The 72,089-nt window shown below is 40.6% G+C and overlaps 1 protein-coding gene across 3 annotated transcripts; it reads left to right on the top strand.

Annotated features, from left to right (window-relative positions):
* Positions 1-21,643: 21,643 nt before the first annotated feature.
* On the top strand, positions 21,644-49,449 carry LOC118571371 (zinc finger protein 431-like). 3 transcript variants are annotated; one of them, XM_036170314.1, is made up of 5 exons: positions 23,957-25,321; positions 44,220-44,346; positions 44,547-44,607; positions 46,247-46,431; positions 49,069-49,449. In XM_036170314.1, the coding sequence occupies exons 1-5, from the start codon at positions 25,289-25,291 to the stop codon at positions 49,104-49,106; spliced, it is 444 nt and encodes a 147-aa protein (XP_036026207.1). In that variant the 5' UTR covers positions 23,957-25,288; the 3' UTR covers positions 49,107-49,449. The 3 variants fall into 3 exon arrangements, with proteins under 3 accessions (XP_036026206.1, XP_036026207.1, XP_036026204.1); XM_036170313.1 differs by lacking the exons at positions 23,957-25,321; positions 49,069-49,449 and adding an exon at positions 21,644-21,761 and having other exon boundaries at positions 46,247-48,212; XM_036170311.1 differs by lacking the exon at positions 49,069-49,449 and having other exon boundaries at positions 46,247-48,212.
* The last annotated feature ends 22,640 nt before the right edge of the window (positions 49,450-72,089 follow it).

Genomic DNA, 72,089 nt, shown 5'->3' with positions numbered 1-72,089 from the left:
GCTTTTTAAAGAGTGGGCTGCCCAAGCAGACAGGACCGCATGTGGCTACTCCACGCATGCGTGTAGATTACATGGCTGTGTGTGCTTTACACAACCATGTAAAGCCATAGAGTCCTAGCCACATGAGATATTCTGACCTGGAAATGGCTATTTTGAACCAGAAATAATTAGGCGGTCTGCCGGGCAAGCCCAACTGTGTGGACATGTTGTGATTTCCTATCACAGGGTTTCTCTGTATTACAGTCCTGGCTGTCCTGGAACTTGCTCTGTAGACCAGGCTGGCCTCAAACTCACAGATCTCTGCCTGCTTCTGCCTCCTGGGTACTGGGATTAAAGGCATGTGCCATAATTGATATACATTTAGCTCTGTTGTTTTTAAAAAGAAGACATACTCAAATTACTAATCTCCCACATGAATTTCAAGCAGAGAGTGGTGGAATCCCATTACATGGGAGGTTGGGGCAGGTGCATCTCAAGATTAAGGCTTAGTATAGCTACAGACGGAGTTGACGAAAATCTTGGGCAACTTAAACAGACCCTACCTCAAAATAACTTTTTGTTTAACCTCAGATGGTTAAACAGATGCTTGTCAGGCATGGGAGAGGCTCTAGACTGACTCTCTAGTATTATCTACTTCAGAAATGAAAATAGAGCAACTACACCAATATACTAAAATAGGTAGACCAGAAGGGACTGCTATGACAGGAACCAGCCAATTGTTTGAGTGAGCAAAGGCACTTGCAACCACATCTGAGGACCTGAGTCAACCCAGGAGAAAACCCACTCCTCCATATTGTCATCTGATCTTCATGCACATGACTCAAATTGCCAAAATTCAGAATTTTTAATAAGAAAAGAAAAAGCAGCAAAACTAAAATATCCAGCAAAACAACTATCTATGTTGTAGTTCAATCTTGGAACAAAATAGAACTCCTTTACAAGACTACCAGGATGGCAGTAGGAAGCAGAACATCCACAAGTCATCAATTTACCACTGCAGAACTCCCTTAGGGTAAAATGGGACCAAATAAAAAGTTTTTCACAGAAATACTTATCTCCTAGTCAAATTCCTTTGAATTAAACAACCAACTCTACAGTGAGTTGACAAAAAAAAGGAAAATAAAGAAAGACAGAAAGCAAAGAAATTCATAATAAGAATCATGAATACAGGGAGGGTCTGTCAAATCAACCCCTTAGTGGGATGCACCAAGGCCTGTCTCTGTGTGTGGACTTTGCCTCAGGCCTGCCCAGACAGTGCTTCCACAGCATCCAGACAGAAGACTGAGTCTGCTCTACTGCCATCCAATCATTGCTGAGCACTTTTGTGACAGGAACAGTTTATTGTGGATACTTCTCACCTCTGACAATATGGCATCTCAAGAGTGGGCTGTTCACCACATCTGGACAGCAACTCCCTGTAGCCAAATTTCTAAACAGTCTTATTAAATAAGGAGCACCAAGTCAAATATAGGGGTGAAAGCCATAGAGATCAGGGAAATAGTGAGAGCCACCAGCTAACCTTAGCTTCCCAAGAGAGCTACTTGCTGTCTATCCAAGCTTTTATTGCCTTGCTGTTCTGCCCTCTCATTGGCTCTTAGTCGAGCTACCTCACTTCCTTGTCACTGCCTGTCTGTACAGACCTCCAGGTCTCTATGGTTGGTACTAAGATTAAAGGAATGTGTCTCCACATTCCTCTGTTCCCTAGTGTGTCCTTGAACACACAGAGACTCTCCTGCCATGTGATCACATTAAGGGTGTGTACTACCACTGCTTGACTTTTGTTTATGGCTGGCTATGTCCTCTGATGTCCAGGAAAACTTTATTTATTAACATACAAAGAAAATATCACCACATTTCAGCACAAATAAAATATCACCACAACTCTCTCAGAGTCTAAGGTGCTGGATGTTATGCATGAGTCCTCCACACTGCTGTCATGTGCCAATGACACTTACGTATGGATGGTACTGGGATCTCCACAAAGCTTCCAAGTAGATGGCAACCACCTGTGGTCAGCCTCCTACTTTGGTGTTACAGAGATGTGGGACAGGTGCCAGAAGTCTCTCCTGAAAGGTTTACATTGGAAAGACCCTACTCTGCAGTCCTGAGCATCACCACCAAGCACCAACATCATACTGTACTATGCAGCAGCCTCCATATCCTGGACTGTCAAACCCCAGAGCAGGCCTCCCCTTCCTGAAGACTGTTCAAGCGAGCTGCTCAGGGACCTTCTTGCATGAAAGGTGAAGTAATACCTTACTCTTATTCCATCTGTGCTATGCTTCTAGGCCTGTGTCCCCAACATGTGAAATGCTGACTACAGGAAATTGGGCCTGACTCCATGATGGAGGCTCCCCTATGACCTACAATCTTAGAAGAAAGTATCTGACCTCAGGTGTTACTCAGTAGGGCCAGAGTAAGTGTCAGGTCTGGTAAGGCCAACCCTGCCTCCAAGCCTGTTGTAGCAGCATGGCAGCTGGCAGAATGGTGTGAGGAAATCCCACCATCCCAGGTAGAAAGAGAACTGTGATGCATTGAACCTCTGCTGGGACTAATCACCTGCTGAGTCAGACCTCAACTCTGATGTGGAAGGGCTACCCACCATCCCCACACTTTCCCTGGAGTGCTCTTGAGTTAGAGCAGCAGGAAATATTAGATAGAAGGATTTATATTGTGGAGATAAACAGATAGAAAATAAAGGATAGCCTCGAGAGGGCCTGGAACCTATTCCAAGGGGCTCTGACTGTCTCTGCCCTAAGGTATTTTTAGAAATGCCAAGGGGTGGAGCAAAAGACCTCCCCACAGCCCAGCCAAGTGCAGAGCACCTCAGACACCTGCAGTCAGGCCCAAGGTCCAATCATCCTCTCTATGCAGACCTGCTGGGTAAAGCCACTAGGAACCTGAAAATGGGCTCCTACACTCTGACCAGCTTCTTGGGGGCTGAGGACTCATTTCTGGGCACTAGTCAAGTTTTGCTATGAAACTGAGAAAAGACAAAAGAAATCTGCCAATTTCTAGGCTAGCCACAACTCAGGCCATCTGTGGAAAATGTGCTAAGATTTCCCTTTTTGTAAAAAGAAAGTTTTGTTAAAAATACGCACCAAAAATCTGAAGTCTCTTAGACTATTATTCTGTAGAAAAAGCCCATCAGTGTAAGAATAGGATTTTATTCAACTAAACACTATGAGATCAAAGTGAGTATTTATACTTAATCATTTCATATTTACTATAGAGCATCATATTCTGATGACTAAACTATACATATTTTACTGCTCACTTGGCATATGAGTCTACAGATTTATTTTTCTCTCAATTCTGCATCATTATTGAAAATAAGTAAAGCAAATTAAGAATACTTATTTTTACACCATGCTCCTATTGTTTCATTTTCCTTATCAGGGTCTCACTCTGCAGCCCTGACTGGATAGGAACTTAGTATGCAGAAAAGACTAGAATAAAAATCATAAAGATCAGTTTGCCTCTGCTGCAGAGTGTTAAGATTAAAGGCCTGCACCACCATGCCTGACTTCTATTAATTCTGCCTATTTACACACTAAATCAACAGCAGCTAGTTGTGGCACACTATTGTACTCTGTCCTGAGAATAATGTGGAAGGAGGATCACTGTGAGATTTAGGCAAGCCTGGATTATACGTGAGACTCTATCTCAAAAGACCAAATATAAAGGCATGTGCAGCTTCTGCCACCACAGCATGTCAGATCATTAGAACCAGTCTTTGTCCTGGAGTCCACTTGGATCTATGGCACCCTGGCCTTTTGCCCCCAAGTCCACTGTCCACTTTTGGACACCCTGTCTGGAACCTGTGACGGTGCTGAAGCAGCAGCCAGCAGCAGTGGCGATGGCATGAAGAATCCCTGTCCAGCTGCTTTACTGCTGTGCTCCACTGCTCTGTGGAGGAATTTCATCCTGTGTCCTGCCTACAGGCCTTCCACTGAGGATTCCTTAAAGCCACACTAACTCTTGACTGGAATGTTCAGTTTTGCCTACTACATGATTTTTGGCTCAGGAATCTATTTCTCAGGGCTACTCATTTATACTTGAATTTGGAAACTAGCAGGGGGAGTCACATACTATTGCTGATTACATAAGTGGTTGGATATTCATAAACAGAGGTGCATGTGATATATTGTCACAACTTATAAACAGTTGTTAAAAGACTGAAAGCAATAGGTAATTTATGTCTGTAGATGGAGTTCTTTTCCAAGATGACACCACTGGGTACACATTCCAGCACACCAAGCATCTGATAATTTCAAAGCATAAGCTTATGTTTATATGTTTATTTATACCATCTTACTTGCAAACATGAAAATGTCAATGATGACCACAACTAAAAATTCTTTTTTCTTTATTAAGAATTTTTTTATTCATTTTATATATCAACCACATATCCCCCTCTTACCCCTCCCCCCTCCCCAGCATTTCCCCCAACCTACCCCCATTCCCTCCTCCAAAAAGGTAAGGCCTCCCATGGGGAGTCAGCAAAGCCTGGTACATTCAGTTGAGGCAGGTCCCCCTCCCCCTGAATCAAGGCTGTGCAAGGTGTCCCACCCATAAGTAATGGGCTCCAAAAAGCCAGTTCATTCACCAGGGATAGATCCTGATCCCACTGCCAGGGGACCCTTAAATAGACCAAGCTACACAACTGTCTTGTTTATGAAGAGGGCCTAGTCTAGTCCCATGTAGGCTCCACAGCTGTTGATCTAAAGTTTGTGAGTTCCAACTAGCTTGGTTTGGTTGTCTCTGTAGATTTCCCCATCATGATCTTGATACCCCTTGCTCACAGAATCCCTCTTTTCCTTCTCTTTGACTGGACTCCTAGAACTTGGCCTGGTGCTTGGCTATGGATCTCTGCATCAGCTTCTATCAGTTATTGGATGAAGGCTCTATAATGACAGTAAGGGTATTTACCAATCTGATTACTTGGGGTAGGCCAGCTCAGGCACCCTCTCCACTATTGCTAGTAATCTAAGCTGTGGTCATCCTTGTGGATTCCTGGGATCTTCCCTAGCATCAGGTTTCTCACTAACTCCATGATGTCTCCCTCTATCATGATATTGCTTCCATTGCTCTCCCACTCCATCTCTCCCCCAGCTCAACCATCCTGTTTCCTTATGTTTTCATCCCCCCATCCCCTACCCTCTATTGCCCACCCTCACCCCCAGGTTACTCAGGAGATCTCATCTATTTCCCCTTCCCAGGGTGATCCATGCTTCTTCTCTCTTTGGGTCCTCCTTATTAGCTAGCTTCCCTGGAGCTGTGGGTTGTAGTCTGGTTATCATTTGATTTACATCTAGTATCTACTTATGAGTGAGTGCATACCATGTTTGTTTTTCTAAGTCTGGGTTACCTCACTCAGGATGATATTTTTTAGTTCCATACATTTGCCTGAAAATTTTATGATGTCATTGTTTTTTACTCCATTGTGTATGTGTACCACATTTTCTTCATCCATTCTTTGGTTGAGGCACATCTAGGTGGTTTCCAGGTTCTGGCTACTATGAACATAGTTGAACAAGTGTCCTTGTGGTATGATTGAGTATTCCTTGGAAATATGCCCAAGAGTGATATCGTTTGGTCTTGAGGAAGATTGATTCCCAATTTTCTGAGAAACTGACAGACTGATTTGCAAATGGCTGTACAAGTTTGTACTCCCACCAGCAGTAGAGCAGTGTTCCCCTTGCTCCACATCCTCTCCAACATAAGCTGTCATCATTGTTTTTGATCTTAGCCATTCTGACAGGTGAAAGATGGTATCTCAGAGTCACTTTGATTTGCATTTACCTGATGGATAAAGATGTTGAACAATTCCATAAATGTCTTTTGACCATTTGAGATTCTTCCACTGAGAATTGTTTCAATCTGTAGTCCATTTTTAATTAGATTGTTTTTTATTTTGATGTCTAGTTTCTTATATATTTTGAAGATCAACTCTCTGTCAGATGTGGGGTTGATGAAGATCTTTTACCATTCTCTAGGCTGTCATTCTGTCTTATTGACCATGTCCTTTGCCTTACAGAAGATTCAGTTTGCCAGTATTTTATTGAGTATTTTTGCATCAATGTTCAAGAGGGATATTGGTCTGTAATCCTCTCTCTTTGTTTCATCTTTGTGTGGTTTGGATACCAGGGTAACTGTAGCCTCATGAAAAGAGTTTGACAATGTTCTGTTTCTATTGTGTGGAACAATTTGAAAAGTATTGGTATTAGCTCTTCTTTGAAATTCTGGTAGAATTATGCACTGAAACCACCTGGTCCTGTGCTTTCTTGGTTAGGAGACTTTTAATGTCTGTTTCTACTTCCTTGGAGATTAAATTTTACTTAAATTGTTTGTCTGGAGCCTGGGAAGATGGCTCAGCAGTTAAGAGCACTGGCTGCTCTTCCAGAGGACCCAGGTTCAGTTTCCAGAACCCACATGGCAGCTCAAAACTGTAACTCCAGTTCCAGGATAGCCAGCACCCTAACACAGACACATATGCAGGCAAAACACCAAAGTACATAAAAATTAAAAATAAATAAATAATTAAGTTGTTTATCTTGATTTAATTTTGGTGTGTGATGTTTATCCAGGAAGTTGCCCATTTCTTTTACATTTTCTAATTTGTGGAGTACAGGTTTTTGAAGTATGACTTGATAATTTTTTTAATTTCCTCATTGTCTGTTGTTATGTTAATTTGGATGCTCTCTCTCTTTGTCTGCCTTTTGGTTAGTTTGGAAAGGGTTTGTCTAACTTGTTGATTTTCTCAAAGAACCAACTCTTTCTTTCATTGATTCTTTGTATTGTTCTCTTTATTTCTATTTTATTTATTTCAGCCCTCAATTTTATTATTTCCTGGCATCTATTCCTCCTGGATAAGTTTGTTTCTTTTTGTTATAGAGCATTCAAGTGTGTTGTTAAGTTGTTAGTGTGAGATTTTTCCAGCTTTTTTATGTGGGCAGTTAGTGCTATGAATTTTCCTTTTAGCACTGTTTTCATAGTGTCCCATAAGTTTGGGTGTGTCGTACATTCATTTTCTTTTCTTTCTTTTTCTTTTCTGTTTTTTTTTTTTTTTAGCTGAGGATCAAACCCAGGGCCTTGTGCTTGCTAGGCAAGCGCTCTACCACTGAGCTAAATCCCCAACCCATTCATTTTCATTTATTTCTAGGAAGTCTTTAATTTCTTTCTTTATTTCTTCCTTGTCCCAGTAGTGATTCAGTAGGGAGTTGTTCAGTTTCCATGAGTTTGTAGGCTTTCTGGAATTAGTGTTGTTGTTGAATTCTAACTTTAAGCCATGATGATCTGATAGAATACAGGGGGTTATTCCATTTTTATTGTTTCTGTTGGGATTTGCTTTTTGACCAAGTATGTGGTCAATTTTAGAGAAGGTTCCATGGATTGCTGGGAATATATTCTTTTGTGTTAGGGTGGAATGTTCTGTAGATATCTATTAAGTCCATTTGAGTCATAACATTTGTGAGTTCCCTTATTTCTCTGTTAAGTTTCTGTCTGGCAGACCTGTCTATTAGTGAGAGTGGGGTGTTGAAGTTTCTCACAGTTAGTGTGTGCAGTTTGATGTGTGATTTAAGCTTTAGTGATTTTTCTTTTACGTATATGGGTACCCTTTTATTTGGTGCATAAAAATATTCAGAATTGAGAGTTTATCTTGGTGGATTTTCCCTGTGATGATTATGTAATTTTCTTCCCAATTTCTTTTGATTGATTTTATTTTGAAGTTTATTTTGTTAGATATTAGGATAGCTATACCAGCTTACTTAGATCCATTTGATTGGAAAGTCTTTTCCCTACCTTTTACTCTGAGGTAATATCTGTCTTTGAAGTTTAGGTGTGTTTCTTGTATGCAGCAGAAGGATGGATCCTGTTTTTGTATCCATTTTGTTAGCCTGTGTCTATTTATAGGCAAATTGAGTCCATTGATATTAAGGAATATTCATGATCAGTGATTGTTAATTCCTGATGTTTTTGTTTTTTTTTGGTGGCAGTATGTGTGTGTGTGTGTGTGTGTGTGTGTGTGTATTTCCCTTCTTTAGGTTTTACTGCTGTTAGATTACCTATTGTGTGTGTTTCATGGGTTCATCTAACTTCCTTAAGTTTGTGTCTTCCTTATTGCTTCTATTTCAATTTTCAGGTCTTCAACTGTCTCCTTCACCTGTTTGATACCCCTTTCTTGGTTTTCTTGGCTTTGCTAAGGGATTAATTGATTTCTTCCAGTTTTTTTTTTTTTTTGTTTGCCTTTTCCTCTATTTTTATAATAGAAATTTTCATTTCATGAAACATGTCACTGTTTCAGGGAGCCCCTCTTGGTCCAAACAAAGCTCAAGTATTCTGTGTCTCAGGGAACCACTGAGGCCACAGCAGATGGGTAGATTTGGGGAGGAATGGGTCTTGTAGATTGTGGGGTCCAGGGGGGTGTTGGTGGAGAGGCCTGCCTGTAGAAGGCTTTCACGCTGGAGTGCAACCGGGGCAGCAATGGGTGGTAAGGAGGCATGGGTTTTGTTCCTGGGTCTAGGTCTTAGAGACAGGACTCGCAGGCTGAACAAACAGCCACCCACCTCTTGGTCCAATCATAGCTGGCAGATTCTGTGTCTCAGGGAGCCATTGAGATGACCAGGAATTTTATAGTGGTTCTTGTTCTTTTTGAGGGTAAAATGAGTCAACTCCCTTGGGCTAGCATATTTAAGTCATTTGAAAAGTTAAGTGAAATAATTTTCTAATGGCGCTGGCTCATCGGCTTCAGAAACCTGAGGTGCTTGCAAAGAAGGATCTGTTGTCAAGAGTGTGTTCTTGAAGAGGATTTCAATCTGGTTCCTAAAACACAACAAGGTTGGCTCACATGCCTATAACTCCAACTTCAAGGGAATTGACCACTATTCTGTCCTCTGAAAAAACTAGGCATGCAGAAAAATACATTCAATCACACACACACACACACACATACACACACCAAACATAATGCTCAACAAAGTAATGGAAAGGAAACCTATGAGGGAAGGTTCAGATAATGTTAAAAAGAAGCATGCTATGAACATGTTACATTTAGTTGAGATCTAGAAGTGTAAGACATTCTAGCCATGCCCCCATGACCATATATGCCCTGGCGAGACACCTAGTCTTTTCTTTCTAGTTATTACCCAGCCTGTGCAGCCTACATAATTTGTAATTCATGCACTGTGTGGTCACATAATATGCATGTAGCATGATCACGTAATCTACGTGCATGCATGGCATAGCCACATGGGTCCATTTGCACATGCATAGGGTAGTCCATAAAAGGTAGATCCCATGTACCCTCCCTCCTCTTTGCACATGTCTTTCAAACAGGACTGATCACATCCTTTCCTGTCCCTCCCTTTTCCTAATACAACTCTCATAGTGGGGTTTGTTGTGCCTTGTGACTTTTCCTCACAGTGTAAAAGTACCACATAAAACTGACAAGAAGGCATTTATTTTTCTTACTTACATATCAGTTTATGACATTTTGTGTAGATGTTGCATAAAGATTATAAATATTGCCAGGTATGGTGACTTATGCCTTCAATCCTAACCCTTGTGAGGCAAAGGCAGATGGATCTGTGACTTCAAGAATAGCTGGGACTACATGGTGAGACCTGGTCTCAAAAATAAAAATAAATATGTAAGTAATGGAGGTGACAAATGGAAATTCTTTCTTCTTTGGATACTAGTCTTTTGAATGTAATTCCTGTACATCACTAATGTATCATGGGATGTAGTTAGAGTTTTCCTACCTGGCCCAGAGTGAGGACAAATCTCTCTCACCCGCCAGTCCCACAGTCGCTTTTAAACAGCTTGACCACACAGCTGCCACGACAGGCTTAGAGGCCCAGACACAGCTGTGACAGGCTTACTGGCAGGTAACACCAGGATCCAAGAAAAGCCTTAGGCTAACCCCACCGAAGGAGGACCTACCTCTAAGGGGAAGTACCTGACATTCCAAACATTCCAACCATTAGATAAGTTTAGATAAGATGGCCAAATGTTCCTGAGTCTAGTATACACCTATTTCTGTTTTATTTTATTTCATTATTTATACCTGTTTTACAGGTACCTCTAGACAAATGTCAGCCAATCTGGGTCCTGAACCCTGGAAATATCCTCACCCCAACCTCTGCTATAATAAAAACTCTGCCCTGCTTGGTCTCAGGCTCTCTTCTCTCACTGCTGCATCAGACAGAGAGACCAAGCTCAGAGCTTGAAAAAAAAGGGCCTTTGCTTTTGCATATGGGATTTGGTCTCCGAGGTGGTGTTTTGTGGGTCCCTGTGATCTGGGCATAACATTTGGGGGTTTGTCCCAGATCCCCCAAGCCCACTGGAACCACCTCCTATAGAGCCTGAAGTATGCCAATATGTTTTCTGTGTGTCTATGTATACTTCTGTGTTTTTGTTTTCTGTGTTTACTTTCATTTGGATAAGTAAGTGGTAAGTAGGCCTTTTGGCCATTTGGATATCCTTTTGTGAGTGAGCCAAAAGTTTTTAAGTACCTGCAGAAGGTCCTTTGGATGGGTTTGGATCCCTTTGGTTGATTTGTATTTGAATTTGATTTGTATAGATGACATGGGTTGCTCCCATGGGTCCAGTGTGAGGCTGGCATCTTCCCTTTTGGTTTTGTCTCCAGGCACCAGGAGAGCTGTTTTGTTGTCTTGTGTGCTGCACAAAGTATTGTTTGCCTTTCTGTGTCCTGTCTATATGAATGTGTGAGAAGTGTGGCCACAGTATGCATGTTTTATGCCTGGGCTTATGTATGTGTTGTGACTCTAGATAGAAACTGTATATGGACAGCCATTGGGGATGGATGGTCAGGAGAAGGGACAGACATTCCCTTTGGTCGAACTGGGACAGGGATAGAGGGTCCCTTTGGTTAAACTGGGACAGACTAATAGTACTCCTCTCATCACTTCCTTGCTGTCTGACTGGGTGCACAGGCAGTGGCAGGTAGGGGAGCACACTGCTTTGCTGTAGCAAGTTTAGCAGGCATGGCCTGAATGGGCCATGGACTGGTGTGGGGACCTGGGGTGCTCTGGAGCAGCCAGGAGGTTTGAGGCTGCTGGGAGCCTTGGGGTGGAGCAGTGAGGAACAGGTAGGGCCTCTCATAGCTGGGAGTACCTGTAGTGGATAGCCATGCCAGCATTGGCTGGGAAGTTCCAACCCCCATTGAGGATTCGGTAATGGTCGTGCCCACAAGGCAGGGTGGAGAAGGAAACGGAAGACAGAGGATCGGAAGGGGAGGCGTGCTTGGTGTGGGGACACTGGACACTGGAGAAAGACCGAGCAGAGTTCTCCAGAGAACATCGCTGGACTGCACTCTACCTTTGCCAGACCCTGCAACCTACCCCTTCATTGTAAGTTACCCCCACAAAATAAACCTCCCTTTTAACTACATGGAGTGGCCTAAATAATTTCACCAATACCTGGCACCCAATGTGGGGCATGAACCCACGACCCTGAGATTAAGAGTCTCATGCTCTACCGACTGAGCTAGCCGGGCGCCCAACAACAACTCTACCCAATCAAGAATAATGCCATGGTGATCATCATCATACTATACTTCTTGCCAGAATTTCAGACAATCTTACCCATTATTCTGAGAGTTGATGCAGAATCTACAGTTAGTCTAACTGAGATTTAACTATCTGAGCTTTCTCACAATACCCAGAGATACCATCGCCCCCTAAACAACAGGAAGCAATTCTAAGAAAACGATGCCCCTTATCCCTAAGGTTTCATATTTCTCAGGGTTATGGATAATGGTTCTAGGGTTGGGGGTGGAAGAAACTGTTAAACTCAGTACTCTCCTTAAGGAAAGAAAATATGTTTTAAAAAAAAAAGGAAAAGAAGAAATGGAATGGATAGGTATAAGATATTATGGTAGATTATTATATACATTAGTAAACAAATTTAGTAATATAGCAGCCTTTGCACTGTTATGAATTCTTATATGTTGATACAAATATAAACCCTTTATATTCCTATTTAAGATACTTTGTATATTGATACAAATACAGAACTATGTTTGTTATATTGTACACATATTTTTACTCTTATTTGAAATATTTGTATATTGATACAAATGTGAATTTATATCTGTCATACTGTATGTATGTTCTACTTCTGTTTAAGATATTCTGTATACTGATATATATTTAGGATTATTATCATATTGCATATTGCACTATACATTCCTACCTCTGTTAAAGATATTTTGTGTATTGTCACAATTTAAAGTCATTGTCCTTTTACTGTACATTTGCTTACAGACTGTTTGCCTTATTTATAGGAAGCCTTAGGCCTTAGGTTGTTTAGGTAGATAAGACTTATAGAGTTATTGTCACCTATGCTTGTCATCTCTATAATTATGTTAGTTAGGTTATCCAGATTTATAAATACATAGGTCAGATGGACAGGTAATCTTCAAACACTTCATGGACCTAGAAAATATGGCATTTAAAGAATTCTGTTGATGTGAGACACAATTGCTCCTGGCAGCACCAATTTGATCCCTAAAGAATGTTGGGCTTCTAAGACATTTCCATTTGGAAGTTTGTCTTCTTGGCACAAAATGGCCTACTGGGCAAAGAACTGCCCTTGCCTCAACTGCTGACAGTACAAATGCTGTCCTTTCTGGACAAGCGGGACACAAGGAAAGCGACCACTATACTTTGCCAAGACGGGGTAAGATGGTCTTTCAGAATTCCTGCTTCTGAAAATGGTCTGTTGTAGTTAGAGTTTTCCTGCCTGGCCCAGTCAGGACAAATCTCTCTTACCCGCCAGTCCCACAGTTGCTCAGACCCATCCAAGAAAGCACACAGAAACTTACATTGTTTAGAAACTGTATGGCCGTGGCAGGCTTCTTGTTATCTACTTCTTCTATCTTAAATTAACCCATTTCTGTTAGTCTATACTTTGCCACATGACTCGTGGCTTACCAGTGTCTTTACATGTTGCTTTTCATGGCGGTGGCTGGCGGTGTCTCCCTCCAGCCTTCTACTTCCCAGAATTCTCTTGTCTCTTGTCCCGCCTATACTTCCTGCCTGGCCACTGGCCAATCAGAACTTTATTTACACAGAGCGATATCCACAGCAGTCTGTCAGATACTCTAGGCCTGTAGCCAATTTGAATGCACCAAGGATGCTGAGAAACATTAGGTGACTGTCCAGGCTGCTAGCTGTCTCTGTCTACTCTTGCGAGACTCCTGAAAGTTGCTTGCGTCCTTCTCCCATTTCTCAGGTATTATTATATTCCTTCTCAGGTATTTGATGAGGTTGGAGATAGCAGTTATAGTTAAAACTTAGTATATATACATATATAATATCTTAGATAGAATATATTATGTATTAGACTCAGGTTCTTTAGGATAGGACACCTTTTGGAATGATCTTTGTAATATGCCACCTACCCACGCTCTAGACTTCCCTGGATTTTACTATGTGTTTTTTGCTTGATATTGTTTGCATTTATTGTAATTCCAACTTATCTAAGTCATTATCCCTCATTACTCCTGGACAATATTTGATAACCATCTCTTTGTATATAGTCTTGTATTAGGTTAGAACTTTCTTATTTAGACAAAAGGGGGAGATGTAGTGGATAGCCATGCCAGCATTGGCTGGGAAGTTCCAACCCCCATTGAGGATTCGGTAATGGTTGCGCCCACAAGGCAGGGCGGAGAAGGAAACGGAAGACGGAGGATTGGAAGGGGAGGCGCGCTTGGTGTGGGGTCCCTGGATGCTGGAGAAAGACCGAGCAGAGTTCTCCAGAGTACACCGCTGGACTGCACTCTACCTTTGCCAGACCCTGCAACCTACCCCTTCACTGTAAGTTACCCCCACAAAATAAACCTCCCTTTTAACTACGTGGAGTGGCCTAAATAATTTCACCAATAAGTACCTGACACAGATATGCTGTGGGACTGATAGATTGTGGAGCTGATGGAGAACTGGCCTTCTGGGGTAACAGCTTCAGAGGGGCCTGTCCAGGGCTTGGAGTCCCTTGCAGTCTGCCCTCTTGTGTACTTGAGAATCTGGGTTTGGCAGCTATCCTCTGCTCCCATGGTGCACACAGGCTCCCAAGACCTGCCCTATGGCTACCTGGTAAACCTGACTGAGGTTTCTCTCTAAGGGCAGACTAGGATGTCACTGCCTATGGTTGCTAAGCTTTGGCTGCTATGTTACATTGCTGTTCCCAGGGCTGCCTTGATCATTCAGATCCAATAGATTCTGTGTGCCAGTAGTGTTGATGCAAATTTAGAGTTACTCTTGTTATGGTATATGCATGTATTTATGTTCTTGTTTAAAATATTGTAGCTTTACAATATATTCTAGACTACTGAGTGGAATCACAAAAAAGACTTTGGGAAGAGTTCTTGCATTAAAAAAAGAGAGAATGCAGGAGACTAAATAATGAAGAGGAGGAAAGGAAAAGAGAAATGTGAAGTGTCTGAGGAATCAAAGGAATGGACTGAGGGTACATGGAAGGTTGTAGAAAGTCAGAGGGGATGTGATGTGAATTATGTTTGTTATGATTTCTTATACCTGCAAATATTGAATTTAAAGTTAGTTCTGGTTTGTTTTCATTTTAAAATTAGCTGATTAGTCTGCAAAATGTTTATGTTAAAAAACAGAGATATATACATACATATGTGTTTATGAACATATATGTGACTTGGATTTAACTGTATGTGTGAATGTAAGCTAGTTTTAACTGTATGTATGTGTATATAACTTGGATCCTACTGTGCACATGTGTGCAAGTAATTATTGTTTAGAAAAACATATTTTAAACAGCAACCATGTAACTTTCCTCCATCTTGGCTGGTGACCTCATCATGATGGAGGCAGCTGCGAGGCTGGCAGCCATCTCTCACCAAGGTTATAAAGATCTTTTGAGATTAACAAAAGGTAACTTAGAGATTTACACCTAAGTACTTATGTCTTTGCTAAGTGTTCAACAGTAAGCTTTTAGAGAATTTAAATAGATGGCAATATATGTTTGATAAATAAGGCATTCCATAAATATATTAAAGCTACATCTCTGTGCTTTTATACACAAGAATATACTTTGCTCTGGCAGCTAAACTTTGTAATTTAAAAGTCACCCAGGTGGTAGTCACCAGAAGCACCAGCCACAATGAAATGCAGCAGGCTATGTGTATGGGTAGGGCCAAAGCCAAACCTCTAAGTAAAAGAACCAAAAGGATTGTAAATGAGTTCCAGATATTGAACTTTGGGATTGTTTGCACTTTGGATCTTGGTTTTGCTTTATATAGATTGTGATTATGCCATGTTTTCTTCCCCTTAAAGTAAAAGAAGGTATTTTATTTTTGATATTGCAGAAAGACATTTGAGAGATCTTAGCCCTTTTAATAACAGTTTTTAAAATATTTAAATTTATAAGGGTATGAGACATTTTAAATTTATAAAATGTTCTATATTGTTAATATCTGGACTTAAAATAAAAGGCTAAAAATTAGGGTCACATCCACAAACACCAAATACTAACTAGAAACTAGAATGTGCATTTCTTGTGATGCAGCAACACAATGACCTAAGCAGTCTGGCAAAGGGCTTAGAATAGCTTCTGAATCCATGAGTCTCAACCATTTAGGGGTTGAAAAACCTTTTTACAGGGGTAGCTTTGGGCCAACTGTATATCAGATGTTTGCAAATGAGATTCATAATGACGGTTTTTAGTGGCGCTCTTACCCTACAAGGAAAAGTCACAAAATACAACAGAATCTGCTAACAAGAGTTTTATTAAGACAAGGAAAAAAGGATAGACATGATCAGGCCTGCTGAAAGGACACATGTGTGAGGGGGACAGGGAACATGGGGGCTATCTTTTAAAGGCCAAGTCGCACCTGTGCACACCTGCACATAGATCACGTGGTTACATGTGATTTACGTAAGGGTCATGGGTCAAGCAGGACATATGACCTGGAAATGACTAGGTAGAAATGACTGTGTCCCTCCGGGCATGTGTGACCATGGGGGCATGTTGGAATTCCTATCACATAACAATGGCAAAACTACAGCTATGAAATAGCATTGGGAAAAACTTTGAAATGGGGGATCACCACAGCATGGGGAACTATATTGAAAGGCAAAGCATTGGGAAAGTTAAGAACCAGTGGCTTAGAGAACATTTCTCCTTACTCAAAGTCCATTCAGGCTTAAGAATGCATATCTAGCTGTGGTGATATTGTGTTCCCCAATATATTGTAAACACTAATAAACTTATCTGGGATCAGAGAACAGAACAGCCTCTAGATATAGAGGCCAGAAAATGGTGGCACACACACCTTTAATTCTTGCATTCTGAAGGTAGAGATCAGTCTGGATGTCTATGAATTCAAAGCCACACTTGAAACAGCCAGCCATGGTGACACACACCTTTAATCCCAGGAAGTGATGGCAGAAAGCAGAAAGGTATATAAGACACGAGGATCAGGAACTAGAGCTGGTTAGGCTTTCAGGCTTTCAGCAGCAGTTCAGCTGAGATCCATTCAGATCTGGACTGAGAGGCTTCCAGTCTGAGGAAAGGAGATCCGCTGAGGAACTGGTGAGGTGAGGCTAGATGTGGCTGGTTCTGTTTCTCTGATCTTTCAGTGTTCACCCCAATACCTGGCTCCAGGTTTGTTTTTATTAATAAGACTTTTTAAAATTCATGCTACATCTAGCCTTTTTGTCTTTGCTAAATTTATTGATCTTAAGATATTTGGATAAACTTGAGTCATATAAAGTTTTACTAAAAGGAGCTCCAATGGAGAGGTTTTGTTTGGCATTCTCCCCCTCACTCCTCCAGAGGAAGAGAAGAACGATCATCAATGGCAAGTAGCAGTCGAATTGTTTTGTTTTTGTCTTTGATTTTTTGAGACAGAGTTTCTCTGTAGCCCAGGCTGGAATATTTTTTAAGGCTCATACCTAGCAGAGATAAAACTACAAAGTCATTTTCCCAAGGTCAGGCATTTAAAGTTCCCATTCCCTCAGGGACTTGGAGAAAGTTCTCACTTGCTAAAAAGGGAGTCACCCTTCTTATCTCTGGCAAAGGAACTTATGGACCTTCCATTAACAATATGGCTATTTTGTTTTTGTTTCTTTACTGAACCCATATTTGATACTAGAGGAGCTTCGATTTAAAATCATTGTTTTTAAGGCTACTTATTATAGACTGCTAGAGAACACAATTAAATAGTCAGTCATCTGATAAATAATCAAGCTCTTTTTTTTAAAAAAAGATTTATTTATTTATTATGTATACAGAAGAAGGTGCCAGATCTCATTACAGATGGTTGTGAGCCACCATGTGGTTGCTGGGAATTGAACTCAGGACCTCTGGAAGAGCAGTCAGTGTTCTTAACCACTGAGTATCTCTCCAGCCCAATAATCAAGCTCTTTAATTGTAGTCATGCTAAGTACTGATGTAATTGCTTACAGGGAGAAGCTTTACTCAGTCCCTTGCATATGTTTTCAGAGTTGAGCTTAAAACAAGTAACTAGAAACAAAGTTTGTCTATTCCGATATACATAGACAGCCCTCATACTTCAGAGATGTATATACTGCAGAATATGGCATTTAAAATGTTAATCTAAAAGCTTATTGTATCAGACAGACTCCCAGATCCTGGCATAGGGGCAAGAAACTATAATGCCCAATGACATACCAGAAAAATAGGTTCACAGCTGTCAATTGATAAGTTAATTAACTGAAATGATTCTGCAATAAATAAGATAAGACACTTGACCTTTGTGTAGAACCACAGAGGTATTATTATAATCTGGTTGTACTCAAAGATCAGAACTACAAGGCCTTAAGAATGGCAATAGATACAGATGTCACTGCCCTAGAAAAATCTGTTAGCTAATGGTTGTTCGGTCGTAATACCCTTGAACCCCTGGGCAAATAGGACTCATGATGAGTCCCGTTATTGGTACTTGTGAAGGGGGAAATGTGAGGGGTCCCAAACAGCTTGACTACACAACTGCCATGACAGGCTCAGAGGCCCAGATACAGCTTCTGTGAAGGGCTTACTGGCAGGCAACATCCAGACCAAGGAAAAGCCATAAACTGATCCTACCCAGGGAGGGCCTACATCTAAGGGGAAGTCACTGACATTCCCAACATTCCAACCATTAGATAAGGTGGCCAGATGTCCTTGAGTCTAGCACACACCTATTTCTGTTTTACAAGTACCCCTAGACAAATGTCAGCCAACCAGGGGCCTGAACCCTGGAAATAACCTTCATCCCAAACTCTACTGTGATAAAAAAATAAAATAAAATAAAAACAAAAACAAAAACAAAACCCCACCTCTACCCTGCCTGAGCTCGGGGCTCTCTGCTCTCACCACTGCATTGGACAGAGAGACCAAGCTCAGAGCTTGAAAATAAAGGCTCTTTGCTTTTACAAATGTGATTTGGTCTCGGTGGTGGTCTTTTGCAGGTTCCTGCAATCTGGGCATAACGTTATATTGTGCTCAACACCCCCCCATACTTTTATATGTAAATGCTTGGTGTAACATTAGAAGGTATGTGCTAAGTGCTTTTGGGAGATAGTGTGTTCATGTTTTTAAAGTATGTCATTGTAGGTGGGGTTTGAGGTTTCAAATGACCAATGCAAAGGGAAACGTTTCTTTCTGCCTGCCTATATTCCAGGATGTAAAACTCAGTGCCATGTTGTTAAAGTTTTCCTGCCTGGCCCACAGTCAGAAAAAAATCTCTCTTACCTGCCAGTCCCGCAGTCGCTCAGACCCAACCAAGTAAACACACAGAGACTTATATTGTTTAAACTGTATGGCCGTGGCAGGCTTCTTGCTATCTAGTTCTTATATCTTAAATTAACCCATTTCTGTTAGTCTATAAGTTGCCACATGGCTCGTGGCTTACCAGTACCTCACATCTTGCTTGTCATGGCTGTGGCTGGCAGCATCTCTCCTGCCCCAGCCTTTACTTCCCAGCATTCTCTTCTCCTTGTCCCACCTACCCTATCCTTCCTGCCTGGCTACTGGCCAATTAGCACTTTATTTATTTTAACCAATCAGAACAACACATTTGACATACAGAACACCCCATAGCAGTACCATGCCTGTCCACTGTGATGCTGCCATTCAGGATGATAGCTGACTAATCCTCTGTCATTGTAATCAAGCCCCGAGTTAAAAATATTCCCTTATAAGAGTCACCTTAGTCATAATGTTTCTCCACAGCAATAGAACACTCACTAAAATGTGTTGTATGTGTATTATTTTGGTGTATTATCTCTCTGTATTGTATCTCTGTCTCATGATATGGAGTAAGGGTGAATTAAAGAGTAGTGGCGTGTCTCGACCAAATATATAGTTATGGTACACTTATTACTGATGACTCCTGTAGGTCTGTAGGGGCAGAAAGTAATGAAACCTGTGTGGTTTGGAAAGAAAAGCAGCACTAAGTAGTTTCAGAGGGCAGTCATGTTCTGAAACAGAGGCAGAAATTATCAGGGAGGTTAAGGCCATTAAAGAGAAGACATCTGCTCTTCTGGAAATATAGAAAATGTGTTATAAGGAACTGCCTACCCAGCCAAGCATGAACTTTGGAAAGAAAAGGAAGGTGATTCTTGTCCCAGAAAAAAACTTTATACAGAATCCGCTGCTGCTCTGTTCCAGTGGGGCCAGGTATATCCAAACCTAGAAACCCGGGGTGGGGGTGGTGGTGGTGGTATCTATGTACTCCTTTTTTTGGAAAGAAAAAGATGCAGCATCTAAAGGTCATGGATTCTTTCTCTGTACTTCAGCTCAGCAGTGTTTCAGTCACCTGTTTGGCAAAGATATTGCCCCAATGAGGAGACTGAGAGTTCATTGCATGAATTCCTGATGATGACGCCTGGGTTACATTTTGAGACCATACCATGTTTGAGATCCCAAGCTTTGAAAAACTGCCATAAATAACAGATGCATGAAGATAGTGGAAGTAGCCAAAGAGAGATAGGTAAAAATGCTGCGGGTCACAGGAATATATCCTAAGAACGCAGCTGGTTATGGCAAAGTCACTACCTGAAGGGATCAAGGAACTCCTCTAGGGGAAGCCAAATTCCAAGAAGCATTTGGTGTTATTTGGCTAGTTATATATCAGCTGTCTTCTGTTATGAAAATTATATGTGTCTTCATAGTTTTCACAATTGATTTTTCCCTAACAATTGCTAACAGTGTGGACTGACCACTCTCTGGACATACACATTCAAGGTATTTGGAGAACAGCCTCAGGGAAGACTTCCTTCCCCCCAGAACATCTGTTTCTCCCCTTTCAACAATGGAATCAGCTATCTCCCTTAGCCACTTTCAAGGACTAACAGTAATAACAGTCCACATGCTAGTCTCCTGATTTGAGGTAAATTCCACAAGGAGACACGGCCTAGGTCAGGTGGATGTTAAGTAATAGCTTTACACAATTTAGCATGGACCCTCCTTTCTTACAGCCTCTCTAACTTTATAGACCTCTAACTCCTTATCTAACCACTTCTAGGAATATTTAGTTAACCTTCTGCACTGACAGCTATGCTCAGCCAGAACCCCAGTTCAAGCCTCCCTGTAATTATCATCATTGGCAGCATCCAGCCAGGTCCATCCCCAGATGGAGGAAAGTACCTTATCAGAGATACCTCTGTACTCTCTAAGAACAAGCTTAAGTGTCCACACTACCCATTTGAGAAGGCCTGGCAGATGTGCCAATTAAGCTTAAGTACCTCCTTTTCCAAATCTTACCTCTAATTCCAGATCTCCCTTTAACTATCACCAGAGGCATCTAGCTCTACACAGGTTGCCTAGCAACTGAGCACACTTTCCCCCACCCTGCAGAAAAAACAAAAACAAAAACAAAAACAAAAACAAAAAAACAGCAGATAGCTTGAACAGACAGGAGCTACGGGGTGGGGTGGGGTGGGGGATGGGGGGGGGGGGGGGGAGAAGACCGTTTTATTTTCTCCCATTGACCTAGCAACTTACAGATTCTTAACATTTTCTACCAATCACGTTTAAGATTATAGTTGAGCAAATAAGATCCCTCTTCTTAGATAATACCCGAATTTAGACTTTAGTTAATTCATAGTCACTTTCCCTTTGGGTTGCAAATGATAATTAACAATTACTGTCCCTCTATGTGATTCTTATCATCCCTCTGTTTGACCCTAGAAGCCTGACAATCACTGCCTGAGGAGAAACTCTTACCTGCCTTGATGACCGACCACCCAGGAACTCAGGCCTGGGGACCTGGCTGGAGGGGAGTATTGTGATTGTTTGGTCCAATCTTCCCTTTTTTGAAAGAGAAAAGCGTATTCTGTGCCTTTGTGTGTTTTGATTTTACAGGATGCCGAGTCCAAGACATTGCCTTGATTTTCGGGAGAAACTTTGGACACTGGCACAGTGTTGGGACTGTTACATAATACGGAGATCTTTGAAGTTCTGCTGCAATGCCAGTCTCGGCAGATCTGCCACAGTTCTGTACAAGGGGTGGAAGCGAGGGTGGGAACCACTGTGTTGAGGCCCTTTGCGGCACTCTTCCCAAAGTAGCTGCTCCTGTCACTCAGGCCTCAGTAGCCAATCAGGGTTTCCAGATGGACTGCCAGTCAGAATGGATAGAAGACTTCCGGTCCCATGCTGCAGGCGCTGCAGATGAAGGAAGCTCGTCTTGCTTTGTGTGCTGAGCTGTTACTGGCGCATGGAGCTGTGAGGAGAGAGGGAGGAGCATGGAACCCGCCATGGTGAGTGAGGGGCCGCTGTCCCCTTTGAGGGAGGAGCCGCGGGAGCCGGTGTGGGAGCAGCCCGCTGCGGCGCCCCATTAGGCACATGAGGTCCTTGCTGTCCTTGCAACTCCCGGGACCTGTGGCCCCGGAGTATCTTCTATCTGTGGGCTGTGCCTGCAGAGAACACGAGCATGGGTGGATTGTGGGTGGTTATTTCCTTATTGTGATGTCACCATGCAGAGAGGGTGCATTGCGCTGTTTTCACTGTGGCCAGGAAAGGCAGATTTGCTAACTCATAGAGCCCTGGTTTCTCTAGTGTCTTCTATAAGTTCTTCCCTTGGCCCTGAACATTCAGGTGTAGGATACTTCTGAAGTTAATTCTGTGCAGGGCATAAAGTCTGTGTCATTAACACATTTGCATGTAGATATGTTTTGTTGATCTCTTTTTTCTTTCCTAAACAGTACATAGTGAGTTGTAGGCCAGCTAGTGCTGCATAATGAGAGACCATCACAAAAAAACCTTAAAGTTATATCTGTGTACTTTTTTTGTGGTACATTCTCTCTGCCTGATGTAGGTTGTGGAATTAAATTTAAAATCCCTGCAAAAGCAATATGTACTCTTAACAGCTGAGACATCTCTCCAGTAAAAAATCCAAGTATGAAATCTCTGTACTTTTAAAACAACAGAATTACTTTTTCAAACATTTAAAAGTTGATTCTTTTATCATTATAAAAGCACTCAAATAATTATGAGGATCATTTATATGAGAAAAATAGCATGATATACTAATAGTCTTCAGAAATTACATTCAAAGAGTAGTCTCTCTAGAACAAAGAATTTGTCTGTCACCTCCATTACTTACATACAATTTTTAAAATTTTGAGACTAGGTCTCACTGTGTAGTCCTAGCTGGCCTGGAAGTCACAGGTCCATCTGCCTCTGCCTCCTGAGGTTTAGGATTAAAGGCATAAGCTACCATACCTGGCTATATTTATAACCTTTATGCAACATTTAAATAAAGTATCATAAGAAAAAAAGTTGCCTTCTAGATCTCAAGTAAATGTACTGTGTTCATAGCATGCTTCTTTTTAATATTGTGTGGCTCTTTCTCCATGGTTTTATTTCAATTTCTATTAAGCTTTATTATTTAGTTTATGTTTGTTATGTATATGCCTGAATGTGTGTTTCTGCATGCTGAATTCTCTCAGAGGCCAAAAGAAGGGTCATATCTGTTGGAGTTATAGGCATGTGAGCTAACCATCCTGTGTGTTGGGAACCAGACTCAGGTCCTCTGCAACAGTAGAACACAGACTTGATGGCTGAGCCTTGTTTGAAGGCACTGCAGTATTCTGAAGCTGAGCCAGTACCATGGGAAATGGTTTTACTTAACTTTACTTTTCTAATGATGTAAACTTGGCAGTCAAATAGAACCCACTTGATGCACCCTCAAAAAGAGCAATAGAATTCTTGATTGTAGTTATCATGATTATTTTTATGTTAACAAGTAAGATGGTGTAAATAAACATAAGCTTATGCTTTGAAATTGCCAGATGCTCCCTGTGATGGAATGTGAAGAGACATGACTCCAGCAGTGTCACCTTGGAAGGGAAAGTCGTCTTCAGCCTACCATGACCTTCTGCTTTCTGGTCCTTTTAGCAGTTGTTTACAAGTTGTGACAGTAGTACTACATGCAACTCGCACCCATTCACGAGCTGTCAATAACTGTCCAGCCATTATGTGATTACCATTAGCATGTGACTCTACCTTCTTTTTTCCAAGTTCAGGTAGAAATGAGTAGCCATTTTTAGTCTGGATTCAAATATTCTTCTCAAGATAATGTGCAAGTACTGTTCAATGTCATCTCACCTTCTAGAGATTTAAATAGAGTAGATAGTGCATAATTAGGTATTAGATATTTTGGTTTTGCTGAATAGCACTAGAAATAGTGAGTGAAACTCATGCGACTGAGAAAGAATTGGTAAATGAATTCCATTTTCCTGCTGTAATGCTAAATTTAAATAAAAGGTGTACTGGGTACCTTCTGGCAGGCCACGCCAAAGTTTGCTACTCAGCAAACATGCCACAAAGTTAGTGCAAGAGGTTTATTGGGGTAGGGGGGAGTGAAAGCATGAAAGGCCCTCTTGTAGTGGAGATATGAGAGAGACAGACAGACAAGAAGAAGAGAGAAGCAAGAGGCAAGAAAAGAATAAGAGGCAAGAGAGGAAACAATGGGCAAGAAAGCCAAGAGAGGAAGGAGGAGGCAAAAGAGCCATGAGACGAGAGTGCACTGTGCCCTGGTGGGCACTTTTAAAGGGTCCATCTGTCATATATCTGACAGTGGAAAGTTGAGGATGTAACTACTTTGGTGACAGAGACAGGCTGCTGCTGCAGCAGAAGCTAACATTCCTCCCTTTTGTTTTTTATAAAAAGGTGAGGAAACAGGAAGGCTTAGCTGGTGAGGTGGGAATGAGGGCGCTGTGTTCTCAAGATGGCTTCCTGTTGTCTGGGGGCATTGGCATATAGGGGAGACCTGAGAAAGCTGAGATGCTGGCCAAGTCCTGGGATAGTTGGCTGTTTCACTCACTGTCCAGGCTCTGTGGTACTGTCTGGTGCTAGGAAAGTGTGGGCCTGGTTGAAGCAGTTTGTGAGGTTGGACCACTTGGGGCTAGCCACTTTGAAGCTGTCTGGGATGCAGATTTTGAGGGGATCTGGCAGAATGCTGGCAGAAAATAAAGTTAAAAAGTTTTAGGGGGAAATGTTTTTCTTAAGTTCTAGTAATTGAGGGAAGGGAGTTGTAAGACTAGGGAAAGGTAGGAGCGATTCTGCCCTCAGGAACAGGCAGTAGGGGGGACACTTAGGCTGTTGATTGACAGTACTTATGTGGAGTTCATTTGACCTGTTTGAGGTAGATCCAAGCCGACTCCCTGGAGCTTTCAAGAGTTTTTTGAATTTACACAAAGAGATAAGGTTTGGACATATTAGCATTCCCACTGTTTGTAATCTGTACTGGAATCCACATTGTAGATAAGGCAGTAGACTCGTGCCTTTGAGTCATAGGGGACCCAGAAATGATTCTGCTTAGAAGCATGAACACTCTTTCCTCTAACCAGAAGACTGAGTGTGTATAGACGAGACAGATGTTTTTAGCACAATGAAAAACATTTTTAAGTCTATACTTAAAAGACGACCAAAGGGAATTTAAAATCTTAAGCCTGTGACTATGATAATAGTGGTGCTTTGCCAGAGCTAGATCGATAGCTTATCAGAATTCCAATGACTAATGTTAAGACTAAGGACTTTTGGAGTCTTAATACAACAGAGCAGTGAGAGAAAGAAATCTGAAACATGTTTCATTTTTATACACCTTAAGTCACTTTCTTTTTCTCACCACTTAAGTTTTTTCATCCTCAGGCCTTTATAACTTTAATTTAAACACCTTAGACCCTAAAACATTTTCTTAGATCTTCACATCTTAAGCTTTCATATCTTTACATAAACTTTACACCTGAAAACACCTTCTTCTATCGAGTTCACCAGGAGACACATGTGGTTGATGACTGCGGGCAATCATTATAGAGTGAGTTCTTTTAAATAAAGGAAGAGTAAAACGTTACATTGGAATCTGTTTTGTGAGTTTATCTCTTTTCTGAGTCTGGTAACGAGGTAAATTGTGAGTAGTGGCTCTAGCAGACAGAGACCTGTGGCCTGAGTTTTACACACAAAGTTAACGGAGAAGGCAGCTGATGACTGGGTTGCGGTTGTTAAGCTGACAAAGCTATGACTAGTCTAGTCATCCAACACCAGAGTTCTGAGGATAAATTTCACCTGAGTAAGCAGAAGTGCAGACCAAGCAGCTTCCACATCTGTTAAAAGTGGCGGCTTATTGGCTGCCTAGACAGCGACCCCAGGGCCCTCCATGGTCACTGGGGGCAGAGCTTTCATGGCAGCACCAGTCTTTGGCTGCCAGACCCAGAAGATCCGACAGACTTTCCCGTGGAGTAGGAACGTGGAGGTAGGGTGACCAGCCTACCTTGCCTAGGCAAAGTGGGGCAGTCCATTCTCCAGTGTCCTGATTGTCCAGGACAGGATTGGACAGGATCTTGGCAGCAGTTGAGGTGAAAGGCATTTTTCCCCCCCAGTGGCCAGTGTTGCCACATTTAAAGCAAGCTCCAGGTGGAGGTTCTTCTGGGTCTGTCCATCTTCTTTGGAGGAGACAGCGGTGCTGCCAGGAGCTGACATGGCTATCATACAAAAAATTTGTTAAACATTTTAAGCGCCATATTTGGCAGTTTTCTGAAGCATTTGAGAATGTCTATTTATTAGGCATATCTGAATAGACTGTGCTTGTTTCTAGTTACTTGTTTTAAGCTTAACTTTGAAAACATACAAGGGGGCTAAATAAGGCTTATCCCTGTAATTAACCATACTAGTACTTAGCATGACTATAATTAAAGAATTTTATCATTTATAAGATGACTGACCATTAACTTGCATTTCTTCACAGTCTACAATAAGTTAGCAGCTTTCATAAGACTAGTACTTTATATTCCATTCCTGAAGGATCCTTAGTTGTTTACAATAAGTTAGTAGCTTTTTAAAGAATAGGACTTTATGTTCCGTCCCTGTTAAGTTTAGGCTTAAAAATAATGATTTTGAATTGAAGTTCTTCTCGTATCAAAATAAAAATTTTAAATCATTAGATAATGGGCTCAGTAAAGAAACCAAAATAGCCATTCCGTGGGTGAAAGTGGAACAAGTTTGTTCCAAACTGGTAAGCCTGTCTCCTGAGGAGGCAAAGAGGTGGGGAAAGATCCCCAGGGCCAAATGGGAACAGGAGAAAAGGGGCTTGTGAGTTGGGGTGGGGCCTGTGAGCAGAGACTGAGGTAGCCCAGAGGCTAGCACTGTCCTTGACAAGCCATTGGGGCCCCTGCCAAAATGCCAAGCCCTGGGAAAAGGACCTTCTGGGGGACCAGACATCCCATTATAGAATATATCTTATTTATCAAATATATGATGCAACTTAATCTAAATTCTGTAGAAGTTTGGTGTTGAAGACTTGGCAAAGACATAAGTACCTAGGTGTAAATTTCTAAATTGGCTTTTGTTACTCTGAATAGACCTTTATAACCTTAAACTTTTAACATATAGATAAAGTATATCCTAAACCAGAGTTGAATCATGTATACAGTATGTTGTAAGAAATATAACCTTACATTTCTATGAAAGTCTGTACCAGTCCAAAATATTTGAGACTTGGAAGAAGAGAGGAAAGAAAAGGCAAAAGAGAAAAAGAGGAAGGAGGAAGAAGAGAGCCGAGAGATAAGAGAGCAAGTTTGTGGTGATATGTTGTGTCCCCCAATGTATTGTGCACCCTAATAAAGGTTACCTGAGGATCAGAGGAAAAAGCCAGCCATTATATTAAACTTAGAAGTCAGGCAATGGTAGCACATGCCTTTAATCCTAGCATTCAGGAGACAGAGATCTGTCAAGATCACTGTGAGTTCAAGGCCACACTGGGAACAGCCAGGCATGGTGGTACACATCTTAAATTTCAACACTAGTTAACCATAAAGGTCCAGAGGTCTGTACAGACAGACAGGAAGTGACAGAGCTGGGCAGGAAGAGGAAATAATGTAGCTGGGCAGAGAGAGGAAGTGAGCATGGGTAGGCAGGAAGTAGGTCTCTTTGGAAGCTGAGGAGTTGGTGAGGTGAGGTTAGCTGTGGCTTGTCCTATTCCCCTTTTCTCTCAGTTTTTCACCCTAATATCTGGCTCCAGGCTTCTTATTAATAAGACCATTTAGCAGTTTGTCTTACACAAGCTGTACTCTGCTGGGCACTTTGAAAGGGTACACATTGGTTGCATAGCTTATGGTGGAGAGGCACCTGGTGACAGGTGCTGACATAACTCCTTTGGCAGCAGAGGCAGGCTGCTGCTGTGGCAGAAATTAACACCTACTGTGACCTAGCTTTCCTAGGTTGTAATGTTAGAATTTTCATAACTGCTCGTAAGTCCTCATCAGTCAGGAAATGGAGGGAATTTAAGATTAAATAGATTATCAAATTCCTCACTATGCTTCAGGGCCATTTTCAGACAATGAGAGATATGTAATTAAAGGAATTTAATTCCAGTAAGGGAGCTGAAGGAACTGTCATCAGCCTAGTTGTCAGTAACGCTCTTTTTACTTGACCTGCATATGCTATTGTCTTTTTAGTTAGTAATATTGATTGGCATATCCTAGTCTTTGATAATGAAACTCTGTACTCAGGAAAGTAAAATACAGAGGGGTTACTGTAGGAGAAAATGCAGGTGTATCCTGGCAGTCAGCCTACCTTGTACACTGTGCCTCTAAGTAACAAGCATGGTCCACCGTGAATATTCCCGGAAGTGTGAACATTGAAGTAGTATGAGTAGCTAGTAGCAGTCCTGCTGAGGTGTCTACTCTTCACATCTCCTTTTATGAGCTACTTCTGCATAGAGGTCCTGGTGTGTTGTATGACAGTGCTGACTTTTCAATCTAAGGTCATGTGCTAATCAATCATAGTCCATAGGCTTCCACTATGTAAGTAGTTGCTCATGTGCAGTAAAGCAGATGCTGTTCCCTGAAACCATCCCTGAGTGCTTCTTCCCTTCTCCATGTCCTTTACTGACCTACAGGCATTGCAGTCTTATTGGAGGACACCCAGTGCTGCAGGCCACAGGAATATATCATAAGAATTCAGTTGGTTATGGCAAAGTCGATACCTGGAGGGATCAAGGAATTCCTCCAGAGGAAGCCAAATTCCAAGGGGCTTTTGGTGTTATTTGCCTTGTTACATATCAGCTGTATTCTGTTATGAAAATCATGTGTGCCTTCATAGTTTTTCCAGTTGATTTTTTTCCTAAGAAGGGCTGACAGTGTGGACTGATCTCTCTCTGGACGTACACATTTCAGATATTTGGAGAACAACCTCAGGAAAGGTTTCCTCTGGAATCAGCTATCTCCCTTAGCCAGTTTCAAGGACTAACATGTAATAACAGTCCACATGCTAGTCTCCTGATTTAAGGTAAATTCCACAAGGACACACCACCTTGGTCAGGTGGACGTTAAGTAATAGCTTTACACACTTTAGCTCAGACCCTCCTTTCTTACAGCCTCACTAACTTTATAGACCCCTAACTCCTTACCTAACCACTTCTAGGAATATTTAGATAACCTTCTGCACTGACAGCTATGTTCAGCCAGAACCCCAGTTCAAGCCTCCCTGTAATTATCATCATTAGCAGCATCCGGCCAGGTCCATCCCCAGATGGAGGAAAGTAACTTATCAGAGATACCTCTGTACTCTCTAAGAACAGACTTAACGCATCCAGGCTACCTCTTTGAGAAGGCCTGGCAGATGTGCCAATTAAGCTTAAGTACCTCCTTTTTCAAATCTTACCTCTAGTTCCAGATCTCCCTTTAACTATCACCAGAGGCATCTAGCTCTACACAGGTTGCCTAGCATCCGAGCACACTTTGCCCCACCCTGCAGAAAAATGGCGATAGTTTGAACAGATACGAGCCACAGGAAAAAAGAAGACAATTTTATTTTTTCCCATTGACCTAGCAACTTACAGATTGCTAGATTCTTAACATTTTCTACCAATCACATTTAAGACTACAGTTGAGCACATAAGATCCCTCTTCTTAGATATTACCCGAATTTGGCCTTTTGTTAATTCATTTTCCCATTAGCCACTTCCCTTTGGGGTTGCAAATGATAATTAATGGTTATTGCCTCTCTATTTGGTTCTTATCACCCCTCCATTTGACCCTGAAAGCGTGGCTTTGCACTGCCAAGGGATTACCACTTGTAAGTGTGTATATACCAGGACTTCCAGGGCAAGGGATATGGAGAAGAGAAAAGAGAATGGAAGAACTAGATGGGTAAGAACTGGAGAGGAACAAACTGAGATGGGGACGAACTAGATTGAAGGACTAGAAGAGAGTACTAGAAGAACGAGATGGAAGGTGAGTAAGAACCAGATGGGGAAGAACAAGATGAGGAAGAACAAGATGAGAGAGAAAAGAAATGGGAGAGGAGCTGATAAGACCTAGATGGATGAGAACCTAAAAGGGGCAGAACTAAGATGAAGAAATTAAGATAGAACCTGGAGGGGACAACAGATAAATGTAAAGAGAAACTGAGCAAGAAAGGAGCTAGACATGAGAGCAGAGTATAAGCTTGTAGAGAGAGAGTTGACAGAATAATAAAGTGTATGGACTAAGGAGTTTCATGTATATAGATTCATTTCTTTTCTTCAAAGATTAATTATCAGCTGGTTGTAGATTCTTCCCGGACTCAGGGAGGGGGCTATCAAGGGGCTGGACCCTCATAGTCCCCAATAACCCAGGTAAGGGCTGTAACAATATGGGTGACAAACTCACCCACATTGTGATCCATGTGCACAAGGACACATATACACAGGCATGATACATATATGTAATTAAATATTTGAGAAACAAGCCTGAAAATATTATCAGTGTATTTTTCTTCAGGACTGGTCTTACTAACTCTTGCTTGTTTCCCTGGAACTTACTATGTAGTGCAGGTTTGCCTCTGCTTCCCTAGTGCTAATGTTAAAAATGTATGTGACTGTGCCCAGCATCAGTGTTTACTATTTAAATATCAACACCTGGAAGGTGTAGCTAGGTAGGGAAAAAATGCAAGGCTAAAGTCAGATATTACTGAACTTGAGGCCAACCTGAGCTACTTGATAAAATGTCCTTCCAAAGCAAAAGTAGCTGTGTGTGGTGGTGCACAAATGTACTACCAGGACTCAGAAGGCAGAGGCAGAAGGTTGGAAGCAAGTTCAACCTAGTGTTTGCATAGTGCTCCTGATCAGTCAGGTCTATATGAGGAAGCCTTGTCCCTGATACCAAAACAACAAATGATGTCATAACCAATGAACAAAAGAATACCTGCAAGTGGGTAAAGTGCTTGCTTCTGAGCCTGACCACTTAAGTTCAATCCCCAGGAACCACTTGATGAAAAACTGACTCTTCACAACTACTCTGACTTCCACATGTGTACAATACTCAAGTCACCATGTATGAAAAACAGGACCTCTGGAACAACAGTCAGTGCTCTTAACCACTGAGCCATCTCTCCAGCCCTTATTTTGATTCTGTAAAACTTTTCTTAAGGTATAAATATTATCTCAATTTTTATAAGATTAATATATATTTTAAATCTTTTTGTCATGATATTAATGGTCATATAGAGTACTAGCTAATTCCAGAAAAAGGCCTCATCTAGCTTCCTGTACATGATTTCAGGTTTGAGTATCAGGGAACTAGGAATTAAGTTTTTGTACTCTGGACATATGAAACAAATATTGATCCTTTAGTCTCTTTGAGATCTGCTGCATATGACATTTAAAATGTTTAACTTTTCTACAGTGAACCATGACCACACCTGACAGACTTTTGAAGTCTCCAAAAGGATGATGGGGCCTCACAATGATGATTCCACCCAGATTGTGGTATTGCCCCTAAGATGACAAATATCATCCCAAGGTTGGCTTTGGACTACAAACTGCTCAGGACAATCTCAAAGTGGCTAGCTAAGATGGTCCAGCCTCACAGACTACTCTATCCAGAACTTGAGACAAACCCTGCACTTTGCCATTACACTGAGACTTGACAACAAATGATAACAGCTGATTCTCCCAGGACCTGATTATTATCCCAGCTTTTTTTAGGATCCCCTAAGGATGCTGTTACCCCCAGACAGCAGGAAGTATTTTTGTTTGTTTGTTTTTCGAGACAGGGTTTCTCTGTAGCTTCGGAGCCTGTCCTGGACTAGCTCTGTAGACAAGGCTGGCCTGGAACTCACAGAGATCCACCTACCTCTGCCTCCCGAGTGCTGGGATTACAGGCGTGCGCCACCATTGCCCAGCTAGGAAGTAATTTTTAAGAACTGGTTGCCCGCATGGCCAAGAGCTGGGAAGGGTTATTTTTGGTGTTTCAATGGATATTTGTTATTGTTTAGGGTGGTTGGTTACAAGTTGTTATTGGTAATGGCTAAAAAAAGAGAGAGAGAGAGAGAGAGAGAGAGAGAGAGAGAGAGAGAGAGAGATTAGATTCAGGGTTCTTGTTTTGGAAAAAAAAGGAAAAAAAGAAAAAAGGGATATAGTAATGATGGAATAAAAGGGTAGACTAGCTTGGCAGTGGTGGCGCACACCTTTAATCCCAGCACTCAGGAGACAAGAGCCAGGTGGATCTCTGTGAGTTTGAGGCCAGCCTGGTCTACAAAGCTAGTTCAAGGAAAGGCGCAAAGCTACACAGAGAAACAGAGAAACCCTGTCTTGAAAAACCAAAAAAAAAAAAAAAAAGAAAAAAGAAAAAAGAAAAAAAAAAAGGTAGATTATTGAATCTGCTTTTAAAAAGCAACTACTTGTTTTAAATATTTTGTATTGATATGGATCTCTATATATTGACACAAATTTGGGGTTATTTTTGTCAGAACATACAGTACATACATTTACTCTTGTTTAAGGTATTGTACCTATACAACCCATTTAACAATGTAATGCAAATTTCTAGTCCTTGAAAGTTATTATTTCCAACTAATTAGGATACAAAGAGATGCAAGTAAGTAGTTATTAGAACAACTTGTAGTCATATTAACTATATTTTCAAGGTCAAACATACATTTTAGATAGACAGGTCATCTTCAAATACTTCAGAGAGCTACAGAATATAGCATTTAAGATGTTTTAATAACATAGATTATTATTTTTTTATTATACTGAGACATGTCTTCTCCTGGTGGCACCAATCTACTTCAGAGAAGATGATAGGCATCAAAGAAACTCTATACAGAATTTACTTTTTTGTGGCAAAAGTTAGCCACTGGCAAGAAAATGACCTTGACTCAACTCCTGACAGTATGCTGTCCAAATTGGACAAGCAGGACACAAAACAAAGTGACTGCTGAACTTTACCACAACAAGGTAGGACAGCCCTTCAGAATATCCTGCTTCACAGAAAAGTCTGTCAGATATGTAGGCTTTTGGGCAAACAATAGATGCCCCAATATTTCAGAGTAACCTTGGGTGACTGTCCATGCAGTCAACTGTTTCTGTCATTTCTCACATTTTTTGGAAGTTGCTTGCTTCTACTTCCTGTTTACTTGGGTAATATTATTTCCTTCTCAGATCTTTGACGGAGTTGAAGACTAGACAGTTATAGTTTTCCTTGTTAATAAATTGCAAAAAGAAACTCACTAAAGAGGTGTAAAGTGTATAGCATTGAGAGACATTAAAAAATAGTTTTGGTAATGCCAGTTAGAATAGAAAGTGAATTGGGTACAACCTTTTGGACACACCAAGATAGAATAGATGATGAAGTATTTTCTCTGAATTTGTCAAATGTTTATAGACTAGATTTTATTAATGTAATTCTTATTTTTTTTAACTGAAGATCGAACCCAGGGCCTTGTGCTTGCTAGGCAAGCACTCTACCACTGAGCTGAATCCCCAACCCTAATGTAATTCCTGACTGTATATATTGTATATAGTTATTGTAATCATTGTGTATAGTTTTTCTTATTTTAGTTATAACCTTTTTTAATTTTAGACAAAAGGAGCAAATGTGGTGATATTTTGTTTATGCTCTAACAAAGCTTTCCTGAAGATCAGAGGGTGGAGCTAGCCATTAGTTAACCATAGATGTCTGGAGGTCTCTATAGAAAGGAGACAGGAAGTGATATGGCTGGGCAGAGAATGGAATATAAGGTGGGTGGAGACCAGAGCTTGGCCCTTTTTGGTCTGAGGAATTGGAGAGGTAAGAGCTGTCTGTGGCTGTTCCTTTACTTCTTTGATCTCTCAGCATTTACCACAATATCTGTCTCCAGGTTTTTATTGTTAAGAACAATTAGAGTTTGTGCCAAATTGGGGCATCGAGGTTCTTAAGACAAATTTGATCTTCAACCTCAGGATGTATCCAGGTGCTGCAGGTTTCTGGCTCAGGTGGCCATGGAGTCCAGCTCTGCAAGGCCACCTCCAGGGTTCAGATCAGAAGCCACAGCAAAGTGAAAGGAACTTAGGATATTTCTACTCTGTGGGTTTATGGGAAAACTCACAAGCATGGTGTTCCAATGATTTCTCTTTATTGTTCTGCCTCTAGTTTCAAATGTTTCCAGTTTATATACACATACAACACCAATTCTTTGGCAATAGCAAGGTTACAATGCTCCCCCCCCCCCCAGGTCATAAAACAGATTAAGAGTAATACAAAGCAATAACTTGTCAGGAGCTATTTGTTGTGGCTCTGGCAGGTTTGGCTGTAAGAAGTTCCAGCTAACTCTTAAAGGGGAAGAGGTCACAAAGAAGAGAAACTAAACCAATAAAGAAATCTAAGAAGGGAAAAGGGAATTTGTATACTATTTTACATTCCTAAATGTGACTAAATGTATAAACTAAAAGTTTGTGATTGATAAAATGTGAAAGAGGAAAAAGGCAACAGACACTGCTCAACTTACCACATGCTGGGAATTGCAGCAGTGTTAGTGTAACCATGGCAACCTATGTAAACTGTAGGGGAAGTGTGCAGCATTTGATTCATATCAGCATATTTGCCAAGTGTTAACTGGCAGTAAAGAACCTTTCAGATCTAAAAAACAAACAAACAAACAACAACAACAAAAAACCCCTTTTACCCAAAGTGCTTAGACAAAGAGAGGGCCTATAACTACTTTGTACAAAATCTGAAACCTGACACCTCCCAGCCACTCTGTCTGTCTGTGGCTTTCATTTCTATGGTGACTGTGTGAGAAAGTTAGCTCTCTCCAGAGCTGGTCTATCAGTTAGTGACCTCTATGTGTTAATCACACAGATCTCAGGGCTAAAACATAAACAGTTAGACTCCTATGCTAAAATCTTGCATCAATAAACTGAGGCAAAAGTGTTAATAGCCTTCTGAGGTCAAAGCAGGAATAGCTGAGTTGCACTTCCCATTTCTACAGGTGGGGTTCTTTCAGGACAACTCTATTATAATTATCTCAAAGGGTTTTGATTCAATAGATGCTGAAATTCTGTCCTTGAGCCTATCTGTGAAAGTCCTGTTTGTCATCTTTCTGCATAAACACCTCATCTGGCCAAATTGTCCTGCCATAAAGATAATTATGGACAACAGACCTCTAAGTTTTTATTGGAGTGAGGAACAAAGATTTGACCATGTGACATATTTTTCTCACCAGAATTATATGGTGTGGGTAGAAGTCATCCTTCTATTAGTATACAGGAATAATTCTGCCTGACAAATGAGGAATACACTGCTAAGGTTGTGGGATAAGCTCCAAAGCTGTTACAGTGCTGAAAGCCATGGCATCAAATGAGAAATTTACAGTAAAAAGCAGCCATCTATCAAAAGGCAGTAATCCTCATGTCCTGCTTATGAGTTTTGTCCTCCATCAAAAATGTACATTTCTGGTTGGTTGACCTTCTAAATATCAGCTGTAATGTACTGCATAATCTTGCAGACTCCATCAGCTAGGGGCTGGTAATCCTGTAATAGTAACTGGTTAGAAATCTTTTGCATCTCTTATTGAAGAAATCCAGACAAGAGGTTTATAAGGCAGGACACAGTTAGTAGGACTAAGAAAAAGAAGAGAAGAGTGGTTAAGAAAGATAGCATCCAGTTCCATATCTGACTATCAGTGTTCCACTGGCCAGAGGTATCAAGCTGCTTCTGTTTTTGAAGATCCATTTGGAGTTGTTGGATCTTATCTTCCACTACACATAATTGGTTGACATAGAAACATTATTCCCCCAGAAAGAGACAAAGACTATCTCTCTCTGCTGTTAATAAATGCATTCCTCTCCAATTTTGTAGTAGTATGTTGCCCAGTGAGTCTATTTGTCCCTGACAGGTAAGGATAGTCTGAGCTATTGGTTGGAAACCTTGAATGAACTGTGAGGAAAACCAGTGGTAATTAGCTACAAAGTAGTCCTGCTGTTCCAGTAACTACACCTGCAGTTATGCCCAGGGCTGCTAGAAAGGGTATTACTTGGATTGCTTGTTTGTCATACCATGCTGCTATGAATTTGGTGAAGGGAATTGGCAGTGGTTTTTCACCAGATACCACTCCTAAGTTAGGAAACAGGACTACCAGGGCACAAATCTCAGATCACCTACCAGGCAAGCAGTGATAAACTTAAGTACCACAGAGTAGAGGCATTGTGAATGTTTGAATATAGGGCCTGTGTGATAATACCAAGGGTAATGGTATTATTGCAGTCTGCAGAATCCAGACTGCCCACAAGGTGTGTTCCTGAGAAGTTAAAGCAGTCTATAATACCAAAGAGAGGAATGTGAAAGAGATAAGGGGTGGTAGTGACATTCGGCTTGGAGCAATTAACAAGTGGTAAGGTAATAGGATAATGGGTGAGGCCACAAAGTGGGGGATGAGAGTTTGACCCTGGAAAGACATACAGCCAGCATCCTCCAAAGAGGTCAGGCTGAGCGCTATTCAATAGCTGATATGAAGTAGTTAAGGTCTGAAACAGAAGGTGTGACAGGGAAGTGGGGTCAATATCATCAAAAAAAGGTGACATTGAGGACATAAGAACATTTGAGGAGCTTTGGCCCACTTCTACTGTGTCTATACCTCGAGGTTGAGAGTGTGGGATGTGTACCCTCTATATTTTGAGTGTACCTGATGGGTGGCTGTGATACATGCTATTGTATACCCCATCCTTTTCAGATAGCTGCATGTGACAAGAGAATATGGAAAGCATACTTGGAGTCTTTATATGGGTTTGGGGATTGTCCCTTTGCTAATTGATAGGCACGGGTTACAGCTATTAATTCAGCCTGCTGATTTTTGGTGTGGGCTCAAAGGGCCCATGCTTCAACCACTATGGTGTCTGAGAAAATAGCGTATCCTGCTTTACATGCTCCTTCATATATGAAAGAAGCTGCCATCTGTATACCATGTATACTGGCCTGAGGTTGTGCTCCTTCCTGCATATGTATAGGATATGCTAATGACTCTTCTAGGATCTCAATGAATGAGTGGGATAGGGAGTATTCAGGGTTGGGGAAGAAGATTTGAAATGTTAAGAGAGTCCTGATCAGAGACTGTCACAACCCCAACTAGGTAGGTATTATCCATTTGGAATTCATCTACATAGGCCCTAGCCTGATCCCAGACTCACCTATGCTCTTCTGGGAGGAGATTCTTGGCAAGAATCATATAAATATCATAAAAGGTAAGGTCATAGAATTGGATAATGTACTGGAATTCTTTAATAAAAGTGAAAGAATTGGCAATATAGGACCTAATCCTTTTTCTACTTGGGAGAGTTCAGATAACAAGAAGGGGACATGTACCCTGACTAAACCATCTACCCCAGCAACCTCTCACAAGGGAGAACTGGGGCTGGTTTTGATCAGGGAGGTAAGGAGGTCCCAAAGAAGAGTGGGAATGAGTAGCAGGAGGACTAGGGGCTGTTGGTAGGTTGAAAGTAGGTGCCAGTGGGAGTTGATGTGCTGGGTGACCTGTCACTGAGGAGGGAGAAAGGGAAACTGAAGGGACCAGAGGAAAGGGAGCTGTGAGCTTGGTCTATAGATGGGAGGCTCCTTAGCTGGATCAAAGATAATAGATTCATCTTATTCTGATGTCATAGCTAGCAGGAGCTGGGTGGGGGAACAGGAGGCACAGAGAGGCTTGGAGTGAAAGTCAGAGAAAGCTTTAACATAGAGGGTCTCTTTCCATTTCCCCAATTGCTCACAGTAGTTGTAAAGGTCCCAAATAATATCAGAATCTAGTGTGCTGTTATGTGGCCATTTAGATTGTTTAACTAAGGGATTTGAGGCCAAATATTATTGCAAAAGCATACAAGTTTTGGGCCTTTCAAATTGGGTGTGAGGTGTAAAGGCTTTAGATTTTCTAGGAGGCATCCCAAGGTGGAGTGGGAGGGTATGGAATGCTGAGTTCCCACTGATGAGAGAGGTGAAGGAAAAGGTCATTGCAACCTGCAGTTGTGGATGTCCCCTGGACTCAGGGATGACCCAATGCGATCCAAGCCATTCAGAGGGTTGTCACTCAACTCAATGGGGGTCAAGCATAGCCTGGCTAAGCCAGTGGAGAGACTTGGGTACCTGGTACCAGGGCTTCCACAGAGATAGAAGGCAAGAGAAAATGGAGCTCTAGGGGGAAGGTCTCATTTAGAGGTAAGGGCTGGCAAAGGAGCCACAAAAGGCATGAGGGCCTGGAGAAGCTATGAAATTATGGGGAGCTCCAAGGGAAGACGGAAGGAGAGGACAGGAGGGAATGTTATAACCCAATTTGGCCCAAGGAAACTGCCTGATTGCTGCTCCAAGGGTGGTGGGCTGTAGCTGAAGAGGGCCAGCTATTGCCTTAGAGACCATTCCTGGGGGTACTTTCCCTTCCAAGTGTACTAGGGGGGTGCTGAACCCCCAACAGACACTTCCCCTGACCCAGGGGAAATGTTTACACTGACCAAAAGGGGAACCAATGTAATTGCTGCTGTTGGATGGAATGCTGGGAGCTGGTGAGCTGGAAGGTGAGTTCACAGATGGACTGGAGATAAGGGATAAGATCCCAGTGTGGCTCAGACCTCACGGGGAGAGCACAGGCACCAAGGGAGTATATACTGGGCTTTGACACCCAAATGTGAGTGTTACAGCTCTGAAGAGAAAGGTATCCTGACTTGTTGGGAAGTCAAACTATACTTGGGGTTGCAACGGGACATCTCTGGAGGGTGGAGCTGTGATAAGACAGCTCTAGAGGGAAAGGTACCCCAACTTATTAGGAAGTCAGGCTGTACCTGAAGCTAGGGTGCAGTGGGGGATGGTCTTGCCATAGGAAGTAACAACCCTGCTCCTCTCCTAGAGAGAGCCTTTACAGCTGAGCTTTGTTCCACACCTCCTAAGGGGGCTTCCCAGCAGAGCACTGTTTCTTCTCATCTCTGGCTCAAAATGTTGCTTCTTCTGCTTCACTCTATTAAAAGGGAAACTCCTGCAGACATATAGCAATCTCTTATGGCTCTGATGAAAAGTTGTGGCTTTTTTTCTGCTCACCCCTTCCCTAAGAGAACATCTCAGCAAAGGTTCTTCATTTTTTTTCTGCTCAGCTCTCCTAAGGGAACATCTCAGCAAAGGTTCTGCTTCACACTGGCAAAAGATCTTCACTCAAAACTCCTTCATGAAAGATTCACTTGGGAAGGAGGAGTCCAGGAGAGTAGCTGCCTCTGCCAGCGTGGGAAAGGACAGCTAACAACTGAACAGGCAGAGGGGCTTATATGGGGATTCTTAGGGGACGAGTTTCTCCAGAGAGAAGATTTTCTGCTTGGGAATTTGTTTGTTTTGTTGGTCAGGGGCAGAGATGTCTCTGGTTTCCGGGACAAACTGTATTTCTTTCACTGGTCCTTTTTAGCTTTTTTGGCTCTGATTTCAGGGCCAGGGCATATTAACTAGCTCTGGTTCTAGGGCAAAAGTGTGTTTCTTTGGCTTTGGGTTCAGGGCTAAAGTGTTTCTTTCACTGTCTTTGGGTTCAGAACCAGGGTGCTAGAATTCATGCTCAGGGATTGGTTGGTTTTCCTGCTCAGGGATTGGTTGGTTTTTTTGGTCAGGGGCAGAGCTGACTTGTTTCATGGCCAAACTGCATTTCTTTCACTGGTCCTTTTTATCTTTTTGGCTCTAGTTTCAGGTCCAGAACATATTTCTTTCACTGGCTCTGGTTCTAGGGCCAAAGAATGTTTCTTTGGCTCTGGTTACAGGGTCAGGGTATGTTTCTTAGGTTCTGGGTTCAGGGCTAAATTGTCTTTCACTGGCTCTGGTTTCAGGGCCATGGTGGGTTTCTTTCATTAGCTCTGGTTTCAGGGCCAGGGTGGGTTTCTTTGGCTGACCCTTTTACCGTACAGCAGCTTCTTTCTGTTCTTCCCACTTCAGAAGTCACTAATCCAGGTTCCCATTTAATCCAGTGAAGGTGAACCATCAGTGTGCTAGAGAGTTTTATGTCAACTTGACAAAAGCTACAGTCATCTGAAAAGAGGGAGCCTCAATTGAGAAAATGTCTCCATAACATCTAGCTGAAGGCAAGCCTGCAGGGCATTTTCTTAATTAGTCATTAATGGGGAGGGCCCAGCCCATTGTGGATCATGCCATCCTTGGGATGGTGGTCCTGGATTCCATAAGAAAGCAGGCTGAGCAAGCAATGAGGTGTAAGCCAGTAAGCAGTACCTTCTGTGGCCTGTGCATCAGATCCTGCCTCCATGATCCTGCCCTGTTTGAGTTCCTGTCCTCACTTCCTTCCTGTGCATGGGGAGGAGGAGCCCTTGTGTGGAAACATACTTATTGTTGACTTTACAATGTAGTGAGCACACCTCAGCTGCTTTTACTGTCTCCATGGAAAGCAGATTTACTAATTTGTAGAGTCCTAGTTTTCTCTAGTATCTTCTCAAACTTCTTCTGTACTTGCCACTTAACAAGCAATTGTAGGATCCCTTTGGAGTTACTTTGTCCAGATTGTAACATTGGTGTTACTAATATATTTGCATGTGATGCCACAGTGTTCCAGTAATCTCTTAGTAAAGCCATACTTAATGTATTTCCTGGTCTCATTTTTCAAAACTGGCTATATTTTAATTGTGTTCTTCTGTCTGTTTGCACTCCTGTTCTGTTGATCTTTTATTCTTGCCCAGACAGTACAATCTTTATGGTAGTTGTATGTGAAGTTTTGAAGTCAGATGGTGTCACTGTGTGTGCTGTTTATTCAATCTTATGTTGATCATTTTTCATTTATGATGATCTTTTGCCATCACTTTTCTGTTGCTGATGGCATACATTATTAGACTTCTTATTGGACTTTTGTTGAATCTATACCTCAAATTCTGAATTTTCATAATTGACATTATAGCCAAGATGGCAGCAAACCACAGGGTTCCTTTCTACTCAAGGGTAGTCCAGCTCCCTGCTAAGGTAAGCCCATCTTCCATCAGTCACAAGTCCCAGTGGGATCCATACTCCTCAAAGATTCAATGTGCAGTTACACCATTTCTTTTAAAAGGCACTTTAATTAGATTAGCATGAATATATTAGGAGATGGTGCATATGGACTAGGCAGATAGGTCCCCAAAATCAAAGGAATAGAGGAACAAATTGCATGGCCTCAAGCAGAGACAGTTGAGTCTATCCATGTGTCTTTCCATACACATTATAACTGTAGAAGCCAAACATTGTCATCCAGTTGTTTCAACTTCTCTTCAGGCCCCAGACACAAGATGTTTCTTGGCCCCATTTTATCCTAGTTGAGTATCATCCAGCTTGAGATTAGACAGATTTGAGTATGGTCTGGATTATGATCAGACAAATTTGTGGCTCTCCATGTTGGCTAGAATTTAAGACCTTCAAAATCCAACTTGCTAAAGTAATTAAACTGAATTTAAACCCTTAGCAGCCTTGGGTTGCACATCTTCCCAGTTGGAAATGCACCCCCCCAGACAGTGTCATCTACAACAGTCACACTTAGGGACATCAAAAGATTGCCTTCATTGCTCCTACCTGATCTCAGGTTTCCCAGATTCTCTGAGAGAATTGGATAGGGACAGAACCACATGAAAAAGCCATGCAATGAGAGAAAACAGGGACTTAGGAAGTTTTGAAATCTTATATTGTTTAGTCTCTTCTTAGATAGAGTAGGGAAGGTTATATTGAGAAAGCCTATAACCCCTCAAGAAGTACTGGCTCTCCCCTTTTGAGGTGAATACTTTCTTCATTTTGTTTTTCTCTTCTTCCTTCTTTCTTCCTCCCTCTCCTTGTTTGTACTTCCTGTTTTTCCTCAATTTCTTTCATTCTTTTCCTCTAGTGCTCTTTCTACTTAGGTTATATTTTTTTCATGGTTTATATTGCTTGAGCCTTAGGCTCCTGTCTTTGAATGCTTGGTCTCCAATTAGTGAAAATAATCATGTAAAATTAGGAAGTATGCTCTTGTGAATGAATATAGGTGAGTCTTGTTTGTTAAGGTCTACGTGGGCTTTGAGGTTTCAAAAGCCCAAGCCAAAAAGAGTGTGTCTTTCTGCCTCCTACCTATGTATCAGGATGTTAGTCTCACCCCATGTGTGCCTACCTTGATGTTCCCATTCATGATGATAATGGATTAATCCTCTGTATAATCAATCTCCAAATTAAAACCTGGAATTATAACAGACCCCTTTGTTCATAGTCTGTTTTCACAGCAGCCGAACAGTAACTAAGGCAGATTTGTTTTTTGTACTATTTTGGCATATTGTCTGTATGTATTCTTCCTGTGTCCTGTGAAAATGAGTAAGGCTAAATTAAAGAGTTTGGGACAGTCTTGAAAAAACATGTAGTCTGTTGCTTGGTTATAACTGATGACTCATGCTGACTCAAAGAATAAAAGAGCAACAGTAGGGGCAGAAATTAATGAAACCTGTTGTTGGAGCGTGAGTAGGATGGGCACAAATCAAGGGAATGGTGGGCACTGACCAGAAGGAAAACCAGTGGAAGTCATTAATATTCACCTGTCAAGTAGATCCAAATGAAGAGATGACATGACTTGTCAAATGGAATGCTTGTGGTGGTACACTTTTACCTCATGATGAAAATAAAGTACAAAAGAAAAGAAAAGATGTTGCAGGGCTTCTTCCCAGCCACCAGCATTTAAATTGGGAAGGAAAAGGCAACAAGATTCCTATGCCCAGAAACCAGCTTCATACAGAACTTGCTGCTGACCTGTTCTAATGCAGCATTGTCAATCCAAAGCTAGAACCCCTTTTAGACATATCTATGTGTCCCATTTTTTTTTGAAAGAAGAAAGATGTAACATTTCAAAGTCATGGACTCTTCCTCTATGTTTTCAGTTCAGTAACGTTACAGCCATGTGTTCGACAAAGTCAAGGTCCCTGTGAGGAGACTGTGATAGTTCATTATATGAAGGTGTGAAAATGAAGCCTAGATTGCATTTATAGGCCACTAAAGGTTGAAATGCACAAGCTTTGAGGCACCTACCATGTACCATGTATAGCTACCTGTAGAGAGTTGAAGGAGATAAAAAGAGAGAGCAAGATGTGTGAAAAGTTGCAAAGAGAAAGAGCCATCTAAGCCCTTTGAAACTGAAGCTCCAGATGTCTGATTCAGAGCTATAGGATTTGGTGTTTGCCCAGCAGGTTTTCAGTCTTGCCTTGGTACAGTCATTCCTTACTTCTTTGAAATGGAAATGTGTATTTTTTTACCTTGTGTGATGCTTAGATATAATTTATTTTTTGATTTTACAGGATACCACAGTCAAGAGACTGTCTAGAGTGTCAGATGAAAATTTTTACATTTGAGAAGTTTTGGGACTGTTACAAAATATGGGGATCTTTGGGGTTAGAATAAATAGATTTTTGCATTATGGGTTGAGTGTGAGCTTATGACCTGCACAAAAATGTGGGTTGAATGAAAAATCTTCTAAGTAAGAAGATGTATTTGAGACTGTCTCTGGTTTGTGGTTTCATCAGGGTGCACATAGAACCTTTAGAATGAGGGGCCTGTTCAGAATATTTGTACTCTGACCACAGAGGTGAAATTGAGCAACCTCCTTTCTTCTCATACAGCCACACCATTACCATGATTACAGACTCCAACATTAAATAATATAAAATAAAATAAAAGCAATTGCTTTTCCTTGATAAGCCATTTTTCTGCACTGATATTTTTATTTTTTATATTTTTGGCTGATAGAATGAGTTTTTATACGTGTGAAGTCTTTGCTTTTGTGCTAAGCTTTACCATTTGTTCACTTTTAAACTTTGGCAGAAAGTATCATTTTTTTTCCACAAGTATAGTATGCATTCATGACATTAATACAGAGATTCACTTGTGTCTACTTTCTGAGTTTTGGGGCTAAGGGTGATGCACCATCTGCCAATCTTGTCCATCTTTTTTGGGGGAGGCTTATTTCACTCATAGTTTTATTTAATAGTTCATCATCAGAAGCACTAAGAGTAGAAACTCAAGCAGTGAAGGAACTTGGAGACAGGAGCTGATGCAGAAGCCATGGAGGGGTGCTGCTCACTGACTTGCTCATCATTGCTTGCTCAACCTGCTTTCTTATAGAAACTTGGGCCACTAGCCCAGGGATTGTACCACTCACAATTGTCCAACTGTTTTTGATGTCAGTAATTTTGATACAATTTTACTAATGTTTATATAATACTGTTGCTCTGTTTGCATGTCCTTCTATATATGCAAGTCAACATTTCTCTTACAATGCCATATGCTATTCAGAGGGCCCAGAAATGAGACTCATAATCTGTCTTTTCTGTTTCCATCTAAAATGACTTGGTGATTGCATTTGAAATTCTGTGAATTGAAATAAATTTGTTGAGTACACAGAGTTATATAAATATTCCCAATGATGTGTACATTTGCTATGCATTCAGTCTCACCATTTCTATTACATATGTGTGTGGGATACTTTAGGTTGCAGTGACCTATGAAGATGTGCATGTGAACTTCACCCATGAAGAATGGGCTTTGCTGGATTCTTCCCAGAAGAGTCTCTACAAAGATGTGATGCTTGAAACCTATTGGAACCTCACTGATATAGGTGAGAATGTGAGTTTTCCTTCACTTTTTGACTTAAGGGTACAAGCCTTTCTTCGAGATTGGTGTTCCACTATGATTTTGACTGTAATAGAGGAAGAATGTAGTAAATAAATCAGGCATGGTTCTAAGAATGGCTGAAGATAACTGAAATGTTGCATAAATTGCAATAATATGTCATACAATCCTGTTACTATATTTTAGGCTACAAATGGGAAGACCAGAACATTGAAGAACATTGTCAAAGTTCTAGAAGACATAGAAGGTAATTTTCATGTGCAAACTGATATATTTATGCCTCTGAAGAAATTTTAATGTGCCCTGATATTTAATGACAAGCAACAGTGTCAATAATTATAGCTTTGTGATAACTATTAAATTCCTACAACATCAAGCACCACAATTTGAGGTACCCAATCTGTGTTTACAAGATGTTCCACTATAAAACAAGACAAGGAAACAACTCCCCAAAAGATATCACCATATTAGAGAGGGAGAAGTGATAATGGTGATTGTTGTCACCTCAGCCTCTTTGGAACCCAAGCAGTGGTGAAGGAAGATGCAAGGCTCTTCCCTGATCATTTGCTCCTCTCCCTGTGTGAGAGAACCTGTATTTAACTTGAAGTACCTGCATGGCAACTTACATCCATCTGTGCCTGCAGGCCCAGTTGATACAAAATCCTCTGCTGACCTTCAAGAATACCAGGCATGCATGCGATGTACATACAATGTACATTTAAGCAAGACACTCATACACATAAAATACTAAAGTAAATATTACTTATATATTTAATTTACATTGGTGTGAGGGTGTCAGATCAACTGGAACTGATGTCATAGACAGTTGTGAGTTGCCATGCAAGTGCTGGAAATTGAACTGGAAGAGCAGCCAGTGCTCTTAACTGCTGAGCTATCTCTCCAGCCTCCAATAAAGTAAATCTTAAAAACAAAAAAACAAAACAAAACAAAAACTTAGAGCTTCAGCACTCACTAATCTCCTATCTTAGTTGGGTGGTGGTGGCACACTATTTTAATCCTAGCACTTGGGAGACAGGCAGGCAGATCTGTGAGTTGGAGGCCAGCCTGGTCTACAGAGTGAGTTTTAGGATAACTAGGGCCACACAGAGAAACCCAATCTACAAAACAAATATATATATTTGAAATGTTGTATATCTTCAGAAAGATGTATCTGCAGATTATCACAAATGTTAGTCTTGCTACATTCAGTATAAGCTTAGTAAACAATTAGTGGGGGGAAACAATTTAGGATTGATTTAAAGCACTCTTAAGATGTTCAGTTTTAGTTAATTTTTGTACATTTTTAGATTTTTAGCTCCTTTCATATGTACTCAATAACCAAATAAATGAAAGGTGGTTGAAAAACTCAATGTTAACTTTTTTGAGTTAATGTTTCCATAAAATAAATAGTAATTTATATTAGCTACTGAGATTGTAATGCTAAGTTTTAGACACTATTTGAAATATTATATGAATACTTTTGTCAGGTGTAAGTATGTGATTTTTGTGCTCCTGTTGCAATAAACTTAAGTATTTTGGTTTTAAAAAAAAGAGATGTCACCATATTAATCATATCTCCCTGACATCCATCTTGTAGAACTATATCCATTTAGTTTCATTCCCTTCAAATATTGTAAAGGCATTCAGATTGATTAGGGGATTAGAGTATGTCCAAAACTTTTATAAGTAAATTGTCCCTTAATTAAGCCAGTGTTACTCATATACTTGAAGAGACTTAACAGTAGTTAGTGAGAAGGGCAGTTTATGACAATAAAATGTTATCATTGTGGAGAGATCATAATCCCTATGCCACAACTCTATAAATAACAAAAAGTTAAACTGTGTGAATACAATGTGAAAACCTTTTGTTATTAATCCTTTAATAGGTATATCATCTGTCACTCTGGATACAAGCCATGTGATCCTAAGGGATATGGAAAGAAGAAATGTACCTATCTTTCTCCCAGAAAAATTAGAAGATATATAGTAGTTCCCACTATGGGAAGACATGGTAATCCTGATACAAGTGTACAGTTAGTTGGATTTCCAACTTCATTGGGAATACATCAATGTAAGTACCATGGAGAAAAGCCTTATAAGTACAAGGAATATGGAAATTCTTCTGTCTGTCCTGGTTCACGTTGCACATGTAGTGTGACTCACACTAAAGGAAAATGTTTTGAATGCAATCAGTGTTTTAAAGCTCTGAGTTCTTCCAGTTCTCTTCAAAGATGTTTAAAAATTCATATGGGAAAAGGATGCCATAAACAAGAGCCATGTAATAAAGGTTTTAACCATCATCAGAATCTTCAAACACACAAAAGGACCCATAATGAAGAAGCACCCTGTGAATGTAAACAATGTGATAAAACATTTAGACTTCATTCTACTTTACAATTACCCGAAAGAACTCATTTGAAAATAAAACCCTATGAATATAATAAAGGCGAGAAACCCTTTGAATGTCACAGTCATCTTCAAGTACCCAGTACTCATACTAGAAAGAAACAATATGAATGTCATCAATGTGGAAAAACCTTTGTACGTCCCAGTCATCTTCAAATACATCAAAGAATTCATACTGGAGAGAAACCCTATAAATGTAAACAATGTGATAAAGCCTTTGTAAGTACTGGTGATCTTCAAAAGCATGAAAGAAGTCATACTGGAGAGAAACCTTATGAATGTAATCAATGTGGTAAAGCCTTTGCACGTAAAAGTCGTCTTCACCGTCATGAAAGAAGTCATAATGGAGAGAAACCCTATAAATGTCATCAATGTGGTAAAGCCTTTGCAGATCCTAGTAATCTGAAACAACATAAAAGAAGTCATACTGGAGAGAAACCCTATGAATGTCATCAATGTGGCAAAGCCTTTGGAGATCCCAGTAATCTTAAACATCATAAAAGAAGTCATACTGGAGAGAAACCCTATGAATGTAGTCAGTGTGGTAAAGCCTTTGCAAGTAGTGGTGATCTCCAAAGGCATGAAAGAAGGCATACGGGAGAGAAACCCTATGTATGTAATCAATGTGGTAAAGCCTTTGCATACCGTAGTAATCTTCACCAACATGAAAGAAGTCATACAGGAGAGAAACCCTATGATTGTAAACAATGTGGAAAAGCCTTTGCATATCTTAGTAATCTTCAACAGCATAAAAGAAGTCATACTGGAGAGAAACCCTATGAATGTAATCAATGTGGTAAAGCATTTGCACATAAATATCATCTTCACAGTCATGAAAGGACTCATACTGGAGAGAAACCCTTTGAATGTAACAAATGTGGTAAAGCTTTTGCATACTCCAGTAATCGTAAAAAACATGAAAGAAGTCACACTGGAGAAAAATCCTATGAATGTAATAAATGTGGTAAAGCCTTTGCAGATCTCAACAGTCTTCAAATGCATGAAATAGATCACACTGGGGAGAAACCCCATAAATGTAATAAATGTGGCAAAGCTTTTGCACGTAACAGTCATCTGCAAAATCATGAAAGAAGACATACTAGAGAATAATCCCATGAACTTAATAAATGAGGAAAAGCTTTCTATACTAGGCAAAGACTCCATCATTTTGAAGATCCCAGAACCATGGGGTGTCCAGCAAGACCATCAGCAGTGGTGAAGCAGAACCAGTCAGAGCTTAGAAGAGAAGCTGTATATGCTGCAGAGGGCTCAGCCCAAGAAATGACTGAAGCCCTTTGGAGAAGCCCTGAAGATTTTGAGTGGATTTCTGTCATTGAATGTGGTATTCTTCATATTGTGGGTGTTTGTTTCCACTTTTTTCAGATTGTGACTGCCCTGCTTCTTCTTTTTTGAAGGGAGAAGGTATTTAATTTAATTTTGATTTTTTTTTTACATGAGCAATAGTTGAAAAGATTTAGACTTTTAAAAAAGATTTTGGATTTTTAGTGAGATTGGACATTTTTTAAAAGAAATTTTAATATTTTTAAATTTGTAGAAATTGTGGACTTTTAATAAACTATTTCTCTTTTAAAGTAAGGTCTTGTAAATGAATAAGAAAAGAAAGTTTGAGGCTTCATAGTGATGTGTTTGTGTATCAAGGTGACAAGTTTGATTCCTAGTACCTACATCAAATGGCTAAGAACAACTTATAAAGCCTGTTGTGGAGATCTGATGTACTCTTCAGGCTTCTTTGGGCACCAGGTATGGAGTAGAGCAAATACAGATGCATGCACATATGTGTGTTTGTATGACTCCATATTTTTAAAAGAGCTTTCTTAATGTATATGTTACATTTTTCTTTAAAATTAAAATAAAATAAGTTTAATTTTGGTCTATTGTCAGAACACCCTCTAGGAAAGGAGTCATTTGAGAATTCTAAATGCTTATGTTAACACTCCAAGCAAACATGACCTCATTTTCTTCAAACCATGAAGTTATTGTTCTTGGAATATTTATGTCCTCCTCCCAGGTGTAGCAGATAGGTGTGAGTTGACTTCAGATTACTCATTATTGTTTGATGTTGTTATTCAGTGAAATGTTTGAACTGTCCTTTATATACTTGTATGGAAAAAACATTTTTGTCCCATGTGACTTGTTTTTAATCATTGTATACAGTTTGAACTCAGGAGAGCTCTACTCATATGGCCTTTATAACCTGCAAAGTATAAATTTTCTGGGGCATGGAATAAAGTTGGCTATTGTATGAGACTTTAGTCCTCAATTCTTGGCTCCAATCTTCCAGGTCCCCCCACCTGTAGAGTGGTGAAAAGTAGCACTTGAACAAAAACTGCAAATCAGCTACAAGTTAAGAGGTGGATGACCCTCATAGAAGGAGGTGAGTGAGAATTATGGGGCAGGAACCATGGGAGGCTTTGCTTTCTATTTAGGTAGTGCATCATGTTTTTAAAGAAAGGAGGAGCACAAGTATTAAAATCACAAATATTAGATTGCTTGCAAATTGAATATGATTATAACTCCTAGTTTCCAGAAGAGAAATTTGAGGTGATGTGTGGACAGAGCCCAAAACAATATTGAAAAGACATATAAACAAGGAAAAGACCTTTACTCAATTTTGGGTTTTTTGGTCATTAATATGGACTATTATCAAACTGAGGAAGATAAGGAGGACATTAATCATGAAGGACTAATTCATTAATCATGAATTCCTTGAATGAATATAAACTTTATGATCAAGCTTTAAATTTTGTAAAAAAGACAACAAGGTGATTTTCCTTGTTCAGGAAAAATCAAAAGTAAAAATGGCATCACCTACATGTGTGTTGGTGACAGATCCTTCAGCTAATTTACTGGAGCATCCTTTACATACATATCCTCCATTTTCTGAAAATAATCCTGAAGCATGGGGTGTGTAATTTACTGATCAATCTAATCTTAAATTCTCTCCATTTGGGTGAAGACTTAGCCTATGATAAAGCTGACTTCATTTACAAATTCCTTCTGGCCTCATGAGGTGTGATTGGTATTTTCATTGCATCTTCAGCAAAATCAAAATGTTTAACACCTAATTATTCACTAACCAATTGATCTAAACTCTAAAAGGGGAGATGGCATTGGATTGTCCTCACATGCTATCTTGAGAGGCAAAAAATAACTATAGCTATTTGAATCCAGACCAAAGAGGCACATGTGTATCCTGTGGATCCTTTGTTGCCTTCAAACTTGCTTATTTACCCCACTAAATTTTCATTTATGGACATGATATAGCACAAGAGGTAAACCTTTGGAATGGATTGATTTATACCATAAAGGCCAGAAACTACTACCTGGCCAAGGGCAGATTTACAGCCAGGTTTACTTAGACCCACAGGTATTCCTAAAGATAAGCCTTTAATAGTTTTGGATTTAAAAGATTGCTGTTAAAGTATACTTATTTATCCTGATAACATGTGTTATGCTGTTTCTGTTCCCTCAATTATAAAGAACCTCTGCTCCAATATCAATGGACTATATTGCATCAATGGATGAAAAACTCCCCTACTATGTGTCAATACTATATAGTAAAGGTGTAAGAGTCTATGAGGAAGGCTTTTCTTCAGGCTTATATCATTCAATGTATAGATGATATACTGTTTGCTAGATCTAAAGAGGAGGAGCTACAATTCATATATGGTATGACTCAGAAATTGACACACAAAACAGTGAACTTATTATTGCACTGAAATAGTACAAAGATCAGACACTGTGCAGTATTTAGCAAAACTGGTTACTACAACAACCATTTAACTACACAAACACAAAAAATCCATTATACAGAGCAACTTAAAAACACCTAATGACTTTGAGAAATTATTAGGGAGTATTCATTGCCTATGTTCTCCATGAGGAGTACCTACTGTTCCCCCAACCATTGTATTTAAAACTGTACAAGGATAGGCATCATTGGATAGTCCTCACATATTAGCCCCAGAGGCAGAGTAAGAACTACAGGTATTTGAATCCAGACTAAAAGAGGCATTTTTCTTATTATGTGGATTCTTGGTCCTTTAAACTTACTTATTTTCCACACTAAATTGTCTCATCCACTTAGAGCCAAAGTGTAAATCTTTGGAATGGATTTGTTTACATCAATGGGGGGCAGGGGACACACTACCAGTTTTTTCCTTAGTCTTATTGCTCAATTAGTAAATCAGGGCATGACTCAACATCAAAAATTATATGGATTTGATTGTTGCTGTATTTTTACTATCCTTAACTAACAGTCAGTGTTTAAGTGTGTTAAAGAATTTTATGGACTTTCAAATCTTTTGCAGTTTGCTATGGAAAGATAGAAAATCATTATCCTTCTGGCAAGATAGGGGTTTTCTCATATGACCTGAATTTGTGATTACAAAAATTTTTCAGCCTTCTCCCATTATACAGGCAGAAACTTATTTTATTGATGGTTTATCTAATGGATTAGGAATGATTAATAGTTCAGATATTCATCAGTATATTAATATTTCTTTTTCCTGTCCTCATCAAGTGGAACTGGTTGTTTTGATTCATATATTACAGTATGAGTAATCCTTGGTATGCTCCAATGTAAATTGTTTGTCCTCTGATTACATAGGGTCATGCAGCCTGTTGAATGTTTTAAGAAATTTGTAATTATAATTACATCATTTGGCCTTTCGATTTTTTCCTCCCAGCCTTTGGTATATCTCCTTTTGCTTTCCAATTTATGGCCTTATTTCACTTTTATTGTTCCTTTGAATTTGACCTAAGGTTGGTTTTTGAGAACTTCCGAGGTCTGAGGTAAAGGTACTTACTGCACTGGACATTGAGTGTGTAATGGACTGTGCACACTCAGGACCCTATACCTAAGGAGAAAAAACAATGTTCTGGGAGACTGGAACAAATACTACTTTAAATGCATATTTCCAGTACAGGTTCCCTGTCTCCTCCTGGAGTAGGATAGAACTGGGAATATCTGTGCTCTGAGTCTTTTTTTTTTTTTTTTTTTTTTTGGTTTTGCGAGACAGGGTTTCTCTGTGTAGCTTTGCACCTTTCCTGGAACTCACTTGGTAGCCCAGGCTGGCCTTGAACTCACAGAGATCCACCTGCCTCTGCCTCCCGAGTGCTGGGATTAAAGGCATGTGCCACCAACGCCTGGCTGCTCTGAGTCATTTAATCTCAGATCACAATGTAGGGGTATTGTTATTCTAGTGAGGCCTCTCTAGCTGGGTGGTACTTGCCAAAGTAGGTCTCCGAACAGGCCTTGCAATTTGGAGCAGCAGCAAGGAGCAGTGTGCTGATTCTTTCCAAGATTCTCCTCCAAGAGCAGTGATTTAGTACTGTGTCTAATGTACTGCTACATATCTGAGTAGCTGAGCTACACTGTTTTCCCAGGAATATATTTTAGGAGGTGTATCAGTCAGATTTCACTTTATGTGTAATACACAATGTAGCAGGACTCAGGTGTTAAATTATCTTTAAACATTGTTTTGTGAGCCTTTTTTGGTGGTGCATGCCTTTCTCCCAAGCACTCAGGAGGCAGAACAGGAGGATCTCTATGAATTCAAGACCAGTCTGGTCTCCATTGCACATTCCAGAACAGCTATGGCTCCTACTCAGAGAGAAACTCTTTTCCTGAAAAAACAAACCAACAAACAAACAAAACTACCACTACCACCAACAACAACATGGGAGAGAGGTACTGATCTAAGGAGAAAAATGGTCCCTGCTCAAGGTCATTAAATTCCCACCATAGAGAAATAGATCTTTGAGTAAACAAAGATTTTAATGAGTGGGTAGATTAAAATGATTTGAATTCCTTGTTTCCAAAACAAGTTTAATAGTATATGATGGAAAGGCTCATATTTAGTATTTATTTCACTAATCCTTTTTTTTCTTTTCTTAAACACTGTTTTCTTGAAACCCATTAAGATGTCAGCTCTCTGTACTATGAAGAACATGCCTGACTTCATTTTGAAGGCAAGTGCCATTGTGCTGTACTGTTAAAAATAAGTTTCTATTTACTGTGAGAATTGAGTTGCTGTCTGTTTCATGGAACCAGACATTCTCCCAACCATGACCTTGATTTGGTTTTGAGAATACTTTTACTCTTTCTGACCCTTCCTAATCACATGGTGACCTCATGATTTTTTTTAAACATTTTTGTATTTCCTTGTTGCCCCCTTGTCTCTATTCTGTAATATTACTTGTGATTCTACTCCTTAAAAGGGGACCATGAGATGGATTCAGGGCTCTCTCTTTAGCCTGACTTAGGAGGCAGTAATTGGCCAGCTCTTGGATACACACTAATAAAAAATCAAGCTTGCTTCAAATTTGGCTCAAATTGTGGTAGTGTTCTTTTTTAAAAAAAAAATAAGATCTTTATTGACAGATAATTCACATAGTATACAATTTTCCTGTTTGCACAATTTGATAGACTTTAGTCCAGCATCCTCATAGGCCCATGACACCATCACCACTTCCTGTTTTAGAACACCACTGTCTTCAATTTCTTTCTTTTCTTTTCTTTGACTGCTGAATGCCATTTATTGAAGGAGGGAGGAGGTCTTAAATACAGACTTACAGCACAATGGGAGAACCCCGGAAGTCAGAAGTTCACTTCTGATGTTTTACAGTCTTGCATCTCAGCTGTTAATGCCCGATATGCAGGATACACATACAAGGAGCTTCCTTTAAGTATTCAGGAGGGTGGAATCTCACAGGGAATTAGCATAGGGAGGATATCAAGGTCAAGGTCAGCAAGCAAGACAACAATTACCCAAAACTGGGGCCAGGGCCCTACAGGTCCCCTCCTATTACTAAAAAAAATGAGCTTCTGACTTTTTCAAGTATGTTTGAGAATGTGTCACCCAGACACCTAGGAGATTAAGGAGATTAAGGATAACATTGAAGATCACTGACCTCCATTTATTAACAGTAGCATGCCAGCTAAGCATTTTCATTCTCACAATCCCATTCAAGCTGGAGTAGTACCTACTTCTCTGGACTGGCTCTATGCAACATTTTTTGCCCTCCTGAAATACATTTAGCCCCCAGGCATTACCCATCTCTGAATACTCATTATCATACAGGCTGAATCATGTGAGAGCTGCAGAGTTAACTATTGCTAAAGATCTCTAAGTGGTGCTAGGCTTGCAATCTGTGTCTTTCAACACAGAAAAGACCATCAGAAGTCTTAACCCACTCATAGCCAGTAGGCTAAAGACAACTGAGCCATTCCCTTCCTTAACGAGCCTTACTGCAAATTGGAGTCCTTGTAAGATGGTATCCCAAAAGCAAATGGAACTTGAGTTTGTAAATTTATAAATTTCAAAGCCAATTGAACTGTATATAACAATAATTTAAAATTGTCATGTCTAATAGAATGAAAGATTAATTAACTGTGGTAGCTACTTTTGCTGCCAGGGTTTCCACTGTGCTAGCTGTAGTAACCAGTTATGAAATGGCTATCCCAGAAACAGTAGTAGCAGTGGTCATCACTGTTATAACAGCAACAATGGCAGCAGCAATGTCAAATTCTCTTCTGGAGCATGTGGGCATCCATTGGCATGGACACAACTCCAGGAACACGAACTGCCGAGGCCCATTTTTCTTGATCCCAGAATGACTTAAGCTGGCAGTTCTGCAAAAGAACAACTAAGAACCATACAGAAAAGAAAAAAAAAAAAAAAAAAACCAGGCAGCTCACAAGGAGCAGAACTAATGGTCTCATAAAGGCTACATTCAGGCTCACAAATTTTAAGGTATCTTCAAAGGGGACCAAATGAATTTCAGGAGGCCAATAAATGTTGCACAGAGCCACTCCAGAGAAGTAGGTACTGCTCCAGCTTGAATAGGATTGTGAGAATGAAAATGCTTATCTGGCATGCTACTGTTAATAAATGGAGGTCAGTGATCTTCAGTGTTATCCTTAATCTCCAAAGTGTCTGGGTGATACATTCTCAAACATACTTGAAAAAGCTGTTACCATACATTACCTTTTGGAGAATCCAACCTCATGGCTGCAGTTCCTAGGCTTACATTAATGCTTGCCAAAGCTGGCCATATTGGGCTCTCAATCCCCATTGGCATTAGAAGGGGAGAGTTTTTCATGAAGGCCCAATAGGTCTCTCCCATGTTGTCCAGCCCAATCTTATGGAGACATTTTTCTCAATTGCAGTTCTGTCCACCCAGATGACTATCCTGTGTCAAGTTGGCATAAAATTAGACAGCACATGGGAAGGGGGAGTTGACAGATTTCCTTTAAAATCTAGAACAAGGCAAGGTTGACCATTCTCTTCACTCTTATTCAATACAATGTTTGAAGACTCAGCTAGAGCAATAAACAAGAAAAGTACATAAATGGATACAAATAAGAAAATAATTGTATTATCCCTATTTGCAAATTACATGAACCAATACTTGAAACACCATAAGGTCTCTTACAGGAAATTCTTAGACCTGAGAAACACTTTCAGAAAAGCAGCAGGATACAAAAATCAACAAATAAAAATCGGTAACTATTCTATACCTACAATGAATTCTCTAAATGCTGGAAAATCTGGATATCAACTGTACTGGTTGGTTTTGTATGTCAACTTGACACAAGCTAGAGTCATCAGAGGAAGAATCCTCAGCTGAGGAAATGCTTCCTTGTGGTCCAGCTATAAGGCATTTTCTCATTTAGTGATCAATAGAGGCGGGCCCAGCCCTTATTGTATGGTGCTATCCCTGGGATGCTGGTCTTGGGTTCTATAAGTGAGCTGGGTTATTCATCAGAAACAAGACAGTAAGCAGTTCTCCTTCCTTGTCTCTACATCAGCTCCTGCCTCTGGGACCCTGCCTTGTTTGAGTCCCTGTTCTGACTTCTTTCAGTGATGAACAACAATGCTGAAGTATAAGCCAAATGAAACCTTTCCTCTCCAACTTGCTTTTTGGTCATGGTATTTCATTGCAGCAAAAGAAACCCTAAGTGAAATAATGCTAATTAGCAACTGTAACAGGTTGCTTGGCAGAGGATGTACACAAAAAGTGTGTCTATTGCACTAACCTCACCGTGGTTCATTTTTCCAATGTCATGCCTGCTGTCTGGGACTTGTCCTGCCCAGGTGGAGATAGTACTCCCATGTATAGGTGGCTCTGCCAGTGAGAAAAGGGCTCTGATTAAGTGAAGTTCCAGAGATGTGAAGGCCAAGGAATGCCACAGTGATCACACCATACAACAGACCGAACCCAAAAGAATTTATTGGGGGGACACCTCTGAGCAGGAATACAAGAGGGGGAAAGCAAGAGGGGACAACTGTGATGGCAGGGCCTTAAAAGGGGTACATAACTAGAGGCTCAGTGGAAATGTGCTACATTTGGCCACTGGTGAGGATGTGGCTGCTGGTGCTGTGTTGTGTGCTGGGGTAGCAACTGGCTCAGGAATGCAAGTAGTTGTTGGGTTTCCAGCACATTTTGTAGCCTGCATGTTCTGAGTGCTTCTACATATTTTAATTTTGACCAAACTTAGGTGCAAACAACAGAACTGTGGAAATCCTCACATTTCTATTGGTTTGTAATTTGGTGTTTGAGGGCTGCAACATCTTCCCTGAGTAGTGACAACCTGACAAGCATAAGATAGGAGCATATGAAAAAAAATAAATAAATTGTCTCTGAAAACAAAAAGTAACCCTAAATGAGACATGAACATACAAAAGACTAAAACTCAGTCCCTATCTCCCATCTTGTCCCAAAACTCAACTCCAAGTGGATCAAGGACCTCAACATAAGACCTGATACTCTAAAACTGCTAGAGGGAAGAGTGGAGGTATACTTCAACATAAGTATAGGTAACCATTTTCAGAATAGGACTTCAATAGCTCAGGAAACAAGAAAACAACCAACAAATTGGATCTCATGAAATTAAAAGCTTCTATACAACAGGGGAAACTGACAATTGAGTCAAGATGCAGCCAAGAGAGTGGGCAAAATCTTTGCCACTGTACATCTGACAGGAAATTGGTGAGGAGGATATGCAAAGAACTGAAAACATCTAAACACTAAGAAAACAACCCAATTTTAAAAATAGACTACAGAGTAAGCAGAACTTTCTTTTTAAAAAAAAATACAAATGTCTGGGAGATATTTTAAAAGTGTTCAGCATCCTTTACCACTAGAGAAATACAGGGTAAATCCATTTAAAAATTCATCTCACCCTAGTCAGAGTAGCTATTCATCAAGAATAAAAATAACAGCAAATTTTGGTGGAGATATGGTAAAAGGGGAATCCTTATATGTTGCTGGTAAGGTTGTAAACTAACATAATCACTTTGGAAATAGTCTGGAGGTATCTCAAAATCAAACTACGAAAACAAAAACAAAAAACAAACAAAAAAAACCCAACAGCCCAGCTCTAGCATTCCTAGACATACACTCAGGAGACTCTACACCCTATGACAAGGATACCTGAACTTTTTTGTTTGTATTAGGGTTCTCTAGAGTCACAGATCTTGTGGAATGAACCTATCTATCATCTATCTATCTAACTGTCTGTTTGTCTATCCTTCCATCCATCTATCTATCTATCTATCTATCTATCTATCTATCTATCTATCCATCATGTATTGGAATTTATTTGGAATGATTTACATGCTGCAGTCTAACAATAGCCAGCTGTTAATGGAAAGTCCACAAATCTACTAGTTTCTCAGTCCTATGAGGCTGGGTGTGTGGTGGTATTGTGTTCCCCCAAATATTATGCACCCTAATAAACTTTTCTGGGGTCAGAGAACAGAACAGCCACTAGATACAGAAGCTAGAAAATGGTGGCACTCACACCTTTAATCCTAGCCTTCTGGAGGCATGGATCTCTGTGAGTTCAAGGCCACACTGGAAATAGCCAGGCATGGTGACTCACACCTTTAATCCCAGGAAATGAGCCTTTAATCCCAGAAAGCAGAAAGGTATATGAGGCATGAGGAGCATAAATAGCAGTAACTAGAGCTGGTTAAGCTTTCAGACTTTTGAGAAGCAGTTCAGTTGAGACCCATTCATATGAGGACACAGAGGCTTCTAGTCTGAGGAAACAGGATCAGCTGAGGAACTGGCAAGGTGAGGTAGCTGTGGCTTGTTCTGCCTTTCTAGTCTTCTAGCATTCACCCCAATACCTGGCTTTGGGTTTGTTTTTATTAATAAGAACTTTTAAGATTCATGCTACATCTGGTGCCCAACGTTCATCGTACAAATTCATGAAAAAGCTGCTTGCCTGTGGCCTTGCAGGACCCAGCTCAAACCCAAGCTACAACATTGCCAGTTGTGGTGGCACACTGGATTTACTAAAGGAGGCAGAGGCAGGAGGATCCCGAGTTTGAGATCAGCCTAGGAGGTTTGCTAAGGAGAAGCTGCAGCCAGGGCCTGACCTGATCCACAAACGGTGGTGGTGGGACCATGGAGGTTGCTGCTCCAAGTTGCTGGCTCCTTCTCATCATGTTGGTGACTGCGTTGATGCTGCTACCTAAAACAAAATGTTTACTACTGCTTGTTCAGAGAAGAATTGCCAGGACCATCGTGTTACAAGAAAGCATCGGCAAAGGTCAGTTTGGAACTTTTAAGGTTTGTGATACATGGGTGTCTCATCTGATTCTCTATGTATGCTGGAATCCCGAAGAAGTGGGCCTTAATGCCAGTGAAGGAATAGATGTGCTAACAAGATGAGCAAAAATAGGCAAAGAACGAACCCTTCTTTTTTTCATTGTCCTTCCATAGGCTTCCAGCAGATGGCGCAGCCCAGACTAAAGGTGTGACTTCCCACCTCAAGATCTGGCTTAAAGGCATGTGTCATCCTGCTTCAAGATCCTGATCAAAAGCTCACGTCTTCCAACCTCAAGATCCAGACATGAGGCATGTTGCCTTCCTGCCTCAAGATCCATATCACAAGTGTGCCCTCCATTTCTGGAGTGTAGTTCTTTCAGATATAGTCAAGTTGACAACCTCAAAGGACCATGAAAGGACACATAGAAGTTGGGTGTGGCTGCTGATCCAGTGTCTGGAATGTGTGAAACTTTACTGGATTACCCCCATGTGTTCAGGCATATGAGTGTGTGGTGGCCACCCCTGGTTGTTGTTGTTGGTGGTGGTGGTGGTGGTGGGGTGTGTGTGTGGGTGTGTGTGTGTGTGTGTGTGTGTGTGTGTGTGTGTGTGTGTGTGTTTGTTTCTATGAATTTCTGTCAGTTCTCTCCGCCTATATTGACCAGCAGCTTTCACTGTTATGAGAACCATCTGGCTTCAGACCTGCCTCTTGTTGAGAACCCAAATCCTTTTGGCTCTTGTGGGAGAACAGCTCCCATGACTCCATACCTCTTCCCCCCACCCCCCGCCAGGGTACTCTTGGGGAGTGAGAGATGAGATTTAGATAGTAATATAAAGGAGAGAGATAGCCAGACACACAAGATAGCCTAGGAGGGTCTGGGTGAAAACTCACCAGCCCCTTCTGTCTCTGCTAAAGGGCTATTTATAGAAATGCCAAGGGGTGGAGCAAAAGACCTTCCCCAAGCACAGCCAAATGCAAACCTTTCCAAAGATCTGCTAACCATGCATGTGGTCAATCCATCCCCTTATGCAGCCCTGCTGTGTAAAGCAAGCTCAGATATCATTAGAAAAACCTCTGTGGCCCCCAACAAGCTCTGACAGGTTACACAGAAATAAGCAAAGCAAAACCCCACAAAAACAAAACAAAGAAAAACCCTCTACCTGTCTTTTTCTGGGAGCAGGAGCATGTTTGTTTATTTGCTTGACTCCTGCTCATGGTCTGGGCAAAGAGGAAGTCTTACTCCTTTTTCATAATTTAAGCTATGTGTTCAGACACCTGGCTTTAGCACTTAAATTTCCCTCCCTTTCTCCTTCCTTCCTTCCTTTCTTCCTTTCTCTCTTTTTTTTTTGTTTTCTTTTGTAAGAAAGAGTTTCTCTGTGTAGTCCTGTCTGTCCTGGAACTCGCTCTATAGACCAGGCTAGTCTTAGGGGGCCACCTGCTTCTGCATCATGACTTCTGGAAATAAAGACATATAACACTTACATTTCTTAAAGAGGGTAGTGATATAGCTTGGTTGGTAAAGGGCTTGCCTTTAGGAACATGTACCATATAGTAATAAAGCCACAGTTTGATTCCCAGCATTGTATAAACATGCCTGTAATCCAAGGACTTGACATAGGGAGAATAAAACATCTAGGTTAGGCTGGGATACAACTATTCATAGGAGAAAGAATTCATAGGAGAAAACTCACCCCCCCCTCCATCTCTCTTCCCTGCTCCTCAACCTTTCCTACTATCAGAAAGCTCCTGTCTGAATGAATACCTCATTGCTTGTGCATCTTTTACATGAATGTGTATTGAAAGTCCAGGGCCCAGAGCCAATTGCTCAAAGTAAGCAGGAAAGCTGGGGTGACATAAAATGAGGAACCTGGACAAAATGAGAGATGAGGTTTATTGAGACTTATCTGTGTCAAGGGGGAGATCTGCCTCTTGAGGGAATCTGAACAGAACAGGCTGTTTAAATCTTAGGCTGTTTTTTGTAGATTTGGTACCTTAATGCTTGCTTAAAACATCCTTAGGGGTTGAAGAGGCCTAATAATTATTTTGGGCAACAGCAAACAGTAGAAGTGTGAAATGATGCTGGAGCCCTCTTCCAAAATATTACACTGAGGGATGGTTTCTGTTCCAAGCAGGGAAGAATGGCAGGGTGGGGGTGCATGTGATCAGAGGCCTGATATGGTGCTAATGTCCATAGTGCTAGAACAGTCTTGATTCTTCATTTCTCTGACTTAACTGTTCTGGTCATCTACAAAGAACAGACTAAGGCCTGTAGTGGCAAGTAGCTTGTCCAAAGTCACATAATCTATAGAATGCCAACAACCTAATTCACAAAAAAAGTCATATTCAACAAATACATATTTAACCATTGCTCTTGAGACTACTATCCTTGGACATATAGCCAAGCAGTGTTCAAGCTCATGATCTTCCCACCTCAACCTGCTAAGTATTGGCATTTCAGGCCTGTGTGACCATGCTAAGATAAGAAATATTAAACTAGAGCTTCCCAGAAATTGGGCTGATTGCTTATGTATCTGACTATGAAATGGGATTTGCTGCTACTGTGTGCATAGTTAGTGAAGAAACAGATGTGAACAGGAAAAGTGGTTTGTTTTTTTTGTTTTTTGTTTTTTGTCTTTCAAAAGGAGGGTGTCTGATTATCTTTGCATTTTATGGTTGTGAAATCTGTCAAAGGAGAACTTAGCTGTCAGTATGGGCCTCTGGAAATCTGTCAAGGATAATGTAATTGTCAGTTTGGGCCCTGAGAAATCTGTCAAGGAGAAGGTAATTGTCAGTTTGGGCCCCAAGATATTTGTAAAGGAGAAAGTAATTGTTAGTTTGTGTCCCAAGATATCTGTCAGTTTGGGCACTGCAAAAATCTGCCAAGGAGAAGATAAGTGTCAGTTTGGGCCTCCCAAAATCTGGCAATGTGAACATAGCTTTCCATATGGTCTACCTGAAATCTGTCAAGAGAACATAGCTGTCAGTTTGGGTCCCGCCAAATCTGTCAAAGAGAAGACAACTGTCATTAAGTTATGTGCTACTACCCCCTCTGCTCCACCACCACCATTGGCAGCTACCCTCTGACACAGTATTCTTGGGGCAATCTACCCCAATACTAGCCTGCCTCAGGAGGTGGCTACTCTTTCTCAGTGCCAGACGTCTTACAACCCTCACAGCCTATGCTACTGTCAGTCCATAGGCCCATCAAAGCCTTCCCAGTCAATATGGGCCCAAATGCCTTTGACCAGCCATGGATTCCCACCCCTATAGCTGATTTCCCCATCATCTGAAAGGCAGCCAATGAGTCAGGCTCAGATTCCCCCTACTTTCAGCAGGTCCTTGCTCAGGGTTTGATAGAGTTATATATATATATATATATATATTTCCATTGATACCATTTGCTTAAAGCTGTGTTGGAGCCTGCAATCTTTCTCAGTTGGAGATCAGCCTATGATAATCAGGCAGAATCCAAATCCTGGACAAATATCTTGCTTAACATCCCAGTGACCTATGATATGCTCACAGGGCATGGGGAATATGTCCATGCTGTGCACCTGGCACAGAATGGTTTGAATGCCTATTTTCAAAAGGTCTCAGACCTGGCCTTCAAGGCCCTACAAGGGGCTCAGCCTGGGCTACAAGCACTAGGTGTCTCTGCCAAAGAACACACTCCTGTCCCTGTTGAGATGGAGAGATCCTTTGTCCCTCCAATAGCAGCCACCAGTCCCCCTGCTAACCTGTGGGAACAGGTATGCTAATGTTTTTCCTCAGAGTGCCACTATGCCAATATGGGTCCCAGGAAGAGATGTACACTTGGCCATAGATCAGCCTGCTTCCACCAAGGAAAAAAATCACCCAGGATGGGTAATGTATATACTCCCCTTTCTTGCTCTGATTGCCCCTCTAAAGGCTTAAGATTTGTGGAGCCTTGCTTTTCTTCATTTTGTATGATGCCTTTTGAGATGAGGAACATTATTTTAGCAGGCCAGGAGCTGGCTAAATATATTAAGGGCCCATGGTCAGCTAAGTTTTTATATTATCCATTATAGCTAACACATGAAATTTTCCAATTAAATAAGTCAAGAGCACAGGCTACGGCCTTTGACTTTTTATTTTTTAAAAAGGTTTAGCATGATATAAAGAGGCTGTTTGATCCTTCCTGGATTTCACTTAAGTTTTGATTGGCAGGGTGGTGCTTTTGATCTTTCTTCTTTTTAAGTGTCTCCTACAGCACATCCAACAACAACAGGCAGCCACTAAGGCAACTCTATAGGTGTCAATGGCTCTTAGACATACAACTCATAGCCCTCCGTAGGATGTTATGCATGCCTGGCTTTCTGAAATTCAAAAAGCTACTGCCTGACACTCCCCACCCAGGATGACTCCCCAGAGATGGATGCTTTTCAAGGGCTGGTAGTCAAAGATGGGTAAGAGCTTGTTTGGCAAGCCAACCTAAGATAGGCACAGTCCAGTTGCTGAGTCCCCCTGAAGTGGGGTCAACAAGGCTAGAGCAAAGAACTTGAACTACTGCTGAGTACCCATGTAATAAAATAAAAGGGTGGGATATGTAGTAGGACAGGCTCATAGGGTTGAGGAAAGTGGCTCAGACCAGTAGCCAAGGCATGTACATAACATACTTCTTAAGAGCCAACCTGGAGTCTTCCTGAGGGTCTAGCAACAGGAGCTGTCAGAGTTCCTAATCATACCCAGCCAATGAGGGACAACCACACAGACTGGGCACTTGGAGGAGAGTATATAAGGCCTTCCCTGTTATTGAATAAAGGAGTTCGTTATTTGCTTTCAAGAGACTCTTGGTTTCTGTGTCATTGATGCCTCGCCTTCTCACCCCCTCCCCCAAGGAAGGCATTAGAATCCAAGCTACAACCTTGAACAAAGCAACTTGGATAAGAAAGGGTTTCATTAGCTTACACTTCCACATCATAGTCCATCAATGAAGGAAGTCAGGACAGGAACTCAAGCAGGGCAGGAACCTGGAGACAGGAGCTAATGCAGAGGCCATAGATGGGTATTGCTTACTGGCTTGCTCCCCATGGCATGCTCAACGTGCTTTCTTGCAGAACTGAGGATCACCAGCCCAGGCATGGCACCACCCATAACCACTGGTCCCTCCCAATCAATCCCTAATTAAGAAAATACCCTATGGACTTGCCTACAACCTGACTTTTGGAGGCATTTTCTTAAGGCAGACTCATTCCTCTCAGATAACTCTTGCTTGTGTCAAGTTCACATAAAACTAGCTAGCACAGTGATTATTCAAATTAATTGGAATAAATGGGAGTCCAGATGAGTGACCTCTGATGATGGAGAGAACATAAAGAAGCTGTTGGAGCCTATATCCTTCTGGCTTTAACTCCTGGGGCAAGAGGAGTGTAAATGCATTCTGCTGTTAGTACTTCTGTTTGACTAGGCTCTTTGGAAAATTCTTTTCCCAGGCTCTTCAGAAAAATTTTAAACAATATCAAGCTGACCATGTGGCACATACCTGTAATGCAAGCCTCCAGACTAGCATCAAGGATTCTATTTCATATAAGATGTTTTTATGAGGTGTTGCAATGGGACCCAGAGCTTTATATATGCTAGCACCTGGTTTCCAAGTTTGATGTCTTAAGTATTGCACACACTTGTGTAGTCAGACCTTTTTGTTGGGACTTCCAGATCCCCAGTGATCACAGGGAGACTTACATTAATTACAAAAGCTCAGCTGATGGCTTATGCTTGTATCTAAACAGCTCTTACAATTTACATTAACCCATATCTTTTAATCTATGTTTTTTACATGGCTCAGTTAACTTTTCTCCATCCATGTTGCTTCCTCTCCATCTGCTGGTGACTCCACTTTTCTTCCCAGAACTGAAAATCCTGTTTAGGTATTGGCTGTTCAGCTTTTTTTTTTTTTTTTTTTTTTTTTTTTTCGTTTTCTCAAGATAGGGTTTCTCTGTGTAGCTTTGCGCCTTTCCTGGAACTCACTTTGTAGACCAGGCTGGCCTCAAACTCACAAAGATCCACCTGGCTCTGCCTCCCAAGTGCTGGGATTAAAGGTGTGCACCACCACCACCCGGCCAGCTTTTTATTAAACCAGAGTGAAACAAGCATCTTCACAGTGAACAAAAAGAATATTCCACAACAACACACTTGCAAGGCCACTTGTGGGTATTCTTTTTTATGAAGTATGCCATCTTTTGTTATTGGGAACAAGGTTTCCTTATGTAGGCCTGACTAGTTTAGAACCTGATGCAAACACTAGATTGAACTTGGTTCCATCTTTCTGTGTTTGCCTCCAGAGTCCTGGTATTAGATTTGTACATCACCACACAAACCTGCTTTTGTTTTTAAAGGACAGGGTTTCAAGTAGTCCAGGTTGGCCTCAACCTCAGTAAATAGCTGAAATTAGCCTTGAGTTTTTAACCCTGCTATATCCTCCAGGAAGTGACATTTTAGTAGGAAGCTCTGTGACTGGGTGTAGTGACCTGCACTATTAATATAATAAGCACTGGAAGACATAACAAAGACAGAAGAAATCCAGAAATTCATATGGACATACTTAAAAATCCTGTTTTGTATCTGTGTTCATAAAGGAAATTCAGCCAAATTGGGAAATCTAAATCAAATGGATAATTTTCTCAGTAAGTACTGCTTGCTAAAGTTAAATGAAGATCAGGTAAATAACTTAAATAGACCTATGATCCTTAAAGAAGGGCCATTAAATAGAAGCAATCATTAAAATTTTCCAACAAAAATAGCCCAAGGCCAGCTGGTTTTAGTGAATAATACTACCAGAGTTTCAAAGAGTTATTGCCAATACTATTCAAATTATTTCACAAGATATAAACAAAATGAACATTGTCTAATTCATTTTATGAGGCCACAGATATGCTGAAACCCAAACCACATTAAAAACCAGTGAAGAGATTTATATAACCCTTTCCTTTATGAACATAGATACAAAAATTGTCAATAAAACAATCACAAACCATATCCAAAAACACATCAAAAAGATCATTCAACATGTTTAAGTAGGCTTCATCCAAAAGATGCAGAGATTGGTCAATATACAAAAATTAAGAAATGGAATCTATCATATAAAGAAACAGGAAAAAAAACTACATGATCATTTCATTAGATGCAGAAAAGTCCTGCAGAGATAAAGTATACAAGGAACATACCTAAACAAAATAAAGACAATTTTTAGCAAGCCTATAGCCAACATCAAAGTAAATGGAGAGAAACTTAAAGTTATTCACCTAAAATCAGGAACAAGACAAACGGTCCACTCTCACCATATCAGTAAAATATACAACTGGAAGTCTTAGCTAGAGCAATAAGACAGTTGGTGGAGATCAAGGGGGTACAAATTGGAAAGGAAGAAGTCAAAGTATTTTTCTTTGAAGATGATGTGATAGTTTATGTAAGTGACCCTAAAAATTCCACAGGGGAACTCCTATGGCTGATAAACACTTTCAGAAAAGTAGCTGGATACAAAATTAACTCACAAAAATCATTAGCTTGCCTATGTATAAATGATAAAAGGACTTAACAGGGACTATGGGGGTCTAGCTCCTCTCTAATACTCTCCCAGTGTCCAAGAAGAATCTGCAACCAACTGATGATTTAATCTTTGATGAAAGGAAATGAATCTATGTACACACAACTCCTTAGTCCATACACATATTCTGTGTCAGTTCTCTCTCTACACAGCTTCTATTCTGCTCTCATGTCTAGCTCCTTTCCTGCCTGATTTCTCTCTATATTTCTTTGCTGTCCCTCTAAGTTCTATATTAATTCTCTCATCTTAGTTCTGCCTCATCTAGGTTCTCATCCATCTAGTTTCTTCCCATCTTAGCTCGTCTTTCATCTCCTTCTTTCTTATTTTGTTCTTCCCCATCTGGTTCTTCCTCATCTTCCATCTTGTTCCTCTAGTACTCTCTTCTAGCCCTCTAATCTAGTTCTTTCCCATCTAGTTTGCTCCTCTCCAGTTTTTGCTCATCTAGTTCTTCTGTTCTCTTTTATCTGTCTTGCCCTCAAGTTCTCTAGTCAAAATCCTCCTTCTCCCTCTCAATTCTTTGACTCTCTCAGTTTACCCCAAGTCTCTCAGGAATCCAGTTATAAACCCAAGCAATAGCAATCTTCTGGCTGAGCAAGGTCACCAGGCTTGAATTCTACCCGTGTCATAAAGGTAGATAGGATTTTTCCTGAGGCAGTGACTGTCAGGCTTTCTTTTATAACCCAAAATGAGAGTGATAAATGAGGAGGTCAACTGAGTGCTAATGACTGGTTAGTATATATATACTAAAATATCACCAAGACTTCTTAAACCATGGCTTAACCTTTAGAGAAGTCCTTGACTTTTCCAAGTAGTAGCTTTTGTGCTAGTAACTGAATTCCATTATGTTTTCCCTGTGACTTGCAACAAGGACTGAAAAGGAAAGCAGAGAAATAACACCTTTCAAAATAGCCTCAAATTATATAAAGTACCTTGGTGTAACTCTAACCAGACAAGTGAAAGTCTTGTATGAAAAAAACTTCAAGTTCTTAAAGAAGAAAATTGAAGAAGATATGAGAAGATAAAAAGATCTCCCATGTTCATGGATAGATAGGACTAACATAGTATAAATGAAATGGCAATCCTACTAAAAGGAATCTACAGATTCATTTCAATCCCCATCAAAATCTAAACACACTTATTTATTGACTTTGAAATGTCAATTTTCAACTTCAAAATCCCAGAATAGATAATTCAGTCCTGAACAATAAAAGAACTGTTGGGATTCTCACAATTCCAAATTGCAAGTTATAATGCAGTAGTATAGTAATAAAAGCCACATGATACTGGCATAAAATGAGACACACCAATAATGAAATCAAACTGAAGAACCAGATGTAAACCCACACTCCTTTGAACACCTGGAAATAAACATTGAAATAAAGACAGTATCTTCAAAAAATGATGCTGGTCAAATTGAATGCCTACATGTAGAAGAATGCAAATAGATCTACACTCATCATCCTGCACAGAACTCAAATTCATATTTTTAGAGACTGTTTGACCCTGCCCAGTATAAAATGTTAGCTGTTGAGTACTGTACACTGACACACAAGTTGCACCCAATTGCCCTGTGTCTCTCACCAGACTAAAGTGAGCCAACCAGGTTTGCACTTACCAACATGAGAGGGTTGTCCAATTGGAACTTTCAGTGATTCATGGCAACTTTCCCAAATTGCACACCCACCATTTTGGTTTTCCTTCATTCATATTGTATGAATTAATACATACTGGGAAAGTACACAGAAAGGCACCCATCCTTTGCTATCAGATCCTTCTTTATAACAGAGGCACCTGCAGGTCAATAACTTAAGCAACCTCTAATCTATCTAATGCCTTAAGCGACCTCTAATCTATTTCCTACTGCATTATACACAAACTATTCCTCTTTTCCAGCCTCAAAGGAGAAATTATATTCCACACACAAAATCCTTTCCCTGTTAGTACATTGGGCAGCCTACTCTGTGACTCAAATGGGTAGTTTTAGAAGTGTGTAGAGCTATAAACCTTTAGTCAAGAATTGAGGAGGTTTACTCAGTAGAACAGCAGGGACAATTTTCTTTGGGCCTAAACACTGGGATCTGTAGCAAGCTTTTTTGTTGGACTATCAGCCCACAGTGACTAATGACCCTGAGACATTAATTTGAAAGCTTGGGCTTAGCTTAGGCTTTTCCCCCAACTAGCTTCTAAAACATCATTAGGATTTTTTAATTTTAAAATTATTTTAAAATCTCCATTCTGCCACATGGCTCAGACACCTCTTCTTAGTAAGGCCCATCAGACTTGCTCCAAGTCTGCTGGTGAACTCTTATGCCTAGTTTACTCCTCCCTGTTTCTCTCTGCCTCAAAGTCCTGCCTATTCTATCCTGCCTAACTATTGTCCACTTAGCTCTTTATTAAACAAATCAGAAGTTTGGGGGCAGGGGCGAGAGGGGGGAGGACAGGGGAACCCATGGCTGATGTGTAAAATTAAAACACAAATACAATAAATAAAAAAAGGAGAAAAAAAAAACAGAAGTCACCTTAAGCAAAGACACATCTTTACAGTGTAAACAGATAGTCTGCTTTGTGATTGAGGCAAGGTGAGTTAACATAACAAACTTTGCCTCAAAATACTTTTCTGAAAGTTTGAAGGTAAAACAGTTCTGGAATTGATGTGCCTTCCCAATGAGAAATCACTTCACATACTTGGAGATTAATTAAGAAAAATATGTTCAGTAATAACAAGCCTCCAGCTCTGGCTAACACTCAGAGGAGCTGGCCAGGATCAAATTTGCTAACATATACACCATAGGCCTGTGCATTCCACATATGCTCTCAACCTGGAGAAATGCTACTTACTGCCCTCCTGCCATAATGGCTTGCTCAGTTTGCTTCCTTACACAACTCAGGATGACCTACTCAGGGTGGCAACACCCACAGTGGCATGGGCCCCATTATACCAATCATTAATCAAGAAAATACCATATAGATTTGCCTGCAGGAGAGTCTAACTCTAGTTTGTGTCATGCTGACTAAATCTATCCAGCATACCTACTGAGTCATCCCCCAACACCCTAAGACAAATTTTTAAGCAAAGCTCAACTCTCTTAACACATTCTGTTTGGCATATACTTGTGCACGTGCATGTACACACACACACACACACACACACACACACACACACACACACGCACACAGAGTTTTGAAAACCTGTCAAGTTTAGGACTGGAAAGATAGCTCAACAGTTAACAACATGCCTTGTTTCTCTTGTAAAAGTCCTTGGTTTGTTTCCCATCACCAACATGGTGGCACATAATCATCCTTTGATGTTGTTGCAGGGGATCTGATGCCTCCATTTGTCTTCTATGGGCATAAAACAAACATGTGATACACATACATACATGGAAGAAAATCACTCATACACATGATATAAATTAATGTACAATTAAAAACATATACCCAGCCGGGCAGTGGTGGCACACACCTATAATTCCAGAACTCGGGAGGCAGAGGCAGGTGGATCTCTGTGAGTTCGAGGCCAGCCTGGTCTACAAAGCTAGTCCAGGACAGGTTCCAAAGCTACAGAGAAATAGTGTCTCGAAAAACCAATATATATATATATATATCCTCATTTCTCTTATATGTTATAATAGATAAATAAGCCAGAAATACACAGAAATGTGACAAGTATCTGTAACCAAAACTATAACATTGTAATTAAATAAATCAAGAAACATGATCAAAAGAGAGAAATTCCATGATTGTAGACAGGAAGCCTAAATAGTATTTCAGTGCACAATTTGTGCTATAGATTCAGCAACACTCCAATTAAAAGTATATCTATTTCTTTTGCTATCAACAACAGAAAAATGATGACAAAAGGTCATCATGAGTAAAAAAAAAAAAAATGAAGAATGTAAGCCTGGAGTAAATACCATACACAGTGACACCATCTGACTTCAAAACTTTACATACAACTGCAATAAAGTCTGAACTCTGGAAAAGAATAGATAGATCAACAAAATATCAGCAAAAACTTAGAAACAAAATCACAATTAAAACAGGGTCAATTTTATCAAATTCTGAGGCCAGGAAACACAGTAAGTCTGGCCTTACTGACACATGTGACTAGACTACCTTGTCATCTACATGCAAATTTGTTAATGAAACAGACTTTACACCCTGCACAGAATACACCTGAATGTTCAGGGCCAAGTGCATATATTGTAGAGGACACTAGAGGAACTGGAACTCTGAGAGGTGGCAAATCTCCTTTCCATGATGATATAAAAGCAGCACATGTGAATGTTTTGAAGAGTAAGATCAACAACAAGGATATTTTCATATCTGGTATTCCAGGCTCTGTCCAGGTGCAGCCTGTGGAGTGACTACATTCAGAAGCTGCAGGTTCCCTAGCATGCCTTGGGAATGGGAGGAACAACACTGGACTCATGGAACCTCAAGACTACAAGGGACTCCAGTGGATCACTCAGGACTTCACATTACCTCACAGGACAACAGGGGACCTCAAAGGACTTCTGAAAATCTGGCCTCCAGTTCCCATAGCCCCAGGAAGAGCACACATCTGCTTCCACCACTTCTCCTGGTGTGGGAAGGCTTCGGCAACAACCTCTCCTCAACCTCAAAAAATGAAACAGTCTAAACAGGAAGCCATTGAAGACAGTCCTTAAAAATTGTGATAATGGGGTTGGGGATTTAGCTCAATGGTAGAGCATTTTCCTAGCAAGCACAAGGCCCTGAGTTTGATACTCAGCTCAAAAAAAAAAATTGTGATAATGATGCTGAACTTAGCTCTTCACAGTTGATGGCCCCTGGTAGGCAGGGGTAAGGAAGGGACTCAATTATCTTTAAGGGGATGGCCACTGGGACTATGGCCAGGTTCCAATGAGTATGTGGGCAAGACAAATATTACTTGATATATTTCTTTTATTTTTTTTTTGAGGTGGGTGTAGGGTGTAAAGGTGGTAGAGTGGACCTGGGAGGAATGAGAAGTGACTGAAATCAGGGCACAGTGTATGAAATTTAAAAAAAATCAATAAACACATAATGTTAAAAAAAAAAAGAAAAGAAACTAGAATGAACAAGTCATGAGGCTCAAGCCAGTAAGCAGCACTCCTCCATATCCACTGCTTCAGTTCCTGTAATCAGGTCTCTACCCTGACTTTCTATCATAATGGACTACAACTGTAAAATGAAATAAACCCTTTACTTCCAAGTTGAAATAAAGGAGTTGCCATGGGTGTGAAGACTCATCACAGACATTTTAAAAGAGATAAAAATAACTAAAAGGGCACTTAGTTATATTGGTATTAAAATACCATAGGCCCTTCCCTGGAAGAGGTAATGCCATTAACTAGAGACTATATGAGATTGTCTCCTGTAAAATGTTAGCTGATAAATGTTGTATGCTGACAAACAAATTACAACAAATGCCCTGTGTCTATCCTCTTACCAGATTTTTACACACCAGCATAAGAGTGTGGCTCAGTTGGAAATTTCAGGAGTTCAAGCTTACATCCAGGTTGGGCAATGAATGGCTAGATTACAAGTTGTTTAAGTCAAATGAGCTGCAAGGGTCTCTGTTATAAAGAAGGATGTGATGGGATAGAATGAGTGACTATCTGTGTTGCCCCATGCAGTATATACAATAAACTATTCATTCTGTTATGGTCCCAAGGAAGAAGCCTTGCTCCACACACAAATCCTTTTCCTGTTACTGCAATGGAGAGCCCAGTCCATTACTCAAATGGGTTGTTTCAGGACTGTGTGGTGCTACAAACCATTAATCCAAGAGTTAAGGATTGGATTCAGTGGGACAGCAATGTCAATGCCCTGACTGTGATTAAGGCAACCATAGAATACACTCTTAGAGCTTAATAAAAAGAAATCTTTTCAGTAATTACAAATCTCCAGCTCTACCTAACACACATAGAGGATCTGGCCAGGAACAGATTCGCTAACTCAAATGGACTTAATCGATATCTACAGAACATTCCACCCAAACAAAAAAGAATATACCTTCTTCTCAGCACCACATGGAACCTTCTCTAAAATCGACCACATACTTGGCCACAAAGCAAATCTCAACAGATACAAAACAATTGGAATAACCTCCTGTGTTCTATCAGACCACCATGGTTTAAAGTTAGATTTCAACAATAACAACAAAAGAACT

The sequence above is a fragment of the Onychomys torridus genome, chromosome 21 (genome assembly GCF_903995425.1).
Source record: "Onychomys torridus chromosome 21, mOncTor1.1, whole genome shotgun sequence".
NCBI classification, from domain to species: domain Eukaryota; kingdom Metazoa; phylum Chordata; class Mammalia; order Rodentia; family Cricetidae; genus Onychomys; species Onychomys torridus.
The sequence above is the reverse complement of the archived record's forward strand: the minus strand, read 5'-3'. Positions and strand labels throughout refer to the sequence as shown.

Excerpts from the sequence above, each read along its gene's own strand:
- LOC118571371 (XM_036170311.1), top strand. The coding sequence starts at position 25,289 with ATGTGGTTGATGACTGCGGGCAATCATTATAGA. Across the intron at positions 25,322-44,219 it reads CTGCGGGCAATCATTATAGA|GTTGCAGTGACCTATGAAGA; the intron begins GTGAGTTCTTTT and ends GGGATACTTTAG. Across the intron at positions 44,608-46,246 it reads AGTTCTAGAAGACATAGAAG|GTATATCATCTGTCACTCTG; the intron begins GTAATTTTCATG and ends ATCCTTTAATAG.